Raw genomic sequence first — 70,588 nt, 5'->3', positions numbered from 1 at the left:
CTTTCCACTCTTTGGAATTTATCCTGGGGGGGAATCTACCCCAGATAGGGCAGCTAAACTGAATGAGTTCCAAGGGGTTAAAGAGGAAAAAGAGGGCAAATGAAATTGCAAATGGAATATCTATACATATGGACATAATGTTGACACAGCCATAACATGCAGCACTTTGCCAGACTTTGCAAACATTAAAATGATGGAAACATTTGGAAAAGTGTTCTTAACAGTCTGCAGACATGAATTCAATTATAAAACAATCGCTTGTTTTATTTAAAATTGTATTTTTACTAAAAATAAAAAGGGCTTGGACTTAGCACTCTTTAGTGCTTTATTTCATTAAATCTTTTATTTTTAGATTTAAGAAAAACAATAGCAGTGAGCCCAAACTACATTTCAATTATGACAATGGCAAAGTATTTGGGAAAGGTGGGTCAGGATGGGTTCTGATTTTGATGGGCACTCCTCCCCTGACTGTGGACAGCTTTCAGATTTCACTTCAAATACCATCTCCTCGCCCGATGCAGCTTGAATCGGCCCCTCCCTGCCACAGTTGCATCACCTGTTTATTTTGTTCTTATCACACCTGGCATTTATCAAGTGCATTTTTCACATTTTTTTTTAACCTTTTCTGCCCCCTGTAAGCTCTGACCTTGACATCCTGTTCAGGGCTGCAAGTCCCAAACAACCTTAGGTAATGTGTAACGTGAGGAAGAGCCGTTTATCAAGTATTATAGAATAAATAAATAAATAAGTGGATGAATAATGAATGACTGAGTGAATGAGCAAATGAGGGAGTGAATGAATGACTGATTGAGTAAGCGTGGATGAATGAATAAGAGAGTGAGTGAATGAACGAGTAAGAGTAGGTGAGTATATGAATGAATGAGTGAGTATATGAATGAATGAGTGAGTGAATGAGTAAGAGAGTGGGTGAATGAAAGAACGGGTGAATGTTTGAGTGGATGAGTGAGGATGGGCAAGACGGAGAGGGTGAGTGAATGAAACTGGAGTTCAGCGGGAGGGACCCTTTTGTGCATGCTGCAGCAATGGTGGACTCTCCCCAGAGTGGTCACCATATAAAGCAATGGCCAGAACGTGGATGACAAATGGGCATTCCAGGAGTCTGGAGGACCCCCAGGCCCCTCTACTCTTTCTGCTGACCCTGTTCAAAGTTCCAGGAATGACAGCAGCAGAAGTGTATCTCTTTTCCTGGGGAAGAACTGCCCGTGTGTTGATTTCCTCAGTTTTGCACTCACCGCACCCCTTTGGGATGGGTATCACTACCTCTGTTGGAACTGATTCTCACAACAGAATTGTCACATTCCAGCCCTATTTAGAAGTCAGGGGTGAGGGTGTGGGGATGAGCAATAGCGAGGCAAAAACATCCTCAGAGAGAGAGCCTAGGGAGAGACCTCAGGAATCAGTCTATTAAATTCTCAGTGTGGATGAGTTTGAATAGAAATGAATGAACGAATGAATGGAACATAGTGAAGTGGCTAGAAGCCTGCACTCAGGGGTCAGGCCTGGATTCACACTCTATCTTTCCCACTTGCCTGTTGTGTCATCATAAGCAAATGACTTTAATTTATCAGAGCCTCAGTTTCTCCATCTGAAAAAATGGAATAAAAGAGTACCTGTGATAATTAAATACTGCAACGCGCCTTAGTGCTTGCTTAGCATAGTATCTGGCACAACGTGATGTCTGAAGACTTTGGGGTCTGTCTGAAGGGGTTGTCAGGAGTCTTTCTCCTCTGGGGCCTAGAGAAGTAACTCCCTGTAGTCAATAAAGTGAGTTATTTTTATTTTTGTTATTCTATTTAATGTGGAGTCTGCCTATGGCAGACAACATTGTGTAGAGAGTTTTAGAATCAGGGGATTCCAGGCTCAGATCTCATTTGCTGTGATGTGCTGTGTGACCATGGGGATGTCATATATCTTCTCCAAGCACATTTCCTCCTCTGCAAAGTGTCAGACTGCCCCTGACAAGAAGTGGTGATGTTTACCTGGGAAAATTTCCAAAGGATACAACACATAGTCGACCCCTAGTAAAATGGAAGGTTCTGTTAGATCCTCATTATTACTAAGAGCATCCCAAGAACTTTGTCAGAAGACGGTTAGAAACATGGCATCATTTCTAAGGAGGAAGAGGATAGTAATTTGATTGATAACAGAACTGTGTGTTCCCAGGATGGTTTTTCCAGTACCTCCTTTTTAAAAGGCATGAAGGAAACGTGATAGGTCAGAATGGTAGCCTGTGGTGCCCTCATCTCTGAGTTCCTGGAGCTCAACACACTTGAAGTTAAAACCTGAACCAGTTGCCTAACAAGTGCATCTCTCAATTGACATCTGAGAATTGAGCTCCTGGAGTGACATGGGATTCAAGTTTGGTGGATCTAGCCAGCATAATCTTATGTGCAAACCCTAGAAGAAAGCAATAAAGCTGATTCTATGCATTCCTGATAATAAAAATAACAAACAGTGATCCATCACTTGCTAGATACCACATGCTGATTCTAGTCACTTTAGATGTATTAAAGTTTCAAATCCATAGATACGGTTGTAACATAGTATCCACTTTATGTGTGAAAACACTGGGTTCAGAGAGGTTAAGTAACTGGCTCAAGGACACACAGCTGGAAAGCTACAGAGCTGGGTTTTGAATGCAGACCCTCTGACAGCATCTACATACTCCAGGCCAGTATTTCTCAAACTTTTTATTATTTTACCCCTTAAGAAGCTTTTTCACATGTTTTTTTCCTCATGTCCTCACCCCATGAAATTATAATATCACAAATTTTGTGATATTAAACACTGAAAACACTGTGTATGTGTTTATGTACTGTATAATGTATCTGTGCTTTATACATAAATAAAGTATGATTTTTGCCCCCCACCCCAAATCCTTCTTCACCCCCACTGAGAAGTATGCCATAGACCACCTTCCTTAGCCAGGGGCTCACTGCCTTCACTCCCACTGGGAAGCTGGCTTGAGGGGAAATTGTGGCTGCCCCGCTCCCCTAAAAAATACAGACCGTGGTTCTCTAAAGGTCCCACCTTGAATTGCATACTAAGCTATTTCTGTTCAGAAAACGGACTTCGTCCCTAATACCAGCCCTTTATCATTTCTGAGGCTGTTCCTTGGCCAAAACACCTCATGTCTTTGAGATTTCGGGAAGGAGGGGGGTGCTTTCAGAAACAAAGTGGAGTTTTTTAACGAGACAACCGTGCAGATGCTTCTTGGTTTGCCTCAAAACCTGGCGTCCAAACCCCTCAGGAGCCCCAAAGGGGAGTGTGCAAGCTCTCAGCCCACTTCCCACTAGCCTTTCATTAATCTCTGAAGACTCAGGGGTCTGTCTGAAGTGGTCGTCAAGAGCCTCCTGGGGACGCCTCCCCGGGGGCCCACTTGAGCCTCCCCAGCGTGGACAATGGCACAGCTTTCTTACTCCATTTCCGCCCTGCCAGCCCTCTCTCCTGACCCTCAGAAAAGGGACTGAACACAAGGCCCTCATTGGAGGGGCTGACATTGTAATGCCAGCTTTTGCGGCCTTCCCAGTGTCAGCAGGATCTGCCCCCCGCCCCTGCTTGCGGGCACTTCCTCCCCACTCCCATGACTGATGTCCGTTCCAGAAAGGATAGATTGTTCTCCGGCCCGCCTGGCGGCAGAGCCCACAGTCCAAGCCTGGGAGAGAGAGGGTGTGGGATCAGGGAAGCACCCACTGCCCCGAGGACGGAAAACTCATTAAACCTCCTGCCAAAGACGCCCCCATGTGCGGGCGCCAATCCCGACATTCAACAACAAAGCCGATCCTGGCATTCCTGATGAGGGGGGGACATTTGTAGTCCCGTCTGAGCTCGTAAAATGAGCACTGCCACGGAAAGGAAATGGAACGGGGGTGTTTTTGAAGTTGAGAGGAAAGAGCAGATGACGGTTATGGGGGTCCTTGGCTGTAAATGTGTGCCTTCCTTTTTTTCTCAGAGGTCGCATGGCCTTCAGCCAATTAAACCCGGTAGCTGCCCTGGCGAGATGAGTTTGGCGCTCAGCACAATGAATCTTCTAGAAGAAGCTAGCTGAAGTGGCCTTGAACCTTACTATGATACTGTTTCCAGGGGTCTTGGAATTCTCCTAGTCCAACGTGCCCATTTCACAGGGATGAAGATGGAAGTTCCAAGGAGAGGAGTGGACTTACCCAAAGCTCCCTCCCACGGCTCAACACGTGGTAGATTCTGGACCCCTAATGTACAAACGACATCTGTTTCCACTGACAGGTTTCTTCTGCCCAAAGCTTTCCTTTCACGTTTCCTCTGAAGAGCAAATAGGGGGTTCTGTACTATAGTGAGACACTGGCATGCAGAGTTGGCCACTGATCTGGCATTTGAATCCTCTTCCTAATCGTGTTTCCAACTTTCCGTCTTCCCACTTAGAAAAGAGAGCTGCTATGCTGGCCTCACAGGGTCATTGGGAACATTAAGAATGACTTGTGTACCCACTGCCCAGTTATCATTCGCTAAGGCTTCTTTAGCAAAGTACCCCAGCCTGGAGGGCATAAACAACAGAAACGTATTGTTTTACGTATCTGGAGGCTATCGAGGACATGGCAAGGTTGGTCTGTTCCCAGCCTCGCTCCTGGGCTGGAGATGGCCATCACCTGTCTTTGCTCTGTGTATCAGTGTCCTGGTCTCCTCTTCTTATAAAGCCACCAGTCGTATTAGATTAGGGCCCACCCTAATGACCTCATTTTTCCTTAATCACCCCTTTAAAGGCCCTGTCTCCAAGTGCAGCCACATTCTGAGGTACTGGGGGTCAGAGCACCAACATATGGATTTGAGGGGAACACAATTCAGCCCATCGCACCTAGAAATATCTGCAATTCAATTATTCTTGAGACACCCCCAAATCACATTACCATAAAGTTATCATTCAGACATGTGATGATGCTTCTGAAATGTTATCAGATAAGAGCTCATGCCATCCTCAAAAGGTGGATTCTTCTAGAGCAACGATTGTCAAACTAAGGCCCCTGGGGCCACATGCAGCTAGCTGCCTATTTTCCTGCACCTGTGAGCTGAGGATGGGCCTTACACTCTCCTTAATGGCTAGAAAAAGTCAAAAGAAGAACAGTATTTCATAACCTGTAAAAATTACATGAAATCTAAATTTCATTGTCTATGAACAGCGTTCTGTGGGTGTATACTCATGCGTGTTCACTTGCACGCTGTCCGCGGCTGCCTTCGCAACAGTGTTGTCAGGTAGTTGTGTGGCAGGCTGCGTGATCTACAAAACCTGAAATGTTTGCTATCTGGACCTTTGCAGAAAAAGTCGTCAGACACTTGATTTAGAGAATCAGCAAAGGCATTAATGTAAAATTCAGATCCTCAGGAGCCCACGAAGAAATTCTGACTTAGGGGCTCTGGGGAGTCGTGCAATTAGCATCATTAATGGGCAACATATCTGTGGGTCATGAGCTGACTCACAACCCCACCGAGGTTGCATGTGTCCTTCAGAAATCCAATTTATGAGTCCGTGAGGAACGCTTACAGCTGCCAAGGAGATCAGTTTCTCAGGTCCCCTGACCAAGGCATCCTCTTTTTCAGAAAAACTCACGGGAGAGGTGAAATCCACTCAGGAGGTGAAATGCATGAAGTTGTCTAGTCACCACACACTCAGAGGGTGGAATCAGGTGGCTGAGTTTAAAAGTTCCATGGCTTCTGGGGGTAAAAGCTCATGCCATCACTTTCACCTTGGAGATATCTTTTAAGTCTGACTAAAGGAGTTCTTGAGAAGCATATTTCCATATAATTGGTTTCCTTTGAAATCATATGTATTTTCTTTTACTCATTTAAAAATGTTCATCTAAGAAGAGGTTCCCCAGCTTTACAAATCTGTCAAATGGGTTTATGGCTCAAAAAAGTTTACGGGTAATGTTTGAGGGTAATATTCCTTCCTTTAAACTGGAACAGTTGAAGGCATATAGTAGATACTCAATAAATACTTCCTAACTAACTAGAAGAACTTAGTCCCATCTTTCTGCAATATAGGAATGTCATCTGTTTGACTGCAGCCCAACTCTCCTTCTGCATTTTGGGCTGGGCAAACACTTGTTTCTCAGGTTTCTTTCACAGATCTGTATCCCTCCAGGATGCACTGATGGAATTGCTGCTCATTTTTTCCTGGGAATCTGCTAACTGCCTTATGATTTATCCCTTAAACGTGCCTCTATGCATCACCTGGTAACTTCAATTTGTCATTCATATCCCAACTTTCATGGCATTTCTTGAGGAAACCTTCTTTCCACATCATCCCAGACAGCCCATGGTATCCTTGGATTTCTGATGGATCCATTTGTCTCCAGTGGGATTGTGAATCAGTCCAAGTTATTTTTTTTCAGCTGGAATCTCATTGTTTTGTTTCAGGGAAGTTCTCACAATGTGTAAGTTTACATTTATTTTTGTGACTTCCTGTTTATAGACTGTCTTCTCCTACCGACTAAAAATTCCACGGGGGCAGAGATTCATCTGCTTTGGGCATCTCTGTATTCCTAATGTTTAGCACAGTGCCTGACACAGAGGAGGGCTTCTGAAGATGGCTGTTGAATGGATGGATGGATGGGTATCAGCCAGGGATACGGGACATGCAGGAGTGGGGAACAAGGATAATGGATGCAGGCTGATTATAGTGCCATTAAGGTGATTGAAATGTTGAGATGGAGACACCAAGGCAATCCATGGGCCTGGAGCTCCGATGAGAGATTTGTTCAGAGAGGGGACCGATTTTGGAATTGCCGACGTGTTGATGACTGGGGAGGCCTGGGAACAAGCACAACGTGTTCACCACATGGCAATGGCGCGGCTGCATCATGGAGGAACGGGCGAGAGGAAGAAGCTGGGCAGGCACAGAGTAGGAAGGTGGGCAGAGGTGGGGGCGGGCCAAAGGGCCAAAGGGTCCTGGGAACTGAGGAAAGGAGGAGACCTCGGGGACGCATGTCACCAGGCTCAGCGGGAGCCAGAACATCAAAGACAACAAGGCCGTGACCTTGAGCAGTTTGGGCCCAGTGTCGGACATGACAGCAGAGGACTTAGGGACGCGAGACGTGGTCTGAGCCTCTTTCCTGGAACATACTTATTTTGACTTAATCTCAGAGCAGTGACTTTTAAACTTGTGGAGAGAAGGTCCTAACTGTCCCCTTAGTTTGAGAATTTGATGACAACCATGGACCATCTCTCTAGAAAAATGCACTTCTATGTATCATCAGAAAGTCCTGCATTCGGTTTGAGGGCCCCAGGGGCCCACTGAAGCTAGACCCAGGGAAGCAAGCTAGTCACCCACATTTCAGGACTGGGAGTTCAATGTCTTCTTTCCTGTTCTTTTCAAAGCCTCTTTTGAGTCAAAAAGTACAAAAGATACGTTTTCTTGTTTCTCTCCTAAACACAACTTCCTAATGAGATTGTGAGTCCCCTGTAGGGATTATGAATAGCATCCAACGGTTTACTTGTTTTGGCTTCCCTTGGGCTTGAACTTTTTAAAAATACTGATGCCAGGACCTGCTCCCCAGACTCTGATTCACCTTGTCTGGGGTGGGGCCCAGGTACTGGGATCCTTTAAAGGCTTCCAGGTGAATCCAACATGCAGCTGGGGTGAGAATAGCTGGCTGGAACGGGAGGTTGGCGTGGACATAGAGTGACTGGAGGCAGTGTTCCTATTTGATTTGAATTGTCACTGCAAATGTTTTAATTTACACTCAACATTTTTGTACTCCTTCTTGCTTGCTGAGTTGGCCTTGTTTTTACCGATGCTGGGTCCTCTGGCCCTGAAATGGCTTCAGGTCCTGACACAAAGTCTTGACCCTTCTGGACCTCCGCTTCCTTATCTCTAACCATGAGTGAGGCCGCCAGCCCTGCTTTTCTAACTGGCGTGAGCAGCAGCGATAAAGAAATAAGAAGAGAAACAAGAAGCTTGTGTACTCAGGGTTCCTGGTTCTACGTGATGTCACTGGACACCGGGTTGCTTTGCTCCAGAGCATGTTTCCTTAGAACTAGGCTAGTCTTTATAACTGTAATGCAAGGATTTCCCGTTATCTGGGCACCAGCTTTCCTGTTTCATCCTGGTATGCCTACCTAGGAAAGAAACTGGCCGGGAGGTCTGGGGATACTTGCCTTGTTTCTGGAAATGCACGTGAGTGTGTTCACTTTCCTAGGTGAGACCTCAGACCTCATGGATGCAAGAATAGCAGGCGAGGGTGCTTGCCTCTGGAGCATGCGCGTACTCCCTCCTTGAGTATGTACTTTGCTCTACTAAGCTGTTCTTTCCTTGATAGAATAGAATAGCAGGCAGGCATCAGATCTGCTGTATGCTGATCCCTGGGCTCTGTGTTGGATTTACGTTATCTCCCAACAACCCTAAAGAGCAAGGATCATTTTTTAGCCCTGTTTTAGGAGGAGGGAAATGAAGGATCCAGGAGCCTAAACTTTTCCTAGGGTCACATAGCTTGTAAGGAATTTGGAAGCACAGGTGTGTGGCGGAGAGACAGAGAACACAAGTATCTGACTCCAAAATTGACTCTCCTTTTCTAAGAAATCGTAGGAGACTTACATTCATTTTTTTTCTAATTCTCCCTTATTTGCTTAGCTTTCTTTTTTAATGTGAGCAGGCACACACACACACACACACACACACACACACACTATTGCCACTTTGATGTTTCACATGTCAGGAGCTTGTTCACAGGATAGAATTGCTGGGGGGCGAGTGTGCCTCCTGGACAGGGATTTCATGGAAACACAAAGGTTATTGACCTCAAACGCAAATTGGCTTGGCCCTCTAGAGTCGGCCCGGCTGCCTCTCTCTTCCTGCAGTTTTGTTCTAACCCTCTCTCCTTAGCTACCGGGCCTCCTTCCATCCGGACAAAACAAACAGGGGCTGTCGGGGGAGAATTGCCACTTCTACAGCACAATGCGGAGTAGGAGTGGAAACAATTACTCCAATAATTCAGACATGGATGTTAAAACACTCACAACACAACCCCAACGTTTACCTAAATTATCTGGGTAATTGCCTCCATTCTCAGCTGGGATTTGGGTCCTGTAAATCCCGGGGCTTCCAAATGATAAATAGGGAGACTCTCATTTAGGCCAAAGTGGAGAAGGAGGCAAGTCATTATAGAAAGGACACCGAAGGGGAGGCCCAGAGTCTTGTGATAAAGTGGCGCCTTGAATATAGAACCCTGGGCAAAAGGCTTATGTTCTCTAACCTCAGTTTCCTCCCCTGACCCTGAGAGTGAAGGCTATTGTCTGAAATAGGAAGGAAGGAAGGAAGGGAAGAAAGAAAAGAAGGAAAGAAGGAAGGAAGGAAGAAAAAGAGAGAGAGAGAGACTAAGAGATGAAAATTATGGTGGCCTCTTTTGTGTTTTGAATTGCTACAAGCATTAGAAAGGAATACACATGACCTATGTCTCTTCCATTCAGCTGAAAATAGAGCAAATCACAAAATAAGCCATTGCTGGCAAGCCTCAGCTTTTGTCTTACAGCTTTAGGCTTTCTGCTTTTATTTCATTGAGAGCAGAATTGAGAACTAAGTTGATTTCACCTTGAGTCTGCACAAGCTGCCGCCACACACTCCCTTGACTCTCACAATCTGTTATTTTTAAACTTCGCTGGAGTCATTTAAATCTGAAACTGCTAACCAGCACCTTGCCTCCAAGATCCCGGGCTCCTGCCCTCTGGGGTTGACCTTTTGTGACCACAGAGCTCTTTTTTGGGGACCTACTAAGTGCAAAACAGCATGTGCTGGAACTTATTGCCCTTTCAAAGCAACTTTTCAATTATCATTAACGTCATGTAACCCATTTGGACTCCTGGTCTGCATTTTTTTTGGCCCTTTTAAAATTTTCATTAAAATATCATTGATACGCAATCTTATGTTGGTTTCAAATATACAACACAGTGGTTCAACAGTTACCCATGTTATTAAATCTTCTCCCTCTCTAGTGTGGTTACTATCTCTTAACACAGTAAGATGTCACGGAATCACTGACGATATTCTCCATGCTGTACTGCCATCCCCGTGCCGGTCTGCATTTTTAAATCCTCCTTCAATGTATCAGAAACTGGACTCCAGACTTTCTTGGGGTTTGTAAACATTTTCAATTTTTAAAAAATGGGTGTAGTAGCCACCTTTTCTTTAGACCTGGGGCTGGGAAACTTTCTCTGCAAAAGGCCAGATAATAAATATTTCTGTTTCTGCAGGTCATATAGTCTCTTTCAAAACAACTCACTTTGGCATTGTAGAGAGAAGGCCACTGTAGGTAATATGTGCAGCAATGGGTGTGGCTGGATTCCAATAAAACTCTATTTATGAACACTAAAATTTGACTATCAGGTCATTTTCACAGTCATTAAGTATTCCTTTACTGACCTTTCCCCCCAACCATTTAAAAGTGTAAAAACTTTTCCTCGCTTACAGACCAAATGAAAACAGGTGGCAAGCAGCACATGGCCTGCAGGCCCTAGTTCATGGACACACCTCCTCGAAGGGCATCTGAGAAAGGCTAGAGTGACAAATGGAAACGGTCCCAATTGCCCTACAAGGTTCCAGTAGATGAAACTCAGCTAAAACAAACTTTGAGGACAGTAGTACATAATTGTACCGAAAGCTTTTATAAATTGACCATTATTTGCAAGGCCTCCTCCTGGGGAACTCTGTGAATGAAACCAACCAGGTCCTCCCCCTCTGTTTGCTTACATTTTCTTAGGGGAGATAATTACTGAATGTCTCATCACACAATCTGTAATCTAATTACAACTGTTTTCTGCTCAGCAGAAGAGATATTAGGGGCCCTGAGAATCTATAAAAGGGGGGAACCCAATCAGGTCTGGGAGGTCAAGAATCACTTTATAGAAGTGGTATAGGTACAGGTGTTGAAATGAACCCTAGGAGAAAGATGATAAAGATGTTTTGACTAACAGTGGTGGTTCCCAACCAGGGGTGAATTTACCCCCTATTCCCCCAGGACACTCAGCAATATCTAGGGACATTTTTGTTTTTCACAACTGGAGGAGAAGATGCCACTGGAACCTAGTGGGTAGAGGCCAGAGGTGGTGCTAAACACCCTACAGAGTACAGGGCAGCTCCAACCACAGAGAATTATCTAGTTCAAAAAGTCAACCATGCCAAGGTTGCAAAAAATTGGGCTAAGGGAACAGCATATGCAAAGACTTTGAGCAGGGTGGAAGGCAAAGTGGGAGAGACAGAGGGGATTAAATCAAGCATCCCTGATGGTATGCTTGGAGGCCATGGGAGTTGGCCTTCATGTTGAAAGATGAAGCAGACAAGGATCATGGGACCAATCCTGCTGTGTGGCAAGACCAGGGATTTGCTGGGAGGCAGGCAGGCAGGCGTGGATTTGGGCAACCCCATAAGAACAAGGTCACCACAGAGGACAAAGGGTGGTCACGGTAGGTGGGAGTGACATAATCACTCAGAACTGCTCTCAGGACACGTATGACAAGCAGGAGGGCTCAGAAAGAGCGAGCTGCAGGACCAGCCCCACCTCGTTCATCTGGGGGTCTTTTAAACCCATGCTCAGAATCCCCCGTCAATAAATATGAGTTGAATTCAGTTGCTGGAGTTTGTGCAGCTGAGGTGGGGAAACAATATTTCTGGACACTCAGGAGAAAGAAAATCTACCTGAATCAACTCTGCTTTTGTTGCGATCTTTTCACGTAACTCCGCAAGGGGAAGATAATGGAACACTGATGGAGCAGGTGCTTTTCTAAATGTAAGTACTTTGCCCCACACAGCACACCTGCCTATAGGTATCATTATTCCAGTTTCACTTTGTGAGGAATTGAGACCCATGAAAAAAATAGAAGACCCATTTGGCTAAAAGCATCCAGTGGGTAGTTGGCAAAGCTAGAATTCTAGTTCCACTTCTCTACCTCTAAATCCCAGCACTTTCCCCTGATACCTTGTCCCTCTGTATCTTACTTTCAGGAGGGATGGCTACGAAGCTTGCTTTACTGGAATGCAAATCTCATGGGAACAGATACTCGTGTCACAGCCATGATGATCTGCTGAATGAAGGAATGAGTGACAGCCTCTCAGAAGTCTTGGGGAGAGCCCCATGCACTTCCCCAAACTACCAGCAGATGGCGGCAAAGGAACGGCCAAGCCAGAGCCCCCAGCCCACTTGGAGTAAAGCTGTCTTTACTGACTAACCCTCCGTTCCTGAGCTCTGCAGGACAAGTAGGTTGAATTTTCCCCCCTGGAGAAACCAAGATTTAGTGTTGACTGCAGTTCCCCCTTCCTGTTTGAGGTCTCTCACCTCAGGTCTCTGTTCTAACTTAAAGACCAGGATGTTTCAAGAAATCAGGGGGGATAACACCAGGAGGGCTTTTGGGCCAAATAAAACAAGCTCGGAAATGGTCAGTTGATCAGCAAATAGAGAAAAAACGCTGTGTCCTCAGCTCCCTGCGGCAGACACAGGCTGTCGCCAAACGTCGGCCTCAACATCCACACTTTTCTTGTGAGAAAGCTTTGGCGGAAAATTTCCAGTGGAGTAGATTTCCAGTGGGGGGATTTGGTCATTTGCTGTGCTGAGATGGTGGCAGGGGAGCAGTGGGTAGTTTTAGTTTACATCTTACCTGAAATTAGCCTTCCCTTGGCCAGGAGGAAATCCATCCCTAAGTGGTCAAGTACTACCAAAAGGATTTATTTAGGCAGCACTTGGGGAGATGACCCCTGGGGCCCTATTTTATTAGCAGGGAAAGAAGAGAGAAGTATTCCCTCTCCTCTTGAACACTGTGCAAAGTCTAGGATGTTTCTTTAAGGGCTTGTTGGTGTATTGGCCTGAATAAAAAGTCAAATAAAGAGAAAAAGGCAGGCATCGTTTAAAAACATAGCCACTATAACCCCCGTCTTCCAAGGTAGTGGGGTCCCTGAACATGTGTAGACTGGTGACGCACACCTTTGGGGTAAGGGCTTGCTTTGTTCTAGGCTTTGATGTGCAATAAAGATAAAGGCGATGATCTGCATTGGAAGAGGTCCCAGCCTTCACCTTGTTAGTTTTTGCCCAGAGGAAGAGGCTCAGGGAACTGTCAGACCTCAAAGGATACCTCTCCAACATATGCATTTCTATCGTCCAAAATGCAGGCCCTGTGGCTTCAATGAAAACACAAAGTGTTTCTAAGATCTGGACAAAGATGGAAACTGCCCATATCACCATATTAGGGCGATAGAGTGGAGGTGGCTAGGAGGGGGTGTAGAGGTCAGGGAATCCCCAACCTGGGCCCCAAGAGTCTCTTCACAAAGGGGGCTCCCCTAGCTCCCCTTGCCCTAGATCTTGAGGTGGGAAATCTGTAGTAAAAAGCAATCATTTTATGAAAAGTGATTTCCTTTTATTACCTGTGATAGTTGAGAGGGGTGACCCTAGCAACAGGAAATTAACACAGAATTCATTAGGGGTGATAATGGTTGTTCATAATCACTTGGTTGATAAGCTAACATCATTTAATTAGTCAACTAATTAGGCAATGCCTGGGGCCTTCCAGATCTGGAGGCTTGGGTTCAAAATGAGCAAGAAAATAGTGTCCTTGAAGAAAGTGAGAGATGGAGAGGAAGCTACCTAAAGCTAAATTCCACCTGGCCAAACCACGTCTCTAGGGACCACATTAAACCCTCCCCCCATTTCATTTCATCAGCAAACCAATGAGTGGGTTATAATTTGGTTGGGCTCACACACTTCTGAGAATCAAAGGAAGATTGTAGGGTTCCCCCCACCAGCTGCATATATGCACAGTTAACAAACTTTTGCATGTGATTTCTGTGGATTCACTGAAGTCATGAACCTCCAGTAGAGTCCCCACCCTGGAGGATGCCCAGTTATCTGAAGGTGCTGGCCTTCGAGCGAGTGGGCACCAGGGAAGCACCAGGTGTGGTCTGGGGCTCGGCAGACACACTTACCTGTTCTCTGCACCCAGCTTGGGAGGATTGTGGGGGAGGGGCGACTAAAGTGAGGACCCAAGACAGCTGGTGTTTCCCTGGAGCTGCTGCAAAAATGAGGGGCACCTGGTCCCAGCATAAAAGGAAAAAAGTGTTAGGTCAAAGGTGCCCAGGCTGGGGCGTGGGGTGGACACAATGGACCAAAGCGGCAGGAAGTTAGTTCACCCTTCCGTGTGTCAGTTCTATGCCTGGGTGTCCTTGAAGATTTGGGGATCTTGAAAGGTGGGGGACGCGCCCACGTGGGCCACAATGCCGGCGGGAAGAGCGCCTAGGTGAGGGTTGGATGATGCAGGCCTGGGGAAGCAAGTCATCTCCCCCAGGTGCCATTCCCCACCGGGAAACAGGCCGGCCAGGTCATTCGCGGGAAAGGAAGTGGCTCAGGGCATCGCATTTCAAAAGCTCAAATAGACTGGCTAACTGGGATCATGGGACTGGAATGGGGGGGTCATGTGGAGAGCCAGAGGCTCCAATGGTACCAATGTCCCCCCCACTGTGCCCCCACCAACCCCCAATTCCAGGGATTGTACCCAACCTGCAGATTCAAGACGCAAAGGCAGCCTGACTTCACCCCAGCCATGGGGAGAAAGCACCGAGCGTCTTGGGCACCCAGAAGAGGGGTACCTACATCCATCTCGAGCAAGCACTGTGTTGTTTCACCCGTGCCCCACCCTCAGCCGGTTGGCTCTCCAGATGCGAGGGGCCTATAGGGAAACCGGGCTGTGTGGCTCCATCACCAGCACCCCTTTCGTTCTGTGAGGCTGAGCCCTCCATACCCCTCCTCCCACTTTTCAGCAGAATCTGTCTCCCCACTAGCCAAGCCCTTAGCTCCCATCCTGGGGCCACAGAGTTGAGAGTAAAGGGACAGGAAAAACTCAATTTGCTTAGATTGCTGGAAGCCAGACAGGGTCAAAGCAGGAAAGAACAAACGGTCCTTGTGCCGCAGCGTCCCCACCTGCAGTCCCCAGCCTTCGCGCCTGGGCAGATGGAGCACAGCAAATGCTAGGGACACGGGGCAGGATCCGAGGTTGGTGGAGAAAACCCGAGACAGTCCAAGCCTGAATCTCGGCTCTCCCACCTCGCGGGAAAAGGAAATTGGGGTGAGCATGGCCGCCCTGTCCACGCGGGCTGACGCCGGCGCTATTATTTCCCTCTGCCCCGCGATTCAAATCCGACAAGAACATAGTGACTGCTTCAGCTCCCCGCCGCAGGCATTTTAAAATGGGGTTTTGTCCCCAGCCTGGGAACCAAGGCCCCAAGCCTGTGGTCTTCTGCCCTTGAGTCCTTCGGTGCACCAGGGAGAGGCCCGGGGAACGGAACGCTGAAATAGAGGCTACACTTGCATATTGCACGACAGATGGCGGGAGAAATTTAAATGGTCTCATATTAGCAGCTCTTGAGACACACCAAAATCCGGAAAACGCGCGTAGATTTCTCTACAACCGGGACTTACGCACTGCAGGTATGTACACCTACATCTAAATTAGAAGTAGCGATTAAAGTGGTTCTGGTGCCTTCTTAGGCTCGCATTATGGCTCCAGTTCCCCGGGTAATTTTGGGTAACTTAACTGTTCTGTGCCTCAGTTTCCTCCTTTGTAAAATAGGGATAACATCCTACACACATTATAGAGTTAATTGTGAAGAATAAAGGCGATTCCTTTTGTGGGGTGCTTACTCTAGTGCCTGGCACGTGCACATATCCCTTGTATGCCAGCTAATTTTATTATTGTTGTTACGTGTACTTTGAACGCCATCTGCAACATATACATCTTGATTATACGCATCTTGATTGTAAAACAACCAAATTCATCTACATCCGGAACTGTCTTGTGCATGCACTTCTAAACCCAAATTGGAAGAGACGTCTACAGATGGAGCACGCACAAGCACACGCACACACGCATCTACTCCTAACACCTGTAGTTCCTAGCCCTAGAGCTCAAATCCCCAAAGAGCTACCCATAAATACGAATATCTACAGTTACGTGTAGTGGCCTCGTGGCCTCGCACACACCCCAGCAGCCACTCTCTTGGCTGGTTGCCGGGAGGTCAAATTTGGAAACCAGGGAGGCAGAAAGCGCGCGGACGCGAAGCGTTTCAAGCCCCTTTGCAGCGCCCGAAGGCGGCTGCCTGTCTGCTGGCTTAGGGGAAAGGTCAGAACAAGGGTTTTCCTTCTTGGATGGAATTTTTGTAATGGCCTATGCGCCACCGGGAGTTTTCCCCACAAAGGGTGGGTTCCGGGACAGCGCAGATCCAGAGGGAAGCTCTGCACACACACACACACACACACACACACACACACACACACACACACACACACACGCTGGCGTGCACACGCACACACACACACACACACACACACACACGCTGGCGTGCACACGCCCGGGCTCCTCCAGGGTTGCTGGGACCTGGGAGGGGGGAGCACAGGGTCGTGACCCCTGCTTCTGCCGGAGCGCGCCCTTCGGCCCCTGCAATTAGCGCCCGGAGGTCAGCAGGAACCCGGACGCCTTTACCCGCGGCTCAAAAGCACAGCAAAAGACGACCCCACTCCTCCCCCACGCGGGTCTCAGACGCCAGGGCGCAGCCTGGCTTGGAGCCGAACTTCCCAGGGGATGGGTCCAGAGAGTTAATGCCTGCACCCGCCTTTGTCACCTTAAATCTACAAATCACGAAGTCGCTGGGCCCTGTAGGCTGCGGTAGCTGACCCCCACCGGGCCCGGACTGATGCTCAGCAGAGCCATGGCCTTTGTGCCTGCAGACGCGGCCAGTGTAAAATCCGAAAAATTCCAGAGGCGTCAAATAAGAAAGAGAGAGGGCATCCACGGTATAATTGGAATTTTGTATATTGGGGAAGGGAAAATCCTTTCTCTCTCTATCTATCAGGAGTTCAGGTTTTCCCGTGCCCGGCAGAGTCGGAGTAACTGCCGGAGATTTCTGCACCGAGTATCAGGGTACTTGGTAAGAAAATTATGAGAGACGGTTCCCTCCAACCCCGACACGTACCCTGAGTTTCCTTAAGCTCTGTGTAAACTCAGACGGGAAGGACTGTTTTTCTCATCTGAGGCCCAAACAGGAGTGAAAGTGATATCCAAGACAGAGTCCGCGGCTGCTTCTTTCGACACTGGGGGCGGGTGGGGGGCAGAGGAGGAGGGGGGCGCAGCAGGGGGGTGGCTGACAAGAGGCAATGGTGAAACGCCCAAGTTCCGGGCCCCGGGAGGCTCTGGGGCGCCGAGCCAGCGGCGACGACCGGGGACGCATTCGTGGGCCACACAGATAGGTGGCACTCGAAGCCAGGAAAAAAAGCCAAAGGCGCCGGCCCCGAGCGGCCTCCGCGGCGGCCGCCGCCACCATAAAGCCTGCGGCGAGATTGCGACCGGCGCCAGGTGAGTAATAGGCAACGAAATCCAGAGAGATTGCGAGCTGTTCACCCCCACGTCCATCAGCGCCACAAGAGTTACTCATTAACATCACTAAATACAAATATGATACACAGGAGATTAAAAAAAAGAAAAAGCCCAGTTTGGGAGGGGCTGGACACAGGTCTGAGCACTGTCCGAGAATTTTGGGGGAGAGGAGGTGAGCCAATCTGGCCTGAGAAAGAAAAACATTCCTTCCCCCTTCCTCGCAGGCTGTTTGCTGCCCCACTCGGGACAGCGCCGTTGGCCACAGCCGGCCGGCCACCACCTTCCCGGGGCGCAGGCACTGCGTTGGGCCCAAACTCGCCCGGGTCCGCTGCAGTCGCTGCGCGTGAGGCGCGCGCCCTGGAAATCTGCGGGCCCTCGGGGGAGCTAGCGCCCCAAAGGTCCCCGGGCCCCTCAAGCCCCCACCCTAGTTGTTTCTCCTCCCAGCCAGGGAGACAGCACCGGAGAGGCTGTGAGGCTCCCCACGGGCCTGGCTGGGGCTGGAAGGAGCTTTGCCCCCTCTCCAAAAGGTCTCGACCTCGGTCCCCTTCCAAATACAGGATGAGGGAGGGGGGTGCTCCTCGCCGGCCGTTCAAGAGGCCCGTAGGTGACAGGGACTTGGGGCCGGGCTGGCGGGCTCCAGGGAGGGGGAGGGCGGCAGCCGCCAGGCAGGCTCCGGCTGGTCCTCACGTCATGGCCCCCGGGCAAGAAAAGGCCTAGAGAATCTTCCCGCGGCTCCCCCACCAAGAGACACACACCTCGGAGGCGAGGCTGGGGGTGGGGACGCCCTGAGACCACAAGACAGTCATGGCCTCACGGTTTTTAACTGAATGTTTCAAAGATAAATTTAACTTCAAAAGGCAACTCCCCACAGAGCCTGGAGGCTGGCTGGAGGGGAGAACTGGAGGAGGGTGTCAGCCTCCCGGGGGACTTTTCCCTGGAGGGGGTCAAATATGCGCCCTGGGATACCTTTCCCTTGCAGAGAAAACGTGCCTCCTCCCTCGCGTGTCACAGCTAAGTGTGTGGGGAGCTGGTCGTGCTTCGCACGCACGGCTCTGGGGATGGGACCTCGTCGGGGCGCCTGGGATAAGTAAAAGACCCCGGAGTCGAGTGGGAGCCTTTAGTCCCCCCCACTTCCGTGCCCTAGCGGATTGCCGCCCTATCGGGCTGCGAGGAGATCCTACTGGCTTTTTTGGCACTCCGGTGCAGAAATATTTTGGACTTGTAGTTTCCAGATCAACGTGAAAAGGGAAAGCGAGCCTGAAAACGAAAACGTTTGCAGTCCTCCAACATATTTTTGGTCGGACTCGTGTGGGAAACTGACTTAGGGAGCCGAGCATTCTTTTTCCCACTATAACTTAAGCATCTGAAGTTGCTATTCTATCCAATTCTAATCAGTCTGCCTTCCGTCTCTCGTTTTGCTCCCTAATGTAAAGGAAAAGTAATTTCAGATTGAAGCGGCTCCCTTCGCCCTAGTAAGGGACTTTTGTTTTTAGCTTTGTAACTTGAGTGACATCGCATTTCGGTTCAGTGGGGGCGGTCTTAATTACTTAAAGGCAAAGGGAAGGGAATAGAGGAAGCCAGGAAAAAACACTCCACTTTCAGGGCAGTTCCCTTAAGAAAGCACTTAACAGGAGGCCCTGAGACATTTCAATAAAAATTTATTGAAATTTCAATGATGTTTTAAAGAGAGGGGAAAAAATACAGAAAAAACAAAGAACTCATCAACAATTATAACACAAAATATACCTTCATGAATTTGTCTTTAAACCATCTCTCAGCACCTGACTTTTGAACTGTGAATATATCTCTATAGGCACCAATTTCAAAAACACCATCAATATTGAAGACAGTAGTCAATTCCACTTCGTTTTGAAGAAATCAGAGACTAGCAAATAACAAAAGAAAAATTAGAAAGTCAAACCACAGCCTCTGCACTCCCCCCAACCCCCCCAAGCAATCTCAGAACCACTCCTTAGTTTTAAGGAATTTAAGGTGGAGCCGGAGTGGCACCACCTTCCCAATTTTGGGTGAAACAGGCAATAGCACTTCCCCCACTCCTGGACATTAAAAAAGAAAAAAAAATTCTTGCAGGCAACTCTTTTGAAAGTGTTACTGTTGGTGCATAAGTGTGTTTCCTAGTGTTAAAAGCGATCGTGTGACCTTGAAATAAAACGGATAAAGGAAAACACCTGACAGCTGCAATCCTATTTACATAGAGCTATGTACAATGTCAATAAATTAAAGTTTAATTTTCCAAGCATTCATATTCCACCTATTTACAAGAGTTATCAAATAATTACATAAATACTTTGTCTAATAGTCTCGCTTCTTTTTTATTATTTTTTAAAACCTTGTTATTGCATATACAGGAAAGAGAAAGAACGGCCAAAGAGAGCCAGGAATCCTGCCACAGAGCTTAGATAAAATAAATTCATTTTCTGTGTCTTCCCCACCCATTCCCCTTAAAACCTCCCCCCTGGGTGTTGCCATTCAGAGGGTAGAGAATGGGGGAAAGGGTATGGGTTATGTTCTTTTCTCTCTAAAAGCAAGCATCCAAAATAAAGACCACACGTACATTACTGTGGAACATGCAAGAAGAGACCTATAGCGGCTCTTAAAACATCACAAGAATATTAAAAAGACACAGATTTCCTTAATAGAGACTAAACAAGGATGGCAGCGACTTTCCTCCCCCAAACAATGCTGCTCAGTCATTTATTTAGAACTGATATGCAAGTCACTATAAAGTTTTTAATCTTCACATTAAATCATGTGAATGTATTCATCTGTCCCGGGTATTTTTTTTTATTTGTCTTGTTTTTGTTTCTACTTGACATGGTGAAGGAAAAAAAAAAATATATATATATATATATATATATATATATATATATATATATATATATAAATCTGCACTAGGGGAGAAGCCTTTCAACACCTCCCTCCTACTGGGCCAGGCTACCTTTTTCTTCCCACAGCAACCAGACCAGCCTGGCTGGAGATGCTCTGGACATACATGCTCTAACTCCCACCGCCAGTAAGCTCAACGCAACAGACATTTCCGAGCCCCAGAATCTCAGCCAGATCCTAGATATATAAACCCCTCCAAGAAGACAGGGCCTGTTTCTAGCACATTCTCTCGAGGAAGTCCAGCACCCCTTCCCAGACATAAAGAAGGGCTAATCTCACTGCACGCCGGTGGTTTATTTTACATCCAACAAAGTGCACTGCAGACTTGAGTAGAATGGAATGAAGAGACTTTTCTGGGGAGGGACTTATGGGGACGCGCTGCGGGACCTGTCTGGCTTGGCTTCCAAGCCGCTGACCAACCGCTGGATGCTCTGCAGTTCGCTGGTGGCCGCCTCCTTCTCAGGGCAGAGTTTGGGCGACAAGGACACGGAGCTGGAGGAGAGAGTGGAGGAGCGGCTGTTGAGTTCCGAGCCTGAGTCCACGGTCACCGAGGCCGGGCTGGCGGCCAGGGCGGCGGCTTTGCCGTCCAGCGGCCCCCCGGCAGCGGCCACGGACGGCAGGGCGGTGGTGAGCAGGCTGCTGCTGTCCGGGACCGGCATGGGGATGGAGTAGGGGCTGTAGCGCAGCCGCGGGCGCACGGCGTTCAGGTTGAGGAAGGGGTGGCGGTGCACGGAGCTCGAGGCCGCTGCAGAGGAGGCAGCCGCCGCCGCAGCCATGTACGTGTAGGGGTAAGGGAACAGGCTTCCGAAAGGCGACATGGCCAGGCCCTGGGGAAGGAAGACGAGGAGCAGCGAGTCAGCCCAGGAGGGGCCGTGCAGTGGGAGGAGCTCCCCAGCCCCCATCCTGGGACTCTGGTTAAGTCTTTAATCTCTCTCCCCGGGTGGTGGTCCGGGGGAAGGACACTCAAGAGTTCTCTCTCTAGGTCCAAATCTTAGCTGTCTCTCTGGGCCCAGACTGCACCGCCCACCCCCACCCCCCGGGCCTCAGCTTTCTTACGGGGAAAAAAAGGCAAATATTACATAATTCATACACTTATTGCGGACTCTGTGGCTATTAACTGAGTTAATAACTTGCAATATGTTATCCAGGGCAGGTGGTCAATAGGGCTGTTAGAGAGCTCATCAGGTCAGTTGTTGCACCTGCTAAATGGGGCTACAGAATCATTCTACCCGACAAAAGTAGCTGAGTGAAAACCAGAGGGCGTAAATGAGTGGATATAAAATTTTTTTCATGCTTGCCTCACCCTCATCCAGCCCCTCCCACTCCAATTCTAGAAGCTTCTCAACTGAAAAAAATCCTTAAGAAAAAAATAATCAGAGAGAGTGGAGGACAAAGGCAGAGAAAAAGAAATAATCTAGCCTGATTTGCTGGTGTTACAGGTGGAGAAACCCAGGTAGGCCCCAGGGGTGCAGGAAGTCACTCATAATTTGAAAGCCAGGGGTCCTGGCCTGGGCCAGTTCTCTCTGTCCCTTGCCTTGGGTACTATTAGTACTTGTTTGCCCAGGGAGCCCCTTGACCACCTATCACCTGCTCACCTATGACAGGGTCTCCAGGAGGGGCTAGCAGAGGACATGGGAGGCAAGATAAAGGCCAGAAGCCAACCCTTTTCTCAGTTCCCTCCTCCTCCCAGAGGGCAAGGCCTATCCTGCCTCTTGGCTCAGGGAAGGGAGACAAATGTGCTCAGACAAAACAAAAGGCACGGACGTGCAGAAAACCCCATGGAACCTTCTGCCTTGTTCAGAGTGTTTCCAGGGGTCTGAGACTTCTCCCCAGCAGCCCCACGCCCCAGTCCAGCTGTCTGAACCATACATAGGCCATCAGGGCTGCCCCAGACCCAGCCTGTCCCGTTCCTGTGACATCTTCCACGTGTGCACAAGCCATTAACCCTTTGGGGACAGGCTGGCCAGCCTGGGGTGTGGGGCAGGGGGAAAGCTTCAAATGGGGAGGAAAGGCTCAAGACTCCACTCCCACCCAGGGGTCTCCTCCCCTCCCCAGGCCATGGTGGTCCCCTAGTCTAATTCCTGGGGGAGGAGATACTTAAGAGATATTCAGTTCTGAAGTTCAAGTCACAGACTCTGAAAAAAGGCCCTGGAGTCAGACTGCCTGCGGGTAGGGCCCCTGCTCCACCACTTCCCAGCTGTGTGACCTTGGACCTGGCTCAACATTTCTGGGCCAATGCCCCTTCAGCTATAAAGTGAAGGTGATAATGTACCACCAAAGTCAGACTAGACTGAGTACTTAGGCCAGCGCCTGGCCTAACATAGCGCCATATAGTTACTATGATTGCTACAGACCTACTTGGCTGGAAACATCCCTTAACTTAGAAAAAAAAATGAAGTTTTTGGGGGAATGTGAGGTGATGATAAATCAACGATTTAAGCTTAGCACCTAGTAATTATGATGATGATGATTAAAAGCTACTAGGCAGGGGGGCTGGGTGAGGGTCTGGCATCAAAAGGAGGGAAGCTAGGTGCATGGAGGGAGGGGCAGGGAGGCTGAGGAAGGGCAACAAATACCTGAGAGGCCAGGACGTGCTGCTGGAGGTGGAAGGGCAGGGTGGCCGCCGACGCCCCAGACAGTCCCTGTGCCGCGGCAGCAGAGGCCATGGCAGTGGAATCCAGGCCAGAGACACCGGAGGAAGCCCCGGACACGGTGGCCAGCAGGGGCCCCATGCCTGCTGCCATGCTGGAGAAGGCGCCCCCCATGGCGAACTGGCCGGGGTGCAGGAAGAGAGGGTGCCCGTTGAAGAACTGCTGGCCGGCCAGGCCCGGGGCGAAGCCGAGGCCGGGCAGAGGACCCTGGCCCAGGTGCGCGGTGGCCGCGTCCGTCTGCACGGTGAGCGGCGCGAAGGCCTCCTTGCCCGGCAGCGCGCGCGCCTCCTCGGCCTTGGACGTGGCCGCGCCTTCGCGGCCCGGGCTCCGGCGCTCCTCGGAGCCCAGGCCGCGGGTGCTGGACGAGATGGTGGCCGGGCTGTGGCGCGAGTCGGGCGACGCCTTGTCCAGTCGCCCGCTGTCCCGGGACCGGCCGCCGGGATCAGCCGCGAAGAGGTGCGACTTGACCGCCGGGCTGCCCTTGTCGCGGGACGGCTCGTCCGACGTGGTGGTGGAGATCTTGGCTGCGTCGCAGGCCTCCGGGCCGTGTTCCTCTTTGCTCTCTGCCTCCGCGTCGCTCTCACCCTCGCTAGGACACAGATCTATGTGGAAGGGGAATAAAAGCGGAGTGGAAGGGTTTAGGCTCAGAATTGGGCCGGTCAAACTCCAGTGGCCAGTTTGAATCTCAGCTCTGCTGCTTATGAGCTGTGCAACCCCTGGCCAGCGCCTCAGCCTCTCTGTGCCTCGGTTTTCTCATTTGCAAAGTGGGAGTGACCATACCTTACAACTTTGTGGAAGGATTCAAAAGGATTTATGGACAGCAATGACTCTAAACCATTTAGACAGAGCTGAACCCCTCTTCCAAAAGACCCTTTCTCCCCATTCGGTGGTGAATTTTACCATTTTTTACAAGCTTCCTACTGTGTCAGACAAAGCCTGTACTCGCCTTTTCCCATTTGATTGAAAATTCACTTAAAACTACCCTAAAATTTACTGTGGGAACACTTTCTAGTTACTATCCGAGTCTTTATTCAGGGAGCAGTTGAGATCAGCACCTTCAGCAAATTTGTGAATTCGTTCAGAAGGATTTGTTTGGAGCGAACTCTGACGTCTGAAGTACACACCCCTCCCCCAACATACACACACTCAACTGAGTCCATCCGTTTGCTCCTGTCCCTATAGACAGCGATGGGAGCGGCGGCTCACTGCCCCAAGACAATCATACATTCTCTTCTGCTTTCGCCCCACCCTCTGTGGGTGTCCCGCCAGAAAAGGAGAAAAAGGGATCCTATTTTATGTTTAAAGCTTAAATGGATTGAACACATAAAGGATGTGCATTTTAATTCACTTAAAAACAGGTTTCTTCCCAATGAGAGAGTGTGTGTGTTTCCAAATAGTTCTTGCTCTTTAAACACAGGAAACCAACTGGGGCTTTGAATCATGTCATGCCCTCCCAACTCTGGTCCCCAGTGTTCCATCTCCTCGCAGGTCAACTGTTGCTCTATGGCTGAGTGTTTTCTCGACCACCCTCCCTGTTCCAGGTGACAGAGAATCAATCCTATGCCTCCCCAGCCCAGGAGCATTTTAACCCAGAGTTCAAAGACGGTCAAAAGCCAGCAGTTGCTTGGCGGGCTGTCTTGGTTGGAGGGTGAGAAAGAAGTGCTCCAGGCTTGTTTTCAAAGCTGTCCCCACTGAGAGGAAATATGAGGGAATGTACAAACAGACACCCCAGCCCTAGCCAAATCAAGGCTTGGAAGAAAGGGTTCAGAGCTCTACTTTATACTAGCTTAGGGAGGGCAATACACCTCATCACCCTCGTCTCAACTTTGGTTCCCGTTTATGGACTTCTAGAAGCCTCTGGAGCTTTTGAAGGGCAAGTTACCTGGTGCGCGCCCCCACCCCCAATGCTTGCAGCCCTCCACGACCTGGAATGGAGACCTTAGAGGTGACCAGGCTTACCTTTGAGGTTCGATGTTCCTACAGTGGAGACAGCTGGAGATGAGGACTGAGCAAAGCAGTTGAAGGCTGCCTGTTCACTTGAGGACTCATCAGAAGTGCCATTCTCCTTTTTGTGTCTGTCATCAAACACCCTCATGGATTGCAGGGTGAGCTGTTTTCTGTGGCAGAAGCCCACACCCAGCCTTACAGAGCAGAACATACATTTCCCCCCTTTGTTTGCCTCACCCTCTCCGAAGAGGCACACACACACCTCACCCTGCCTGCTGCCCACAGACAACACTAATTCTCTGAAACTTGCTTGCCCCAGGGCAGCCACATAGACCCAAGCATTGTTCTTGACCCTGTAACGGGGCTGAAGAGTGTGGCACAGGGGTTAGGGAGGAAGGAAGAAGGCTTTAGTTGCATTTATTCAAGATCAGGGTTTCATTAGGGGAAGAGCATTGGCTTGGTCTGTGAAATTTTGTTTAAAAGCAAAAAGCAAGAGGGAAGCCTGAGGCACCCAGAGACAGCTGAATAGCCAGGCTTACAGAGAGAAGAGAACTGGGTACCCAAACCAGGGAACACAAACAAGCCTGCAAACTCCCGCCTGGTTGCTAAGATTGGGAGGAAGTGGTTATTTCATGGTGCACTTTACTCTAATTGTTTCACCAATACATTAATCATAATCAGAGTAAAAAAAATCTATTTAGCTGTTAGAAATTATTTTTCAATTCCCCCCAGTCCCCACCCCCAGGAACAGGTTAAATATTTGGACTGATTTTCTGGATTTTAGAGATTCTTTGAAAGTGAGAGGGGGAGGGGAGAGCTTCTTTCATATACTATCCAGCTGTCTGCTTAATGCAAAATGATACATGTATCCGTGAAGGAGGGAGCCATAGATTTCTCAAGGGGCCTCAGTTCTGTCTGATGGTATTTGCAAGACAAGATTGCAAAAATTCCACAGCATTTTGTGGATGGCTTAGTCCTTTCTTGGGACCTGCCCAGGATGAACTTAAATTAATTAGGAAATAATAAGCTTCTGTATATAATCTGTTATCTTTGATACTTTTCTTCCAGAGACCACTATGGTGTAGCCTAGTTAATTTCCTTTAAGGTAACATGTAGGAGGTAGAAAAAGTTTTGTCCTGAAATCAGCAAGTGTGTGGCAGAGGGGGAGTAGGTTATTTCCCACCCTCGCCACCCTTCTCTAGTGCTTCCATCCCACTTCTAACAGTTAAAATTTGGGACCTAGACAAGTGATTTTTTTCTAAATCATCTGTTAAATAAACAATAACTGTCTCTGCTCACCTTTTTTCTCTCCTGCCATTTCCAGTGTCCCGGAAACCTTTTGCGAAAGGGTTGTTGTCTATTTTTAACTGAGTTATCTAGAGGAGGAGACACAAACAAGAAAGAGACATTGGCCTCATTTTCTAGAATGTTTTTGGGGGTGTTCCCCCCAACTCAACAGTTTCCTAGGAATTCGACTGCCAACAGAAGTCATTTGGATATGCCAGGTTAAAGAGTAAGGGAGAGGAGACAATGGCTGTAGTTTGGAGGGGCCTGGGTCAGGGCAAAATCAAGGGAAGCTGTACCATAGCTTGCATCTCCCAGAGGAGGCCAAACCAGGGATTCCAGGCTGAAATAAACCCGCCTGGGAAATGCCTCATTCTTTTTTGGGGGCAGCCAAGAGCTTGGGCTTAGAAATGGGAAAGTTGTCAAACTTGTCCATGGGGACAACCTGTAGATCTTAAAATTATGCTTTCATTTTGACTTTTTTATACAATGCAGCTAATCATAAAAAAAAGGTTATAGCATATTTCCTGCCCCCACCCCCAACACACAACATACACTCCAAATCTTTCCTGTAAATCTAATAAAATGATTTATGGGGTTTCACCACTACTCTTGTGAGGGAGTGGGTTTGATTTTTTTGCTGGGCGGGGGGCAGTTTGGAGGAATTAAAATTACTGACAATTACTGATGTAAAGGGCCTGAATAACCACTGAAACATTTATTTTCATTGATATGCTCTGCTACCATGATTAGAGAAGGCCCATGGCCGCTTTGATCAAAAGTGTTACATTTTATTATTACATTAACAACTTAGAGTCACAGGCTTCTGGGTCTAAAAAGAGCACGCATTTTGCACGCAGAGGAAAAAGGCCATAAAGGCCATAGTATGTAATCTTTCAAATCTCTTCCCTTTGGGGGAAAGAATGATATATATCGATTTCTCCAGAGGTGGAAAAAAAGGCCCCTTGTTTGGATTCTTGTTCTTGCAATAAATTCCTCTATGCAAGATTGCCGAGAGAAAAGGTGCTGATGGTGTAGTCTAAGGGAACACACCTGGAACTCCGCTCCAGCCAGCTGGAGGACCCTCCCACAGCAATAGTGAATTCAGAATGCAGGGTGTTGAATGGTGAACTGGACTGCCATTGAGGTCTGGGGTTCAGAGTTGAAGAACAAGGGTCCTGGGTTGCTCCCACCCCATAACTACCTGCTGACAGCCAAGGGGACTGGTCAAACAGCGGCGAGACACTTTGTGTATCTCTGTGCAAATGCCCATGACCTTCAGGCCACCATAGCTTTACCTACCAGGTGCAGCCTGCTGTTCCATATGGGATATTCCTAATCCCCAGCCTCAGACCCAAGGGAGGAAAAAACTTCAAATGAAGTAGTGACTTTGGTCACCTCATCTCAAAAACCTCAGACAACTTGATTAACATGACCCTGTGATCAGAGTAGGTTTTTCCAAACACACACACACACACACACACACACACACACACACACACACACACACACACACACACATAAAAAACACAGCAGCATAGAAGGTAATAAAAACCAGACCAGCTACTCGGGATTTCTGGCTACAGGAGAAAAGCTGGTCTCTACTAGGATCCTCCTCCCAGGATCTTGAATGGCTTTTGCCTTAAATTTTTAGCTGGTTCCTTTCGAACCTCAAATCTCATTTCTTAATCATGGAAGAGGCTGAACCTCCAAACAAACAAGAGAAAGCCTGAGGAAGGGTGGGGTGGGGGGCGCTCCCTGTGTCAGTGGTTATAGGAGCTTTTCCCTGGAAAGTTCGTTTGACGTTTTTGCGCGCAGTACTGGATTCCTAGCTGGTTGATTGTTTTCCTCTCCCTGCCTCTGCGATGTCCCCTTTCCCCAAAACCTCCAAGGAAGGTCAAATCACAAAAGGAAACTCAGATTCCCATCCCAATTCTCTCAATTCTCTCGCAACTTTCTCAACCTCACCCCAAACAGCTTAAAGTGGAGGAAAAAAATATCCCCGTTAAAAAGAAAACCTTCTTTGGTCACCTTATCATTCTGGTATGCCGTCACAGCGATGAATTCGGTTTCGGGGAACAAATATGTCCGAAATGTACTATAAGGAAGTTTCAAGATGTCATTGGCTCTCACAATGTGGAACCGGGGCTGGTATTTGTGCATGGAGTTCAATATAGTCTGCAGGGGCAAGGAGGAAGGGAGACACACATCAACAAGGATTTAGGAGAACCAACAGGATCTTAGGACCCCTGCCAGGCTGATATCTACCCCACCGATGGGTACCACTCTTGTACCAAGCCCACCTCCTTGGAGTACCTCTTTGGGTACACTCCGCTCCACAGATGTTATCTTCTGGAGAATCCAAATGGCTCCTCAATTTCCAAAAGGGTCCCCCCACCCTCACCATCTAAGGTTCATTCATACCTTGAACCCTAGCCTACCTGAGTACCAAAACTATAATTCCCCTGCCACGTTGCGTGATCACTTGGGAAGGCCAAAGTCTTAAAAGATAGAGAAAAACATGCATTTTAATTTACAAAATGATCCAGTCCTTTAAGCGCCCACTAATTGACGAGCCCAATCCACTTAAAGCCCTAAAAGGTTGAACTCTAGAGAGGAATATTTATGCCTTAATCAAATCAAGGGCTTCAAATGCAATTCCTGCCAGCTGAAGATATTTCCGCGCCATTCGCGTCTTCCTGGGCCTAATCTTTCTGCTTATTCCTCGCTTATCACTGTTTATTTTATTGAAATGCTGGGGAGGGGTAAAGGCGGGGCAGGGGAGGCCCTTTGCTTGACTTTTACAAGCAATCCAAGCCTCCTGAAGTTTCTAAGTACTCTCACACTGAATCCATCTATGCCCTCCCAGCACACACAATCAAAGTCTAATTTCTAGTAAACTTGACATTCACCCAAGCCCAATTCTTTTTTAGCAAAAGATTTTTTAAAAATCTCTTTAAAAAAGGTATCACACCCTTTAACCAAGGTAGTCAAGACTTGGAACCTTAAAACTCTCCCCAGAAATAATATGGCCGGTTTCAAAATAGAAGCGTGATATCTTAAAACAAGTCCTTTACAAACACATAACTTTAAAACTGATTTTACATCTAAACGATTGTTTTTTAACTTCACTGTCAGGATCAGGCATTTACCACGACCTGGAATTGCCATAGAACAGGAGCCAGTAAGTTTTCTTGTTCTCATTTCTTTTAGAATGCCAGGTCTTTCATTATCCAAAGTGAAACACCCCAAATCCTCTCTCCAGCTCTGTTGCGGATTGAACAAGTTGGCTACACTTAGCAACAGAGAACAAGAGCGAAGTCTGAGCAAAAATCACTATTTTACATAGAATGGGGGAAACACTGCCTTTGCTAGAGTGAACAAAGAGAAAATTTTATTGAAGGGAGCAATGGAACTTACAAATCCGTGTTTGTCCGAGATGTTGTTGGTGAGTTTCAGTTTGTGGAAAGTGACAACTTTGGACATCCACTGTTCCCCGGTAGCAGGGCTGTCTGGGTGAATGTACATTCTCTTTGGCATTTCAGGGTCAGCCTTACCGGCCACCATCCACCGAGAATTGTGAAATTTATATCGACAGTCATCAGCAGCTATAATGTCCATCAGCAAAATATATTTGGCTTTTTTATCCAGCCCAGAACATCTTACTTTAAACGGAGGAAACATTCGCCTACAATAGGAGAGAAAAGAACAGAAGAAAGAAAAGTAAATCACTCAGATTCTTGGGTTGGATTCTGTACCCTGTTTAAGCCAAATTTAAAACTCTCTACTGTGATTGATGAGCCTGTATGTTTCAAAGTAGGGCCACTGGGTGCAAAATTATTTACTTCCACAACAGAAGTGTTAAATATACTCAATTTCTCTATCTTTAAATGTCTCAAGATTCAAAACAAGTGAATTGTGGCACTGCATTTTTCTGTATTGGCTAATAATTTCTTTATAATTTTTTCTCTGCATGACTTTATAGATTGCCCTTTCTATACAAAAATTCTTGCTATGCCTTTTCCTGTGGGTGTCTAGTTCTGAACAGTTTAGGGTAGGATTTTAGTTTAAGTGCGGTCAGTCAAGGCTAGAATTTTCCACCACACATTGATGAGAAAATGTTAAACTTATCAAGGAAATAAACATCAAGTTGCACGGGTAACAGCAATCCCGCTGCTGGCGAAATGAAACTGGACTTAGGTGAGTTCTCAAAGTGAAATGTGTAGATCGGGAAGGACTCCCGGGCCTGATAACCAATCTGCCCAGCGCATTGCTAACTAACTACATTCCCCCAACTCCTCAGGCCAGTCCAAAACTGCAAGACTGTACCATCAGCTTGCTTTTTATTTTCCAGAAGTGTTGGCATTCTATACTCTTGACTTAAAAGGAAGCACTTCACTCTGGGTCTTCTGGGTTTGAGGAAATCATGCCAAACTTTAGCCTCATTTAGCTTAGAAAGCTGAAGATGCCAAGAGAAAGGGATTTCACGTTTATTCGTTCAACTTGATGCTTTGATCGACTTCAATGCCATAAAAAAATCACTGATTTTAAATGACAGGCAGGTCTCAGTCAGGGAAGGACCTTTAAACATTATATAAAAAATAGCCGATAATATCAACACCTAAAAAAGCAGCATGTGTCTTCCCACTGCCACCTTGGGTCTGTGAACATAATCTTAATTATCCGAGATTGCCTCTGAACTCCCGGATTACAGATATGTGAAGCAGTGTGGACAAACAGACCCCAACATCCTTCGATTTCTATCTGTCCCTGGCAGCCACAAGGCTTAGGCCCCCTCCAGACCCAGAGGCTAGGCTGGAGGACAGAAAGGGCAAGGGAACTAATGTCAGATCTCCCAGTACCACACACACAAAAAAAAGAAAAGGGCTTTAAGTTTTTCACTTTGCAAACAAAATGAAACAGACAAAAACACAAATCAACAAAGACATGAGGATGTTCCAGCGAGGTTTGAGCAGTTCCTGCAGTATGGTGTTTTTCTTTCTTCCAGCAGAGATGTCTGTGCTCCACTGAAAAATTCTATCTATCTTGCAGGGAACCCAGGATGCAGACTTAAGTAGAAAAAGCTGCCTGCCAGGTAAACTGAAATTTCCTGCCACTGGGGTAGTGCCGGGGAGTCTCTGTACACAGCTTTTGCGGAGTTAAGTTTTCCTCTAAGCTCAAATAACTGGTGAACCGACTGTTCTGGGAAGGAGAGAGATTAAGGGACGGAAGAAGCCCTCAGGAGCTTGGGGGAAGGGGCCTGCTGTTTGCTTACCTTCCGGACTTGGTAATGACCATCTCGGTGCCCCGCTTGTGGAACTGATCCCAAAGTTCTTTGGCCTCGAGATGCACCTTGGGGTCATCCTCCACCTCTTCTTCGGGCTCCATGGTCTTCAGAGGCCTCAGATGCGCCTGCGGCCCCAGGGACGAGAAAGGGATGCCGGTCTCGGCCGCCCCCACCAATTGATCCATGATCGGCTTGGCCAAGGCGCCCGGCAGCGAAAGCGCCGCGGCGCCGTTGGGAGGCAGCGTCAGCGCGGGGAAGAAGGGCGGCTGGTGACCCAGCACCGCGCTCATGGCGAAGTCCGGCGCCCGGTGAGGTAGGAACGGATGGTAGGCCATGCTTGTCCCAGGAATGACCGGATCTCTCATGGAGAAGCTCATCCACTCCAGGCGGGGCGCTGGGCTCCAGCCGGGGACAAGTCCGCAGCTGCTGTTTTGTTTTGTTTTGTTTTAACAGCAGCACATAGTTTTTTAAAAAAAGAAAGAAAAGAAAAAAAGTGGGGGAGAATCACAACTAAAGCACTTCTAAGGTCGGGGGGGGGTGTCTTTTTGGAGAGGAGAATGCCGCTTTAAAGAGGGCAAGGCGAGAAATCAGCAGACATAGTCGCCTGGGTGACCGTCCTGGAGCCTGGCGTTTCTAAAAGGCTCTCCTGGAAGTCGGTTTCCGAGGCGAGGGGAACGAGCGGCGTCTCCACTCGCTCCCAAGCCCTGCCGCTTCGCTCGGAACAGACACACTCCAGACCTTGGTCCCCGGAATCGCTCCAGCCCCCAGTTCTTTGTTGCAAATGCGAACGGTTGTCCGCGGAGACTTCTTGCCTTTTCTTTCTCCTCCTTCCCGCGTTCCCCAATCTCCCGTCCTCTCCCTCTTTCTCGAAGGAGGCGTCTGAAACTGCGCTAGACCCGGCTTCAACAGTGAGCAGAGCGCGGAAAAAGTCTCTCCTTAAAAAAAAAAAGGGAAAAAAAATCTCTGATTGAAGCCCTCTTCTACCAGTGCTATCAAAACTTGAACTGCAAACTGGCTTCCGTCCGCCGTCCTCCTCCTTCCTCTGCTCCTCCGGAGGGTGTCTCTGGGTTCCAGTCCGAATCTTGCCTCCTCTTCTCCCGCGCCTGTCTTCCTTGTCCTAAAACGTGAGCGAATTTGCTTCCTAAATCTGCGTCCAGGCGCGCAGGGCAGGGAGGATTTAGGGGGGAAAAATGAGAAGGGAGAGAGAGAGACGGAATGGGCGAGGGAGCGAGCAGAGGGAGGGAGCGATAGAAAGCGAACCAGAGCTCCACGCCACCCTCCTCCGCCTCTAGAATTCCCCGGGCGTCTGCTCGGCGGCTCTAGAAGGTCGGGCTCTGCTGTGGGCTGCGGGGAGCCGGAGGCCTCTTGATTGGCTCTTTGACGCTTTCGGACCAATTGTGTGGCTGCATAGGCGTGGTTTTCACAGGTCGAGTGCTGTGGGATAGAGCCGAGTTATAAAAAGAAGGTGTCGGAAACTGTAACGTAGCAGCGCCGCATCGGTACTACTGCCTGTCCTGTGAATATGTCAACATGATCAGAGGGCGGGCGGGGAGCCACTGGGGAGCGCGCGCACAGAGTCGCCTCTAGGTGGCTTATCGAGAGATCGCCTCAGCCCCAGAGCTCGCTTGCTCTCGCTCAGCCCGCGTCTGAAATGCCTCAGTCATCCAGCCCGGGAACGGGGGTGGAGGCGAGGCCAGCGAGAAAGGGGGAGCAGGAGGGAGCGAGTCAGCTGGGCCAGGAAGGCGGAGAGAGCGCCGGGTGCCGGGCAGGGGCGCTCGCCTCTCGCGGGCTCGGCTCGCTTTTCCGGCCGCCGCCGAGGCCGTTTCTCTCTCCTGATTGCCCTGTAACCCCGACCCCGGGAGAGCCGGGCGGACGGCAGAGCATTCTGCGAGCTGCCCTTCAGCCGCTGGGCGCCACGAAAGCCGGCAGCGGCGACGGAGAGGCGAGCGCTGAGGACAGGCTTGCGCGCTCTGCAGCCCCACGTGGAGCCAAGCTCCGCCCGGCCGCCGCTACAGAGCTCCCGAGCTCGGGTGTCTCTCGGTGCCGGTCACCCCAGCTTCTGGGCTCGCGGGCTCAAGAGCACACGGATGCGGCCGGATCTCAGTCCACGCGTGCAGGGGGCTCCCTCTCCACGGTGCCCCACACGAAACCGTGCGCGGAGACCCAAACAAACCCCGCACACCAGTACGCGAACACGCGCCAGCACACTGGGAAAACACGTACACGCAAACACGTACACAGCCTGCGCGGCGCGCCCTGCCTGCACTCACTCGCCGAGGAGGACTCGTGAGGTTTGGAAATGCATTTATCAGCCCTTTTCGATCTCGTCTTCCATCCGGATTCGGGCTCTCGGGATTACACCTGGATGTGCGCGAGAGTGTATAGGGGAAAATGGAAATTTGGACAAAGTGAGCGCAGCGAGGCACTGGGTTCTGGGCCCGTCCCCGCCAAGCCGCTGCCCTAGCCTCGGCTCGGTGCGGAGCTTCGGGTAGCCGGTGGGCGAGCTGGTAGGGGGAGGTGCGCCAGTCTTGTATCTTCTACTGGCATCGCACTTATCTCTCGGTGCCTTAGTTCTTTCTCCACCCGGGGACTTATCTAGCCAGAAGTCGGGGGTGAATTTGTAAAACAGACCGTGAAACGCCCCCACCCCAGAGGCGAGGTGACTGGTTCCAGTTCGGAGGGGGAGGCTGATGATGAAGCGGTGGGAGGCAACCCGATTTTAAGGATCAGACCGGTTGCTGAATTGGTAACTTTTACAGCAGGACCCTGTCGGGGTCAGAGGATTCCCCAAAGCCACGTTTCTCGTTTCTGGGGGGGCAGTGAGTTGGGCTGACCCTGCTTAAGTTGGGGGGAAATCTTGGAGAGAATGTTCTTTTAGCCTTACAGGGTTGAGACCTTTCTCGAATGGAAAGGGCTGACTTCGGGGCCTAGGGGGTTAAGAAACCCCGGGCTTGAGATGTGTGTGCATCTGTGGGTGTAGGCAGCTAGCACACTCCTCTGTACATTTTGCCTTGTGGACCCCCTAAACCCCCCAGCTCCCAGACTCCGAGGTGGGAGCAACTGGAGGGTAAAAACGCAGTTCTCTTGCGGGCCAGCCGCGCCAAGAGAGGGGTGGAACTTTGGAGGCGACAATCTTTTCCAGCCTCGCATTTTTGACGCACATGGTTAAGAGCGGTTGGCGCCAGCGCGGAGAATTCCCTGAAGTCACAAGAGAGAGTAGAGTGGTTCTGCGAACTCCGTCTGACTCGCCGTCTCTCCCTTTTCTTTCCCTTTTGGTCTTTCTCTGGCGTCCTCTTGGTCTCTCTGCCTGTGGTTGAGAGGAGAAAGAGGGAGAGAAAATAAAGAGGCGGCGGGGCCCAGGGTGTTGGCTCACGACGCCCCCGCCTCGATGCTGAGGGTGCCAGAGGCCTCCTTGCACGGACGACCGAGGTCACTGCAGGGTTTCACAAGTCTCTGGAGGCAACTCCCCCCCCTCCACACACACACAGTGCTCGCCGCCTGAGCCTGGGCAGCTCCGCTGCGCTATCAGGAGCGGCCCCTCAGCCCCGCGATCTGGTTTTGCCAGCACCGGAGAGCCAATCTCTGCCTGGCCGCTCGGAGTAGCAGGAAAGCAATTCCAGAACTACAACGTGACTGACCCCCTCCTCACCCACTCGGTGCCCCAAGCGTCCAGATGCACCCAAAGGCCCCTGGGCATTCTGGCCTCCTTCTGTTTGGGACGTGGGAGGCAAGCTTGCTGAATTTGCTTGTAAAATTTATCAACTGGCTTGTGGCCTCATCGTGGACGCAGCGTGGATGATTTCTGCCCCCCACACTGCCCCTTCCTTCAAGTGCCAATTTTTGCCCGTAGCTCGAACTTAATTTAACCCTGGGTCACCCCACTTGCCACTCCTGATCCCCACTCCCACTCTAGCGCGCAAGAGAGGGGCGAAGAGGAAAGTTTGCGGGGTTCTGAATCGAAAATGTCGACATGTTGCTAATGGTCTGCAAACTTCCGCCAATTATGACTGACCTCCCAGACTCGGCCCCAGGAGGCTCGTATTCTGCAGGGAGGCCGCGGTAACTTGGGATCAAAAGCGGGAAGGTGCGAACTCCTCTTTGTCTCTGCGGGGCCGCCGCGCCCCCCTCCCGGTGGGTGATAAACCCACTCTGGCGCCGGCCGTGCGCTGGGTGATTAATTTGCGATCAAACAAAAGCGGCCTGGTGGCCACCGCACTCGAGTTAAACATTGGCTAGCGTGTTACGAAGACCTACACCAGGCCTGGCAGCCGGGGGAACCGAGAGGTTAGCGCGCCCCAGGCCAGGGCTTTAGGCTCCAGGCGCAGGCTCCACACGGGCTTTTTTTCTTTTTCTTCCTCTCTTTGCAGACCCCTTGGTCGTCTCTCTCTCTCTCCGCCTCACTGCTCACTGCTCAACAAAAGACACACGGGAAACACTGAATGAGCCTGCCCCTCGGAAGAGTCTGAAAGTGGTGCGTTAAGGGCAGGAGAAGCGAGAAGAGACCCACCTTTTGGATCTCAGAGGGCCCACGGAAATTTTGGTGTCCTCCAAATATTCCTCTCTACCTTTTGCAGAAAAAAGTTTTCACTTAATTGTAGGCCTGATTATTTTCTTAATTAAAAAAACCCACTTCTCTATATCTGTAACGCTTGCAGCCTTTAAGGTGGAGTAGCGCGTGTGGTATGTGTGTGTGTGTGCGCGCGTGTGTGTGTGGTAAAGCAGGGAATGGTCAGAGGAGCCTCAGAACAAATTTCGTATTTATACCCTCTGAACGCACACAAATGCGAAACCAAACCACCTACCCTCGGCTCAGGCCACGGGTTCGGCAGAGAAGCCAGTCTTGCCAAAGAGCCGCATGGGGAACCTCTTCCAGATCCCACTCACCCCCATGGCAACGCCTGCCTCAGACTATCAAGGGGACAAACCCACCCTTTTGTGACCGAATCGTGTTTATCTGAAGTTTACAAAAAAAGAGGGGGAGGTGGGGAAAGGATGGTGGGTAGGCGGGGTAGTTTACTTTGGCAAGTTTGCTGTAAATATTCTCTTCAGCATGTGTGAGGTCTGGCGAGGGACTGCGTGACACGCTTAGTCCCTCTTAAACTTTCACCCCCGTTTGCCGCTGAACTTCTTTCAGACTGAGGTGTTGCTGAATCGGGAACTGTGTTGACATAAGGACATCCTTGTTTCTCCAGGGGTCTGAGGCCTAATTAAGAAGTTTCCTACGGGGTGGGTCAATACATAAACTTTTACTGGGGAGGGGCTTTCTGGTGTCCTGGCAGTGTGCACAGGGCTCCCTATTTCTCCCCAGTGCCCCTGTGCACTGGATGCGGGCTGCCTTTAGGGCCCTGGCTTCCCCTACCTGGGGAGGTGGTTTCCTTGTGGTGGACCCCGGGGAGGCAGCTCCCTGGCCAGGGTGGCAGTGGGTGGCTAGCTTACTGTTGGTGGTTCCTCCTCCAACTCGCAGACAGCGCTCCTCTCCCCACATTATTAGCACTCCTATGCTACCCCAGAACCCTGACTCTCCTGCACACAGAGAGCTTCTGCCCAGAACTGGGAGGCTTGATTTGTCTTATCTCCTGGAGCTTCAAATTCACTCCCCACCCCAAAGACTTGCCGTAAGAGCTTTGCTCCCTGCAGGCCAGGAGGCAGTGGGCCAGTCTTTCCAATGGAAAATCAACTTGCTCCTCTTTCTTGCCTCCAGGGGCAGGCTCAAGCCTGGGGGCTGGGCCACAGGAGGCACCCCCCTTCTGTCTCTGCCTCCCTGTTCATCTCCCTTCAGGATTCTGTGACTGCCACCTGTGATCATTCTTCCTGTTTCCTTCTGCTTTTCTCCTCTCCCTCATATCTACCTTGTTCTTGGTTTTTATTTGTTCTTATCTGTCTCTATGCCCCAGCCTTTAACTTCCCTTGTTCTTTCTGTTTTTGATTTTCTCTCTTCTAGTCTTTCTTCTTTTTCTCCCCTTCTGTTTTCTCTGGCTTTCTTTGTCCTTTCTAAATTCTCTCCTGCCTCTCTGGATTTCTGGATTGCCTTTGTGTCCTCCCCACCCCACCCCCACGTTTTCCAGTAACTATGGCAAACTGGAGATTCCTCTCCCTGGGGATTCAAGCAAACATCTACTCCTCGTGCCCTTGGCTTGGAAGATAGGGTGTCCTGAGAGATAGAAAAGAGTTAGGTTCATTTGTGTAGGTTAGAACTAGCACCTTCTTTTGGTATCCCCAAACTCACCCTTTACCCTGAGCTGACTCTCACCCCTGTTCCAATGCTTTTTATCTCTCTTCTCTGTCTCTCTCTCTCCTTTCCAAGGCAGGAGTCCAGGCTGATGGGCAGCATGTTGGGCCCTAAAGCCCCAGATTCTGACCTCTGCTTTGTCCTAGCAGCACAGGGCTTTCCTGTAAGGCACATTTCCCTGCCCTCTGACAGCCCTCTAAATTATTGATCAGGGCGATTCGGTGCAAGAGTCTGAAGCCTGTGTGTGTGAGAAAAGATTGTCAAAGTTGTCTAGCTTGGGGAAGCTGTATTTTTAGTACAGAGGTTCACTTTGGCGCCAGCTAGTTTATGCTGTTTCTAGAACTTCATTCGTTATACACTTAATCCATGGTTATTATACCTCCTTTAAATGTAAATATGTTTTTGGCAGAGGCAAAATGAAACGATCTCACCCTCTGCATTATTCTTATTAGCACCTACCTTTCATTAGAGCTGATCGCCCTGCAAAATGGCACATTTGTACATGGGTAGTGATTTAGTTAAGTTGGAAGGAAACAAGGTGGGGCGGGGGGAGAGAAATGAAGGAAGTATGTGTGTGTCTGTTGGGGAGAGTACCTTTGATACATTTGCGAAGGCTTTTTTCCTCTCTCAGGAAAAGGAACTAATTGTGGTTTCCTAATTTCAAACCAATCTGTGTCTTCAATGCTCGCTTTGTGTGTTTTACCCAATTACTTAAAAAAAAAACAAGATAATGCAATGGACGTTTCTTAGTCCAGCAGAAATGAATTCAGGAGGAAGAAGCCAGGAATTTTTCCCCTCCTCTTATCTCACCCAGAATCAGCACAACGCAGGCCAGAGCTGACTTGGGCCTCAGGCACTTTTGAGCACACAACACCTTTTTTCCAACATCCTCTTGCCAGAGTTTCAGTCAAGACAGGTAAGGGTGTAAATGGTCCCGCAGAGATTTGTGCCAGGAACCTAGCTTGGGGGGTAGGGGGGTCTAGGGACAGAGTACTTAAAATGGGGGGAAAGAAAAATACAAAGACATACTCTCCAATCCCCGATTGCAGATTGAGGGTTTCATTTGAATGGGAGAATTTACATCCATGGTTTCCTGCTTTTGCTTCTTTGCATTATTATTGGTATTGTTAGGTGCCAGGGGCATGGGGGCAGCGGGATCTCATCCTGTGAGGGCAGCTGGGGCAGAGGGAACTGGGAACTCTGTAAGTGAGAGGGCATGGCAAATTAAATGGCCGCTACTGTCAAGAAAGTTGACAGGCAAAGAAAGATCGGCTTCTCCAGATCTGCTGAACTAACTGTCCCCCTGTAGCCACAGACACGTTTGCTCAATTTGAGTACAATATCCATTACTATTTCCCGTACTGGGTTTCAATTAAGGAGGGTGAGAGCAGAGAGGGAAGGCAGGAGATAAATGGAAGGAACACTGGGCACAGAAGTTGTGTGTGTGTGTGTGTGTGTGTGTGTGTGTGTGTGTGTGTGTGTGTGTTTCCTTGCTCGTCTTTCCATTTCCTTCTTGCCAGCCGTCCAGTCTGCCTGTCTTCCCGAAGGTAATGTTTTCCTGTCTCCTAAATCCAGTAGAAGATAACTCACTTTGTAATTCTTTCCTAGCCAGTGAAGCCCCCATGAGATGTAGCTGTCCCCGTGGCAGCTATGGCTTTGGGGAGGGGTTTGCCTGCCCTAGTAGGCTTGGGGTTTGCAGGATTGGGGGCATGTGAGTGTGTAAGGGTCCAGGTTTTACTGTTATATTGAAAACGGATGAAATCCCTTCTCCCTCGTGCAATTCTATAGAAAATATAACCCTGTGTCATTCTAGGGCACAGGGTGGTGGCGGTGGTGGTGGGGAGTGGTTTCACCTGTTTCTCTGGCATTGCTGGTAGGTAGGGAACTCGGAAGCCTGCTGCCAAGGCCAGAACTCAGGTCCTGGAGATCCTGACTTCGGGCCTGGCCTGTCGCTAAGCAGCTACCCCTTGGGCCCAGGCAAGCCCTCTAGCCAAACTTGGTTCTCACAATTTGGAACTAAGCACCGGCTTCTCCACAGGCTCTGCCCTCTGTGGTTACTGACCCTGCACCGTTGCCACAAAGATAACTGGGGAGGAGTGAGGGGGGCTGCTCCTCAGTGTCACTCTTAATTACCTGATGACCTGGATAGCCTCCTTTTCCATGTCAGCAAAAGAAACTTGGGGCCTCAACAATGTGACTTTAAGTTGCTCCCAACCCTATCATCCTGCCTCCACATAATACATAACGACTCCTGCATGAGTCCTGTGGAATATTCAGGGAGGAATCTGTGCTGGCTGGAGGGAATGTTCTCTCCCTACCAGCCTGAGCTAAAGGCTTGAGTGAAAGTGGTGGCCTTAGAGACCCCAGAGGCCTTTAAAAGCCTCCAGCTTGGTATTTGAACACCTGAGGGCAAGAGAAGTTTCTCTCTTCTTTCTTTTTACATTTTTATTTACATTTTAGAGGAAGGAGAGAGAGGGAGGTAGAGACGCACACACACACAGAAAGACAATATTTTGGAATTGTAAGAGCGATTTTCCTAAGAGTTGCTTTTGCTGGCGCCCTGGCCTCAGTTCATTTCAGCTCCAAGCCAAATATTAAAATCCTTCTGGCGGGCGGAGAGGAACCGCCTTCCCGGTCTAGCAACCTGCCTTTAACTTTGTTCCAATGTCCTTTCCTCCTTTTCTTTGGAAAAGGAAAACGTCGGGTCCCAGGAAAGAGTGGGAGACAGCGGCAGCCCAGAGCGCCCCACAAGGTTCTTTTGGAGGCGGTAGTTTCTGCCCCAGGAGATTTCACCTACTGCCGCTCCCCCTTATCCCGGTTCCAAATACGGAAGCTGGACGTGCCTCTGAGCGGCTGCAGGCCTGGCCCAGCGCGGATCCGGGGAAGACGCTCGCGGCCTCGGGCTACACTCGCACCCGGGGAAGGAGGGGCCCGGGGCTGGGATCGGGCCCTAAACCCCGCACCAGCAGGCGGGGGTGCAAAGGGGGCTCCGGCAGGCCAGCCTGCCCTGGCCCTCGGTGGCCACAAGGTCCCGCCAGGCCCGGGAACCCGCGACCGCCGGGCATCGCCTTCCTGCGCTGGTTACCTGCCTACTTTCAACAGCTACCGGGCGGGGGCAAGGCGGGCTCCCGGGTGGTAACGAAGACCGCGCCGCCGGCCCTTTTCTCTTAGAAAACCAAAACTAAGGTTGCAGGGATTCAGTTAGGAGCCCCTCGCCCCACCCCTCAACGCCCCATTTGTCCGAATTGTCTCCATGCTGCACTGATTCCTACCCACCCCTCCGCAGCGCTGGCACAGGACAAATGGGGGTGGATAGTAAAGACCTTCAGTGCGGGGCAGGGTTGGGGATGGGGATCACCAAACTAAAAGAGACTCGAGCACTCTCGTCTCAAAGTGACGGAAACAGCGATTTTTGGGAGATAGCCTCCCGAGAGAAAAACAGGGCTCAGAGGGAACCAAGCTGAGTCCGGGGAGAATCTTCCGGCGGAGAGAGGGTGGGGTGGGAGGGAGCCTTCTCTTCTCCCACCGCTGGGGTGTGTTTTTACATGTTTTCTCAGCAGCAAGTTCTATAAACCGGTCAACCCATGCTGCCAGCCCAGGGAGTTTGAGGCTTCCAGTGTAGACGCCTCTCTTTCCCACTCGCCCCCCTGCAAGCCAAACGCTCAGGAGACAAGGGGCGGGGAGGAAAACGCTACCTCCCATTTCTGAATTGGGGGGTGCATTTGCTTTTGAAATAGCTCCTCTTGTCTTCAGACGGTAAAATATGAGTTCCCCACATGTCTGAGTCTGGTCTTCTGGTACCTCAAGCAGAGTTTGGTTATGGGGTGGGCGGGGGTGAGGGTGCTGCTCTAATTACCTCTGAGCTGAGTGGGGGTGGGGTAGGGGATTCTCTCTTTTCAGCCCAGCTCTGCTGGGGTGCCGGGGCGCATTATTAAACCCAGACGCTCCATCTAGGAATTGGGGCCATGCGGAAAAGATTTACAATTAAGCCAATTGGGGCTGAATACAGCCGTCCAAAGCTTGCAGGTGTAAATAATGCCTTCTTTTTTTTTTTTCTTCCTTTCCAAGCGGCTTCATTTCACCTTCCAACCCCCCACCCCCAACCAGGACTCTAGTCCTTTTGAGAGAAGGGGAGGAGGAAGGACAGTGCAGGCAGTTAGGATTTTTCTACCGGACAAGTTAAAATATGATGTTGCACCCACTTTTATGTCTGCATATGAATGCCGTGAATAACCAAGACAGGCTCCTCTATTAAATTTCTCTGTCTAGGATTCGAGAATTTTTGGAGTCAATGAAAGGCCTTTTGAGTGTGGTTAAAGAATGGGACATATTTCTGTAAAACAGGGATATTGGAGTTGAATTATTATATAAAGTTTTTTTAGTCGTAGAGATTGGGTGAGGGAAAGTTTAGAGGCAAAGGAAAGTCCCTTTAGTTGGGATATCAGAAGATTGCCCCAATCTGAATCTGGATTATAGGTGGGCCTGGCTTTCTGAGAGCAGAGCCAGGACCCTTTCTAGAGCTTCAGTTTAGATCGTCTGAATGTTTGGAGAGCTTGCTGAGCTGAGCATGGATCCAACTTTAAGGCTATATGTCACTGCATTATTTAAATGTAATAGAATATGTATGTGTGTTTCTAAAATGTTCTATGTGGGTATAAGTGTGTACATATGGACATTCCAAGTAGCCCCAGATATGAAATTAAATCCTAGATTAAAAATGCATTGTGATCACACCCCACAGGCAGACTCCCATTTGATCAACATAGACAGAGTTAAGTTTGTTTTGCAGCTACACAGTTACTCCTTTTCTCTCGGAGCAATAAAGTCTGCCTGTTACAAATTACTAGGGAATTGGAGAATATGTCCAACCCCCCATCCCCAACTGTTGTTCGGTGTTTTTAGTCTTGCACTAACCCGCTCAATAATATATGTAATATGTGTGTACACAGGCACTTTTCCAAAAAATTAGCGATAACATTAGAAGAGTGATGTTTTTCTCCCTCTGCGCTGAGGAGTCAGTGCGCGCTGAATTCCACTCTGGAGACCCATCATGGGGGACTGACACCCACGGGGATCTCGTGGAGGTTTTCCAGCCTGGGTTGCATGCAAGGGCAGGGAGTCAAAGTGCCTGACTCCAGCTGGGAGAAGGTTATAGATGTAGAATTAGGGAGGCAGGACTTGACATGTCCGCCTCTAAGGGAGAGCAAGCGTCACCGAGCCCCGGATGAACTCCCCCTAGAGCCAAAGGAAAGTTCCTTGTCAGTGATGGCGCAAACGCTTAAAAAAAACCAACCACCTTTTTCTTTCTTTTTCTCCCTTCTTAAAAAAATCCCCTGTCCAGTGCATATGTTGGGCATAAATAAAAAGGGGGGCGTGTTGAACGCTGGGTGAACCCGAATCGGCCTTAAGCAGGGCGGGGAGGACGTGGGGGGGGGTGTAGGATATAGATGTACCTGGTTTCAGGAGGTGGGTGGGTGGATGGACTGCTTCCCACTTGGAAACCTCCGCACCTCGCTTCTGGAGAGGCTCTGAGGCTCTGCGGAGGGCGCCCTGGTAGTGTCGCCGCTGGATGGCGCTCGGGGGAGACGTGGCTGGCTGACAGACGTCTCCGCGTGCCCTGAGCGAACCTCGGCCAATGCGCGCGGAGTGAGGACCTCGGTTTTGAGCTTCTATAGTGGCAGCTTCAGATGCATCAGGTTGCAGAAACTGCTCCTGGAGGCATGAGATGGAGAGGGCCACCCGGAGTTCTGCCAGATCTGGAAGCTGGACCCAGAGAGGCTGGCAAGACCGGGGATATGGGGGAAGAGGGTTCTCAGGGCAAACTTGAGCCTCATTCCTTAGGTACGACTGCACGAGCTCCTTTTTACCAGGAGAAGTGTGCTTGTGTGTGTGCTGGAGGAGTGATTTGGGTGTGAAGATAGGAAAAGGGTACACGGTTTACAGAACCTCATGGTCCCTTGATTCCATTTGCAAAGGCCAATCGGGTGCATCCCAGCCCACGCGAAATCGGAGTGGCTGGCCTTACCAGCCCGAATTGTACCTGAACTGGGAAACTCAGGGTTGGGTTGGCACTCCAATCTAGTGTGTGTCCAGGGCACCTTGGGGACACTGCACATTTCTAGATCCACCCAAGTCCTCATTTGGAAGTGTCTTTGCTGAAGGAGCTGAAGACCTCAGACTGGCTGTCCCGCTGTGTGAGGAGCTGTGGATTACAGCACTAGGAAGGATGAATCCACACAACATTTACTGATCTCATACCACGAAGCAGGCAATGCATTAGACTTTGCAATCTTGTCCAAAGTTAAAGAGCTAAGAAAGGAAAAAAGAAAAAAAATAACCAAAGATGTTAACAGTCTCCTTGGTCTGGGTAGGAGTGTCTAATGTTATGTCTCTATTTGGCAAGCTCCTGGAGGAATGGGACTCATCTTATCTCCAACTCTGATCACAGTGCTTGGTTACTAGAAGTGCTCAGTAAATAGCCTTTCCATACAGGAATGAAAGTCACCGAGGAAAGAAAGAGAAAGGGACCAAAGCAGATTCGCCATGCATTTGAAAACAATGACCGCTGTCAAAGTGCATTACCAGCATCAAACAGAGCTGCTACCCCAGACAGATTCTGATGTGTAAAGTGGTATAGTGAGAAGAAAGGTTTGGCATAATAGGTAGAAACATCTATTCAGTCATTCCACAAATATTGATCGCTGGGCTTCTCTGTCCAGGTACTCTGCTAAGCACTGGAGACACATAGGCAGACACGATATTGGTCCTTCCCAGCTTGTTGCTTGCTGTCCTGAGTGTTATTCACTGCCATGAACAAGAAATATATACTATATAATTCACATTTTAAAGATGAGGACAATGGAGGCCCAGGAAGGGTGGGGTGGGAGGGGGCTTATGTGTAAGGTCTCAGGGCAGGAAGGCCAGGCTCAGTCCGGTGCCAGCTCTTCTGTGTGCTGGGGACAGGTAGTACTGGGTGGTTTCTGCACCCGGGAAGAAGTAGCATCAGGGAGCCCTGGAATTCCCAATGGGGCTGCTGTACAGACCCGGACCCAGTGATCATCGCAAATGCCCAGCGTAGGAGGGAGCTGTCTACACCCTGCCGCAGTTGCGTGCAGGGCTTCCGCAGATACACTCTCCCCAGCTCTGAGCTCCGGGTTGTGATGTAGGATTTAACCTCTAGACTCTACTGTCTTCCGAGCAGCGTGTACACCTTGCCTAGGGTTGGGCATTACTGCCTCTCTTCGCAGACAGGATACTGCGCGAAAGATAGCCTGGGAGTCTCAGCCCAGGTCACATTGCTAAAAAGTAGCATCAAAGAAGCCTCTACTGTCCCTCCAGAGCTTGGAGTTTATGTTTCTGTGCAGACTTCTTCCCTCCAGTGCTGAGTGGTTTGGCACACGCGGAGGGTTGTCAAATGTTAGTTGATTGAATAAACTAATTCGTGGGATTTTTTTGGGGGGTTGTTTTAAAAATAGTACAGAACTAAAAAACGAATCAATGATCGAATAACGAACGGGCAGTGGGGTGAGAAGCTCCTCGTTTTCCCAATGTGTTGCATAAGTGTGGGACCAGCTTGGACTAACGCGTGTCCTTGTTCAGCAGCGGGCCGCTTCCCACTAGCTTTACAAAGGTGGCTGTGATTCCCTTCCGTCTGTATTTTTGTCCTAGACTTCGTTTGGTTAATCCATGGAGGAGACAAGCTGACCCACCCACATTATTGTGAGGCCGATATAATCGACGGGGTCTTTCACGACCGCTGGGAAACTACACTTGTCGCTGCGGTCTTCACCCAGGTTTCAGGATTTAGAGTTTCTCGCTTAGCGCTGTCGTTACTCAACTGGTGGGAAGATGGCGGTAGGTGGGCTCAAAGAAGCCTTCAGCTCAACCGGGTGGACCTCTGGAGACGCCAGGCCGGCAGAGCGCTCTCCTCGCTCACCCACCCGCGGCGCTCTCCAGGCTCACGGGCAGATTTCGTTTGGGATCCCCGCCGCGGAGTCAAACATCGGATTGCTGAGCCGCAGGCCCGTTCTTCTCAACGCTGGGCTCATTTGCTAAATGGGTTTGTTATAAAATGCTATTTATTAGAGAATATTTGTGAATATTGCAGGAGAAAGGTAATGTTCTGAGAACCTTCCCACACATCAGCTCATCAAACACAACGCTCCGAGGAGGCCAGCCTTCCCATTTTCCAGATAAGGAGACTAACATACAAAGAGGCCCCGAGGTCCCACTGCTAGTTCGTCTCTCGTAGAGCTAGGGATTCAACCTGGGGACTGTCTAACTCATTGTGTGGCTTTTAACGACAACACTGTAGGTACCCTGAGCTCACACACGTAGTAGGCCTACGGTAGCGGTGCGTTTTCTTTACTTCTTTGCCCTTTATGGGGAAGAAATTCCATTTAACCCTTTCCCAGGCAGATCTTGAAACTGCCTTGGTCCAGAAGGTTCCTTCTCCTGGAAGCAAACGCGATTGCTGATGGTGGGAGCAGGGGTGCGACGCTAACAAACCTTAAACTCTGGAAATCGCGAGCTTCTAAGACTTCTTTGTACGAAGGAAGGAGGAAGACGTGCGTCCGCGCGTGCGTGCGTGTGCGTATGTGTGCATGTGCGTGTGTGTGTAGAATCAATATGGTCCAGACAGCCCTTCCACAAAGGGGCTCCAGGCGGGCGCCTCCGCCGCACGGCCCCGCCCCACCGCCCGCGGCGAATTAATTGGGCCCTGAAAGAAGGGGCGAGTAGCTTCCAGTTAATTGGTCAAGAACTGAATCAAGTCCCAGAGGCCTGGCAAAGGCCCCTGGGGCGTGGGTTTTGTGCGAGCCAAATTGGTCGGTGGGGCGCGCCCCTTGGGCCGGGTGGGGCGCGGCGGCGAGCACAGCTTGGGCGCTCTGTCTGTCCTGCGCCCCGCGCCTCGCTCCCCGAGCCGGCTCGCGCGCTCCCGCGGGCGCTCGCTTTTTCCCTTTTCCCGTCTCCCCTCGCTTCTCTTTCCCCTTTTTGGGCTTGACTTTCTCCGCCTCCGGTTCTCCCCGGGTTCGGAAACTTTGCTCGGGTTTCCCTCCCCTCCCCCCGTTGCATCCCCGTCTCTCTCCAAGTTCTCCGCAGAGACCTTGACCTGAAGCCCTAGCCCCAGCCTAGCATGATCCGGTCGTTTGGAGACAGCCCTGGGGACGTCAGGAAACCCTGGCTTAGGGGGACGGGGGAAATGAGGACAGGCTTTGGCGCCCTGAGGCCTGTCTGTCCCCTGTCACAGGACTCCTCCTCCTTGGGCCGCCTTGGGTCCAGACTCCCGAGGCGGTTAGGAGACCTCTCAGCTGGTTTTGACAGGGTTCGGTAATCGGTGACCTGTGTCCCGTGGAATGAGGACTTGGAATTAAGGCAGACTGCTCCAAAGGAGCAATACTGGGCACCTGCTGCCTTACATTTCTCCTCCAGCATCTTCCTTAGTCATTCCGAGTCAACGTAGGCAGCAAAGATTCTGCTATTTTCGTCAAAAGCAGCTTTGTTGGAGGGAAGGGATGGAAGGTAACAAAACGTAAACCCCAGTTATTTGGTGGCCCTCTTGGGTGATGGGCCAGTGCTCTTCTCTGACCTAAAGGGATGGAACTGTGGGCTCAGAGAAGTGAAGTAATTTTCCTGAAAGCACACAGCAAAGGGGAGGACATGCCGAGGGTTCCACTCTCTAAGGAGGCATTACGTGCCCTCCAGTTGGTCCCATGAGAATGTCAGGGACCTTTTGTCCTTCTCGCCTGCCTGGCACGGATGTTTATGGACAAGATGAGCATTGCTGACATCGCCTTGTCACCTCCAGCTTGACGCTAGGCCGAATCTCTTCAACTCTTTTCACTACCAGTTTTCCATCTTTCAAGCTCTGTCTCTGCTTTGGTCTCCTTCTGAACTGTCTTCTCTCTCTCCCCTAGTGCACATGGAGTCTGGACTTAAAAGGTGAGGTCAGAATCTACCCCTCCTCCAATTATGCAGAAAGCTGCCCACATCTTGGGGTTTGGGGATGGGTAGATGTCCATGTGTCACCAACTGCCAAGATCTGAGGTGCAGAAGCAAACCTCATTCGATTCCATGCCCCCTCTGCTCTGTTGACTGCTCAGCCTCTCCCCAAGCCGCATGCACGCAGTCCTAGTATAGACTCCAGCAGACGATTCGGTGAACGTGTGCATTCCAAAGAGCAGCCTGGGATCATGTTTTTTCTTTCTTCCTTTGCCAACTTCACCGACTTTGGCTTCGCTCAAGACCCAGAGGTGCCTGTGCCGTGCTTGGCTTCGCTTCCCGCCTCTTGCAGGAGGCACAGGACCGTGGTTTCTGCTCACCACATTCCTGCTGGTGCACTTGCAAGACCTTGGCGAGCTTCCTGCGCATGCTTGGAGCCAACTGCTTTGGGCCTCAGTTTCCCCACTCTTTTTGGTCAGAGTAGCGACCCACGAAACGGTTGGGGGAGAAGGAATGGCTAATGATTGGTTGGTGGCAGGGCGCAGTCCCTGTGTGTGGAGGGGCGTGCAGACTGGAACCACAGCTGTCTTCCCCTCTCCCCCTCTCAGCGGATGCCAGGCGCAGAGGTGAAGATGAAACGCTGCCGCCGTCCTGCTTCCTGATTTAGGAATGGAGCCCACCAACCTCCTTGTCGCCAGTCTCCTGGAAGTGCGCCCCACAGCCTGGTGGAATGCAGTTGGCAGCTTGTTGCATGTAGGCCAGGACAAGCCAGATTCTAGCCAGCGGGTGCACACGGGGGTGTAGGGCAGGCTGGTTCCTTATGGGGCTACCTGCTCCATTGTGATTGCTGCTGGCCTTGGTACCTTTGCAGACTCTGACCGTGCATTCCTACGGGCTTAGTACACCTCCTGCTGAGCGTTAAGGGATGGCCTTGGAAATTTGTAAGAACCCATTAGCACCTCCTTTGCCTACTCTGGAAAATGGGAATAACAGGTCTTGCCACAGGGGACCATGGCAAGGACTAAATGAGATCAAGTGTGTACATCGCTCAGCCCAACTCCTAGCACATCAGAAGTAGTCATTAAGTGTTAGCTGTTTCGGTACTCTAAACTCTCTGTGTCCATTTCTTTATGGTTGTCTGTGTCTAAATATAAAATATTCTCTTAATATATTAATTAAAAGTATATATTCTTAATATATACTTTACATATGCTATATATTTTACTGAAGGTATATCCCATATATATTTAGACTATTCCTAAGAGTATATATACACTCTTAGAAGACTACCTAGCATATATTCAGCTCTCCCTCTATCAGTATTACTCTCCTGCCCAGTTCTGTTCCCAGCTGAGTCTGCAGGTCCATTTCTTGCCCTCTTCCCAAGTTGATACTGCAGTGAGAGCCTTCCTCAGTCTTCCCACTTGAGGCTTGTGCCCCTGTAGGCCCCTTTCCTGAATCCTGGGATCCCCAAACTGCATGCAGTTGCAAAGATAGAGTGCCCCCTTCGTCCCTTGCACCGGAGTTAGGGTTCCAGTTGGGCTCAGAGGGCAGGTGTCCTGACTCAGACTCCCCTGCCCTTTCTACCACCTGCCCGGCTCTGCTCAGGGTCTTCTTCATCCTGAGGCGAGGAAGAAAGCTTCCCAGTTCTCATGGGGAAAAAGAACTTGTGGAGAAGGAAAGAAGGAACATTGTTGGCGTGCCTGGAGGGTCCCTGGGCACAGCCTCCAGTGGCTGCGAGGTCTGTGCCTGAGGAGGTGGCTGCATGTAACCAGGACCAGAAGAAATTCCAGGCTCAAGGCAGAGAGAGACAGAGATAGAGAAGTACCGTGAGGCAGAGAAAAGGGGCACCAGACGGAAGTGGGGGAAATGCGGAAGGAGCATGGCAAGGGAATGCTCCAAGGAGACAGGAGAGTCGGTGGGGAAGGGGACGCCCAGAGGCAGACCGGCCACACCTCCAGCCCACCCTCCTGCTGAATTACTTAACATTCATAGCAGATTATCTAGCACAGTATAAATGCCTCCATTAAATCAAAAGTGAGTTACTGCAACTGACCAATTCCCGAAGTAGCCTCAGTCCTTAGGGAATATGGTTTTCAAGACCATATAAAGCATCTGATACCAGCAACTTAGGAGATAAGTTATCATTCATTAGGGGTTTCCAGGGGCCCCCTACAAGGCCTTAGAGGTGGGGGTGGGGAAATGTGTGGCTGACAGCTTGCAAGTCAGTGTGGAAACAGACCCTGTGTTTCTCCCATTGCCTTCCCTTGGCATAGAAGCCTCTGCCCTCCAGTGCCAGGTGCTCAAACCAGGGAAGGTTTGGCTGGTAGGGTCTAGTTGACCAGGAAGAGGAAACATCCCCCCAGAGTTCTCTAGATTTCCAGAGTACATTTGGTGAGATGGAAGGGACACTGCAATTTCCTAGATGCTCCCTCAGCAGAGTGATGGTGGGGAGCCCCTGGTACTCCTGGGCAAGCAGATCTTTATTCAACCAGTACAGGCTGGGGAGAGATGGGGAGGAGGTTTGGGTACCAGAAAGGAGCCTGGTTAAGGTGAAGCTCCCTCCTCCCCAACTCACCACTCCAACTAGTTCAGATAAACTGCCACTCATCTTCCCTCTTCCTCTAGCTCCTCCCTTACTTGTCTCCCAGTCTGCAGAGAGAAGTATTTTGGAAGGACATTTTAATGGTAACAAATAAAAGCATCTTTTCCTTCCCTCCTTCCCTCTTTCCCTCCTTCCCTCCCTCCTTCCTTCCTTCCTTCCTTCCTTCCTCCCTCCCTCCCTCCCTCCCTCCCTCCCTCCCTCCCTCCCTCCCTCCCTCCCTTCCTTCCTTCCTTCCTTCCTTCCTTCCTTCCTTCCTTCCTTCCTTCCTTCCTTCCTTCCTTCCTTCCTTCCTTCCTTCCTTCCTTCCTTCCTTCCTTCTTCCCTCCCTCCCTTCCTTCCACTCTTCCTCCCTCCTTTCCTTCTCTCTCTTTCTTTCCTTTCCATCACAAAGGCCTGTGTTTGTTTTGCTTTAACAAACAGCTGAGAGAGTTTGCTTTAAAGGAGCACTAAAAAAATACCCACAGGGCAGGCCTAATGTTAACTGTGAGCATGCACATTCGTGTGTGTGTGTGTGTGTGTGTGTGTGTGTGTGTGTGTTTAGGCCTCCTGAGCGGGCTTGTAGTAATAAAAGGGACCTGCTTCAGGTACAGAAAGCTGGGAGGGGTAGTGGGGAGGAATGCATGGACAGATTCACACCTGTCCCTACAGCTGCCTTCGACAACACTTACAGCCTCCAGAAATGACCCTTGGTGCCGACTTGTCTGGAAGCCATCAGGGTTAGTTTTGAAGCAGGAATCTTCAAGTGGACCAGAGGGCGAGCTTTGCCCACCCCCACCTTCCCTGTTGCTGTCCTCAAGTGCTGCCCAGTGAACGAGTCTGGCTGCCTTTCCTCTCTGCCTACTGACCCCTCCCTCTCTATTTCATCTGTCAACTAAATATCATCACTGACTTTCAGCTCCCTTTGGTGTGGCTGACCAATAAGGGCTGGTAGGGCGCAGGGTCTGTGGCCAGCTCATCATGACCACCCTCCTCCATCCCCTCAAGAGCCAGGTCTGGCCCCGGAATCCATTTGGGATTCCTAACTCTACCCTCCAGCCAGTTTCTGCCCCCTGCCACTGGCCCCACCCCACCCCAATGGCCAGACAGTTGAGTGACTGATAATAACCAGATGCCTCTGGAATCCTGCTTCCAGCCCGCCCAGCACTCTGCCTGGTCTGCAGAAGTGGGGGCGGTGGGCAGCAGGCATCCTGCCCTGAAACTTGTTACCACCTCTCAGAGGCTGATGAAAGCCCCACTCAGCTGGGCCCTTCAGGACGGCGGACCCTGGAGCCAGGACACTCAGAAGGCATGTTTGACACCCGTGCTGGGAACTTTGAGTCCCTGGCTTTCCACCCCGGGCCCCAAAGAGGTCTAGGAGGCTGAGAGGGGGCAGATTGCAGGCCACCAGCTACTAGAGAAACCACACGGAGAGTCCCCTCACTTTACTTGGGAATTAGCAGGCCCTGGGAGAGTATCTGGCCTCAGGTCTCCTAGTAAACCTGGGGGCAGGTGGGTCGGGAGGACACTGTGGTGCAGCACACTCACATTTTTATATCTTAGTATCACCTTCACAATGATTTCCTTAACATATAGGCAATCCACTCACTTTTTCAAAATACATATTTGTTGAAAATGAAAATTTATCTAGGTAGTATAAACAAATTCTGTCTCACTTCCCAGACGTAGAAGGAAATAAAGTGACAAGTGATGAAAATGAAGCAGAGTTACAACGCTCTGAGCCGGAGGCCCGCTCTCCCCTGGCTGGAGATGGAGGTCTGCAATTGTCCGAAGGGTGTTCAGGACAGGTTAGCACTAATCTGGGACATAGCAGATTAGTCTGGGGAATAATTGAAAAGGAAATGGTTTCCTTCCTTTGCAGTTCAGTGCCATATAAGCATGTTTTCCTCCAGCTTTTTAACAGTAATAGCATTAACGATCGTGTGCTTAGATTTCGGGTTTCTAGGCTCTGCTACCCTTTTAGTCTGTATCATGGCTGAAGCCTTTGCTATATTTTCTCCATCACCAAGAAGAGTTGATTCTCCACCTTTTTAGGCCACACACTCCTTGGGCAATCTGATGAAACCTATGGATATCTGCAGAGTTCGATTTTTAAAAGACATAGGATACCACTGTAAAGTAAAAGCACTGTGAAAAATGCGGGAGTATGGTAATGTTTACACTCATTATGAATGCATCAAATAATCCAATCTAATATTGCACTTTTGAAGTCGGAATGAGCTAAACATCATCTTGGGGTCTCAGTCACACCTGCAATGTGATAAGAAAACACCTGTGATTCTATCGGTGACCAAGCCATAGCCTCTGGGAATCCTCCTGTGGGTTGTCACATATTTGTAATGGAAGGAAATACTAATGTCACTGTGAGTTTAGAAAAAGTGCAACTGTGGTATTTTTGTTTCCATTCAGGTTCGCAGATCCCTGAATTCCATCCATGGATTCCTGTGCTCCTGTAAATGTCCACTGGAAGACACAAGGGTAAGAACCCCTCAGGTATAAAGGGAATGGGGATTGAGCTCTTGGTCTCTGCAGGGGCAGAAGCAGGTTCTCATGACAAACAAGCGCAGCTTTGAAAGCTGGTGCAACCTGCTGACACTATGAGCCAGGAGGAGAGGAAAACCGTTACAAACAACAAGGGATATTTCTCAAGGGGCCCAGGGGGTAAGAGGTCTGGCGTGGGGTGGTTTTGACTCAGAGAGGAGACCTGGGGAAGGAAGGTGCTTCTAAAAGTGTCCATCAGTAACTTCACCCCAACATACCCACATTCCGTTCTGGGCAATTCTGACTCCTCTAAAACGTCAGTTTTCCTACCCAGATAAAGAATTCCTTGCCTGCCTCCCCACCGCTGCCAACACCACGACACCTTTATAGCTCTTTCGTCCCAAAGGATTTGTGGACAAGTCCTACCTTAGCATTGGGTAATCCCTTGATAAAGATTAAGTCGGGAGCTGATACATTTTCTGCCTTTAAACAAAGCACTTACTCAGACATCTGTGCTCAGGGAAGGAAAGTTGCAAATGGCCTCAGGACAGCAGCACTCACTGTCCTTGGAGAAATAATAGCTTCAAAAACTCTGAGCTACTGGGACAGGCACTTGGAGGCCAATTTAAGGGATAGCCAGAATTAAGAAAGCTGGGAACTGTCAAAATACCCTCTGGTAAATCAAGTGTAGCTTAAAGTCGAAATGGGGTAACCTCAGTGCATTCTGGGATTCTGGCAAAATGAGAACAAACGCATTTATAGACCAGCTACTCCGTGCAAGACCTATGCCTGGTTTTTCTTTGCTTGTGTTATCTACAGGTACCACTACCGTTCATTCATTCCTTCATTAACTCATTCATTCATTCAACAAACCTTTACCAAGTGCCTACTGTGTGTCTCAGACTAAGGACATAGGAGGGATCTAAATGCATGAAAATGATTATCTCCAAGGATCTTCCAGTGGGGGAGAAAATGATGAGGAACAAAACCAGCAGGTAAAATAAATGTTCTATGGTGATGATCATGTGGAAAAAATAAATCAGGAAAGGGTGCTGTGAGTCAGGGTGGTCACAAGAAGGGTGGTCAGGGAAGCCCTCACTGCAAAGGTGTCGTTTCAGCCAAGACCTGGGAGAGATGCGAATGAGCCATGGTGATGGCTGGGGAAGTGTGAGAGAAGTGAATGCAGGAGACACATCCTGACTTGAACACCTGCTTTATAGTGACTAAGCTGGACACCCTACCTCCATTGTCTTAGTTGGCCCAGTGCTATTCAAAGGTGGTTATTATTTTCTTCCCTATTTTATTGCTTGGGAGGGTGAGGGTCAGAGAGATTAAATGACTTGCCCAAGGCCATTCAAATAACAGAAGGCAGAACTAGAATTTGGATCCAGGACTCAATTTCTATTTCTTTTATCCCAGCCTGTCTCTGACATGTTCCCAGGAAGACAGAAGAAAGGAAGAAATGGGAAGGTAATGGAGTAGGGGGCCGAAGAAGACATATAAGTAAAACGTATCCTTATGAATCATGAGCTCAGTCTCATAGCTAGGGAAACGGAGGCACAGGGAGGAAAAGTAATTGCCCAAAGTCGCAAAGAAAAAATCATAGTGGCTGGATGTCTTAGCTCATCAGCAGCTCTTGTCTTGGCACCATATGGCAAGTCACTTTGGCTTTCTGGGCCTCGGTTTCCTTATCTATAAAATGGGACTGACTATATCAATCTCCCCCACAATTGCTGAAAAGACAAAAACTCTCATGAGAGAGAATTTATTCTAGTGTTTGGCGCAGATAGATTTCTTCATTCCTCTTCAGCTAATCTGTTTCTTGGTGACATTTGGTTCAGAGTAGGGGTGAAGTGCTGCTGATTTTTGTGGTCTATGCTAGTGGTCTCCAAAAGTCTTTTTTTTAAATTTAATGACACATTTCCAACATAAAATGTAGAGAGACAGGTAGAATATACTCTCATATACCCACCACCATGCTTCAATCATTATCAATGAAGCCCATCTTGCTTCATTTACACCTACAGTGGGTTGTTTTAAAGCAAATCCACACACGGTATCATCTCATTTGTAAATACTCCATATTTACTGCCGAAAGGTGAGTGTACATTTTTTTTTTAAAAGCACAATGACAATGCTGTTATCACACACACTCCCACAAAAGGCAATGATTGCATCGTCTTACAAAATAGCCAGTGTTGTTCCCTGGTTGTCTTCATTCTTATTTCATTACAGTTGGCTTGTTTCAGTCAGGGTACAGACAAGGTTTCTACACTGTGTTTGATTACAGGTCTCTGATACCCTTCCCATTTTTTTTTTCCATGAAAAAAATTTAAATTGAAGTAATGGAGTCATTCTGGCTCTTGCCATTAGTATCCCTGTAGTATCATTTGTTATGTTGCTCTGTCCCCTGTATTTCCGGTAAAGCAGTGGTTTGAAAGAAATTCGGCATTGTTTTCTTTTTTTTTTTTGGCAAACCAGCTTTATAAACAGCTGTGTGAACTAAAATCAAAAGATGCACAGCATCACTTTTCTCTTTTCTTGGTTTGTTAGCAGCTGCTGATGACCATTGTCTGGATGGAGCTGTTCTGTTATTTCATTAAGGGTTTGCAAAAGAGTGATATTTCACTTTTCATTTCTTCTTCACTCATTATGTGGGATGTTCCCAAATTTCTCTGGAGGACACCCCGTCATTAAAGGCTAAGATTTAAGTAGACATCCAGTATCTCTATATTTTCACATTTGTATATTTGGTATCTCTTCTGCCGAATTGACATCTATATAATGGAGCTGCATGAAAATGGAAATTAAAAGAGATAGCATTTAAAAATAAATAAGCATTGAAATTCTTCCTGCACTCAGTTGTCAGTCAATTGCACAACGCAGGGTTGTACGCAATTTCATCAGGGATTCACTTCTTAAATCCTTCAGGATGCCTCTTGCAAACAAAATGGACTCTGTAAAACTCTGAAAATGTTCGTTCATGGGTCCCTACACTGTTACTGATGCTGAGAGAATGAAAAGATTCTGCCAAAGCTGCATGCATCTGGGGGTCCTGAGCAATGAGGTTTACAAACCAGAAACTGCTTTGGGGAAAGGGGTGCTTTTTTTTTTTTTCAATTTGAAAGTCCTCTCTCCCTCAGAGCACATGGGAAGCAGGTCAATTCGCTCAGCAGGGACTTTAAACAAACCACATTGCCTGCAGGTCTGCTTTGTGAAGGAGAGGATTTACTCTTCACCCCTCCACCTAAGGAGTGTTAACAGCAGAATTAAGGCTGGGGAATCTGGCAGGGGCTTGCTTGCTGCAGGGGAGGTGTGTCTGTGCCTTTTTGCAAGGCATTAATCACTTGTTTATAGAGGGGAAAGGGAGAAAAACAACAGAAGGAAGATAGTGTGGGTCACTCAGTCTTGGGCTCCCTCCATGAGAAGCCCCCCACTCCCACCCACCCTCTAGTCCACTGGGACCAGCTCAGGCTGCCTTTGTTCTGGTTCCAGAGCAATGTGCAATGGGGACAGACCCTCAGGAGGTGAGAGCACTGGGGGTTGATACCTGCAGAGCTGGGCAGGGAGTGGCTGTCCCCATGTGCAGATCTGCCAGTCTGAGCCACCTTGAGGTAGTCACAGTACAATGTGCTCTCTCTTCTCTTCCGCCTCTTGCATGTGGACACTACTTTTCATACACATGTCTAATCGCCGTATTTCCCAAGCTCACGTTCTGAAACAAAACAAAACAAAAAGCAACTATTATTTATACATATTTATCTGGAAACCAGGCTTAGAGGTAAACCACTTTCAGTTATAATCTATTTGGAATTTTCTAACATATGGATGCACTACTCATTAATAAAGAAGCAAATCAGCACATTTCTTTCAGACCAAAAAAAATTAAGTATGTTCATGGTATAAATCTGAAATCTATAGAAAAACTTAGTCACAATTCTAATGATAATCACTTTCCTTTTCTCCCTCCTGTGCATATAGTTAAAAAAGATTCTGTTTCCTCTTGAGAAGGAAGAGGAAATGCACAGGGTATCAAATCTAAGAGGTACAAAATGGCAGAGTGAAAAGTAATTGTCTCATATATTTGTGTGTGTGTGTGTGTATAGACTTTTTTTTACTGATGCATCACTTTCTTTAATTTTTTGAAATGTATTATTCATGCCAGAATGTATATTTTTTATATAAAGGATTACTTTTTATTGTGAGTTCATATACATGGAATGCCTTTTAATAATTCATATTTAATCCCACATTTAAGGAATCATCCTTATTTTTAAAAAGGGACTAAATTAGACAAAATGGGAGCTCTGCAGGGAAATGGCAGCTCGTGGCGGCACGGGGTAAATTACAAATGTCTGCTACATAAACAGTAAGTCTGTCGGGCCAGGTGTTATCCAGACACAAGCCATTTTTCCTTCGCCTTTATCAATAATAAATGTACTACCCCATCAAATGGACCTCAAGACTTTTGCCTACACTGCAAGCGATCTTGCTAAATGGACAGAAAGTGCCAGGCTGAGCAAGTGTACTGAAAACATTTACATCTTGAAACCCTCAGCAATTCGGCCATGTGTTTAAGAGCGCGGGCCCCCAAAGGTTCCAGCTGAATCCTTCGTGCTCTTCTTTGGCAAGGACTGCTACTTTATGGTGCCCGCGATGGCGGATGGGTCTTAAAATGAGCCTTCTACAGGCCCTCCGTGGTCAGTTCAGCCTGCTACTCTGCTGTCTCAAATCCATTTGCAATGGCTGTAAAAGGCTGTCAGCGACCCTAGCAGTAAATCTTCCCCTCCCATTCAAAAGGGCTGACAAGAGAGAAGCAGCTTGAGTTTTCACTCCAGCTTGCAAATTTGAGGTCCTGCTGTGCCTGACTTGTTTCTCCTGTTCGACAATGCCTGCTCCTTTTTCTCTCCGAGTTTCTCTCACATGGTGGCCTAGTGTGAACTTGAACCATTGGGTCTGATGTGTGCTTTCATGGTGATGGAAGAGTGAGGTTCCGATGGTATTCCTTGCTCCTTGTGGCTGATGGCTGTTCAAATCACACGACCCCTCTCTTTCTGTGTCTTTGTGAAAAATGGTGAAATTTTGCTGGCAAACAGGTTTTTCTGGCTGATTACCCCTAAGATGGATGTTTCCCGTGACTGAGGGAAGCCAGGGGCTTTCAAGAATGTTTGCAGGCAAAGGAGGCTCAGTGGCATTTGGAGGAGCTCTGAGGCTTGCGTATAGACTCCTTTCTGAACCTACTTCTTAGGGTAGTCACTATCCCACCTGGTCAAATAGTTCTAGAAAAACAGAGCATCAGCTGGACATACTGATTGGAATTTCATGACCAGGTCAGACAGGCAAGATAGTAGAAAAGCTAGCTATGGGTTTTGAGTGCAAATAACTGGCTTCAGACTCATCTATTCCTGACTTGGTGAACAAAGTCAGCCAGACAACCTCTCCAGGCCTCAGTGTATATCAAAAGGGCCTGAGGCCTCAGGCTCCATCTCCTGGGGCCAGTGGATAATATCCTCTGCAAACTTTAAATTACAGTATGTTTGGAAGCTGTTACTATTATGATGGCAATTGTGACAGAAAGAAAAACACCTCTTGGTAGTGAAATTAACTGACATTTGTAAAACATGTGGAAATCTTCCTGCTCTCCATGCTGGAAAAATGTGACTCCTTGGGAGCTTGAGATAGAGCAATAGAATTGTTATTGCTCCAATTGATGTACAGATAAGCTGCTCTTCAGATGTGTGGAAAGATAAATCCTAGGGCACCACATTCTCTGAGGAAGGACTGGGTGTGTAAGTGTGGAGGTATGAACACACACACACACACACACTCAACACATTCAAACACGCACAGAATCAAAAGGTATAGGGCATGGGGAGTTTTTATCATTTCTTGCCTGCATCCAATCTGCTCTCCAACAGCAACCAGATGATGATTTTTAGAATCCAAATCATTATTCACCATCATGCTGTATATCTTCAATGGCTTCCCATTGCTCTTAAGAGAAAGACCAAAAGTTTTCAAAAGACCTGAGAGGCCTTGCAGGACCTAATTCTGCCCTGTTCTCTGATCCAGTTTGTCTTGTAGTTGAATTACTAAACCCAAAGCTTCACAGACCCCCGTCTATGGTTTTTGCCTTGTGTCTTGGCATTCCTTTCACTGAAGATTAAAATAACCTCCCTGTCGTTTGCCCTTGGGTTTGGTAATGTGACCTGCTCCAGCCAATCAAAAGTGGGCAGAAACGACAATGGCCATTTCTGAACCCAGGCCTTAAGAGGCATCCCGTGTTTCTGCTTGTCCTCTTGTGTCTCTGCTACTGCTCTCCAAAGAGATTTCCTGGAATAGCTGTTGTCCCTTCAGCCTGGGCGCCACCCAGAATGAACACACATGGAGCACAGTGGACCCTAATTTGCATCTGGGGGCTAAGCCCTGTTGGAGCTGCAGCTGGAAGCAGAGAAGCCTTGTTGAGCCCAGCCAAGATCAGCCAAACTGGAAACACATGAGACACAAATGCTTCTTGCTGACGGCACTGGGATTAGGTGGTGGTTTGTTTCCTAGCAGGAGCTGACTGATACAGGATCCCGAGGTTTTCTTTTCATCACTCATTTCTGTCACACTTCCTCTGCCATAGGACCCAGGATGTTGTCTGGGTGGCCTTTTCCTCCTTATCACCTGAGTAACTCCTGTGTGTGCTTTAGATCCCAGCTCATAGCTCACTTCTCTTGAGAAGCCTTTCCTGACCCTTCAGGCTGGGTGTGAGGCCTCTATTATACTTGACAGAATCATGACTCTCCTTCAGGGCACTTATCAGGGTTGTACCTTTACGTGATCATTTCATGATTATCTGTCTTCCTCCCTGAAGCCCTAGGAGGTCAGTATCTTTTCTTTGTTCCACATCATATCCCCAGTCCCTACAACAGGGCCTTTCCAAGCATTTAGGTGATACTCAAAACATTTTGTTAAATGGATCAATGAATGAATGGGTCAAACATAATTTCTCTGGGTTAAAGATACTATAAGTCTAAAATGAACTATTTATATGGTCTAAAAGACTGGCACGGAGAGAGAGAAAAGAGACATGAAACAAAGAAAACTGTATACAGCAGCTTATCGACAAAGGTGACTAAATTCAGGTTGAGGAGACTCCAGGGTCGAGAACAAAAGAAGACTGGGTTGTTTACATTCATCAGTCACTCATTCAAGTACACGCCAGACCCTTGGTGTCTACCACACCAGCCAGGGAAGACTTTAGAGTGGGTGATCCTTGAAGATTCTAGAGTGGGCTGACTCTTGAAGATTCTAATGTTAGGGCATGAAAAGAGCTGTAGCCAGCTCTGGCTGTGGAGACTTGGAGGAAGGGGTGGTTAATTTTGGAGGTGTTGAGGAATGCTTCACAGTAAGGGAGGCCTTTTGACTCGGGCCATATAGATGAATCAAATTTACCAGGTGTTATGGGAAGGAAGGGGAGATATTCAGGACAGAGGGAACTGCACACAGAAAGATGGACAGGGACAGAACATTTATGGGATGGCAAGTTGATGGTGCAAACCAGGGAGGGTGAGGGCATGGATGCCTGGTTAAACACTTGACACGTATTACAAGGCTAATCCTAACCTCACCCACCTTCCACCACCAAGGAAGTTGGTACCGTTGTCTCTCCATTTTACAGACCAGGGAACTAAAGCACAGAGAGGTCAAGTATCTTACCCAAGACCACAAGGCCAGGAAGTTATGGCATATGATTTTGCTCAGGGGAGCGCCTTGGCCAGCTGTGGTGCTTGTGGGAACAGATTAGGGGCAGTAGCTCAGGGCATGCATTGGCTAAACTGTAACAAAAGACAGAGGTTTGGAAGCAGGTGATGAGTCAACCAAGCTACAGGTCAGTTTAACAAGCAGCCACAGCTCTACTGAGTTCTCGGAAGCAGGAGAGAAGAGGTTGCAGCTTGTGGGAGAAAATGAAAGATGCAGTAAGATGCTTGGGCCAGGATAAGGAGGATCTAAGTAAATACTTCAATGCAGGGGGAACAGGGGTGTTTGGGGAGCCCAGTGATTTTTTATGCCCAGACTTCAGTGCAGGAGCTAATGGGAAAATTTGTAACCCAAAGTTGTGGAGCATGGGTGAGGAGTGAGATGGAAAAGGTGGAGGTATCAGAAGGAAGGGCTAATGGAGCCACCCAGGAGACATTAAAAGGCAATAAATTGGGCAGCCTAGATGGTATTTATGCAAGAATTCTGCAGAAATGGTTAACTTGTAATCCCAGCTCACCTGGGCCTGGGCTGAGCATGGAGGGGGTCCCACTGTGACCTTCTCACAAGGGGCTTGGATTCGTCTTGAGAAGATGGGTTTCTAGGCTTGGAGCAGCCCAGGCAGTCTTTGGAGACAGAAGGGAGCCCCAGACTGTGGGAGGCTGGGCTGGCAAATGGGCTCCACCACCTCAGTCACTGGGGAGCATTCTCTGGAAGAAGTCAATCAGCCCACGGGGGAAAGAACCACAGGATATAATTTATTTACCTACCCCCTGACTTCCCAGAAGGCTGTGGATGGTAATTCTCTGTAATTATCTCTCATTGGAGGTTCTGCAGGCTTTTAGACATGTTAACTCGTTAGAGCTCACAGCACACCTGGGAGAAGGGTTGGGGGAGGTGATGACCAACTTCATCAGCCAGATGGCGGATACCAAGGCACCTCTAATGGGATGAACAGTCAGAGCTGTGATTTCTAGGATATCATGTGCTTAAAGGGAGGAGAGAGATCAGGCATCTGGGCCTGCATGCAATCTCTCTTCTACCTGTGTGCTCTGTGTGACCTCAGGAAAGCCATTCGACCTCTCTGGGCCATTGTTTTCTGATCTACAAATGAAGAGAGCTGGATGCAATGGAATGTCTTGGTCCCTGACTCAAGAGCCTGTTTGAAGCTTAACCTTGGACTGAATTATGGAGAAATACCAAGTTTGCTGTGTGATGATGTGGGTGAATTTAGGTTAGACTGTAGGTGGAACTTGGCCACATTGTCCATATAAGACACTGTGATGAATGCCTCATGACCTTCAGAGGTGCCTCCATCTAAGACTAGACTCTCCAGTGAGCTGAAGCTAACAGTGAGGGATGCAGAGCTCGGACACCAGCTTTATGTCATACAGCCAATTACTTATGGGAGGGCAGGAAGACAAATTGGTGGATTTCCATGACGGCTGCAAAAATTCCTCCCGTGTTCCTCTGTACTGTGTTTTTGCCTTTCCTCCCATTGAGAGGTAGGGCTTGTTTCCCCTCTCCTTGAACCTGGGTTGATCCTGTGATTGCTTTGACCAGTAGGACATGGTGGAAATGATTCAGCATACTGTCTGAGACCCTGCAGTTTTAGAAGCACCCTGCTGTGGCCCAGGTTCCATGCAAAGAAGCACCAAGTGGACTCCTGATTGATGGGAACACATGAGAAGAACAGGTTCCAGCCTTCTGACATTGCTGCCAAGCTCCAGAGGTATGGGGGAGGCTGTCTGGGGGAGCCTCATGTCTAAGACTCCAGCACCATCCCACACACCGGAGATGATACACCATAGTTTTTTAAAGCCATTACATTTAGAGTGGTTTGTTTCTGAGCAATCAGCAGCTGAGATAGTGGATAATTGAGGTTTCTGGTTTCTAGGAACCCTGATTTTTCTCAAATTTTTAATCCAAGTGCTAATGCTGTCTGCTCTTGCTCCAGTCACTGGAGACACTTGTAAACTTTATCCTTTCACCTCTAAGAGTTTCAACTTGCCTGAAGGAATGAAGTAACAGCCTCAAAAGTTCTTTGAGGACAACGAAACAATCCTAATGTATTGATTGTTGTATTTTCTTCTTGCCCCCTTACTTAGCGGGCTAAGGACAGGAATTTAGGTAGAGGAAGAGGGAAGTTAGAGATGGAAAGGGAAAGAGAAATGAGAAGAACAAGAATTTACAGATCACCTGCTATGGAGTTAGGTACTCTGTGATTTGCTTTCCATCTGCTACCCCATCCACTCAACAATCCTATGAGGTGGGTGTTACTCCCATTGCACAGATGAGCAGCTCGAGGCTCAGGAAAGTTAAGTGGCTTATGCAGTGCCTCAGAGGCAGGCCATGACAGAGTCAGGACTTGAACCAAGGTCCGTCTGAATACAATGAACAGACTTGGCCCATTCTTCACACTGGTCCGAGTCTGTGTGAAGAGAGATGGAGGGAGGCAGTGTCTGAGGCCATGCAAGATCTTTTGACTTCTACTTTACTTTTGCCTGAAACTGGTTTTGGGGAGATAATAGAAACCAAGACTTTTTTTTTTCTAGTTCCACCTCAGGCAAGGTCCTAGCAGGGAACAGATTTCACTCCAAACTATTCATCCAGGAAGAGTTTAATGCAGGGCTGTTTACAGGGTGGGAGGCAGGATTAAGAGGCTCAGTGGGACTGCTGAAGATCGCAGGGACCAGCATCAGTAACCAGCTGTTACTGCCCTTAGGGCTGCAGGGGTCGGGGTGGGCTGTATGGAGCCAGTGAAGCTGGCACCGTGGACACAGATGCCCAACATGAGCTACTGTCATGGAAGGTTGCTTTCAGGCAAGGGGAGGAGATAGACACTGTGAGGTGATCTCTTATCCACCCTCCCTCCTAGCTGCCTCCCAGTGCCTTCCATAAGCTGAGTCCAATCAGAAGCCAGAGGGCAAGAGACTCCTGCTGTATCTTGAGGGGCTGACTCCCTGGGTGCCTGGCAGAGCATAGAGGGTGAAGCAAAGGTCTGTGTGTGTGCTGGGAGGGCTGAGGGGCTAGACAATCAGCAGCACAGACTTGACCCTGTCCCCTGTCCTTGCTGAGCCTCTGACTGGGAACATAACCAGTGACCTTGAGACTGTTTTCTGCAAAGAAAGGGGACTCTTGGGTACGCTTCAATAGGTGCGCCGGGAATTTCCTGGAACAGCGGTGTGCTTACCACATCCTGAGCAAAACACTCTCTCCACCTGTCAGCACCCAGATACGCTCAAGTGCGTGGCTGTCGCACTTGGAGAGGAATTTGGAGCGTGTGTCTCCCGGCCACTCTCCAGCCCCTTTTTATCAGGAGTCTTATTTTAAAGGTAATGTTTATTCGCTTAATTAGTTGATTTTATTATTTACCAGCTGCTGGTCTGTCATTTCTCTGGGTCTTGGTCTCCTCATCTGTAAACTGGAGAATTATGAGAACCAAAAGAATGTCCGTGAACAGCACTTGGAACAGCGCCAGATGCCTATTAAGCACGCTGTGATTGGCAGCTCTTTTCCTCTCCATCTCCTCCTTTTTCTCTTTCTGTGGTGGAGAATGGACCCTGTGCATCAGAGACAGCAACAGAGAGGCCCTAGGGTGGACATTCCTTCACCCAGTTAGACAAACACAAAATAAAAAATAATGGACTTCCTAATCCACTGACTACTTTCCATGTGCTGCCACTGTCCTGGGCCCTGGGTATATTGGTTTCTACCTTTCACAGAACCTTGGTGGGTAGGTATTTCTGTGTCTTCTGTACGGACCAAGAAACTGAGGTTCAGAGATTCAACTTGCCCAGGGCCACTCACCGAGGAAATGGTAGGGTCGAGGCAGAAACTCAAGTCTTAGAGGTAGAGGCGATCCCTTATTGACTACCTATGGTGTGTGAGGTGAAAGGATGCAAAGCCGCCTACCCTGCTCTTTGCATTGGAACACGTCTGTTGCGAGGCAGGCACCACCAACACCAAGCCACGAGCCCCATTCTCCACGTGGCCGAAAATGAGTCCCAGTGACCTTTCTCTTGCTTGTGGTACTCCATGTCACTGCTTGGGGCTGTGGAGGGACCAGGAGCTGAGAGGTGACACAAGGAAGAGGAGGAGTTAGGAGTGGGGGCCTGGCGTGCTGGCGTGTGGTGAAGGGAGGCCATTTGCAGTACTTCTTTTTAGAATGGTTTACTTAAAAAAAAAAAGAAGTACTAGTGTGCTTGGACTGCGTTATCAAAATGCCACAGACCGAGTGGCTTAGACGACAGACATTTATTTTCCCACAGTCCTGGAGGCTGGAAATCCAAGATCAGAGTGCTGTAAGATTGGTGTCCTCTGAGGCCTCTCTCCCTGGCTCGCGGGTGGCCCCCTGCTTGTCTTGCCACATGGTCATCCTTCTATGAACACACACCCTGGTGTCTTTCCACATGCCCTAGTCTCCTCCTCTTCTGTGGACACCAGTCAGATTGGACTAGGGTCCACTCTAAAGACCTCATCTAACTTAATCACCTCTTCCAAGGCCTTGTCTCCAAATACAGTCACATTCTGAAGTCCTGGGACTTAGGGCTTCAACATAGGAATTTGATGGGGAAACAATCCAGACCATTGCAAACATCTTTAGAATTGTTATTTTTTTTCAGGTCCAAAATTACGTGAGGTTGAGCTGATCGTCGATCGTGTTCGGTCTACAGAATGGTGACTTCACTGGAAGCCCATCCTGCCTTCCTTGCAGAGCACAAACGCGTTGCCCCTCCTGACTATCTCACTATGTCGCTATGTGAACACCAGTGGCACATGCACAAGAAATGTGGCACGCGGGCAGAACCCCGGTGAGGACCTCTCAGGTTTACAAAAGGATCTCTTGCTATCATACATGTGGTTTGTTCAGGCAGCAGATCTTCCTTGTACTTCACTCACACGGTAGGCTGTGGATAGCAGACATCCAACCTGTGTTTCTTGCCACACAGGATTTCACTTTCTTGTTACTTCCTTCATCTCCTTCATCCTGGATGACCTTTGTTCCAAAGAGGATCTCATTATGGGAAGAGCAGGCAAGTTGACCCACATAGTTGTGGCTATGAGGGTCTGAGCATCTTACATATACAGATAACTTCATCCTTAGGCTAGCCCCAGAAAGGAGGGGTGGTCGTTAGCCCCACTTTACAGATGGAACAAATGAGGCATCGTGAGATCACGTAACTTCCCTAGAGACCTAAATACTAGTAAGTGGCCGTGCTGGGCTTTGACCCCAGGCAGAATGGTTCTAGATGCTATACTTTTAGCCTCTATGCTCTACTGCCTTTTGCAGGATGGATGAGTCCAGAAGGGGATGTCAGAGTGAGAATGTGATGTGCTGCAACTCAGCTCCGTGGGGACAGCAGCAGGACTTTTTTTCCAGTGTCCCTCCAAGGGACAGAATTCTGTATCTTAGATCAGGGTTTTCGGCAGTTCTTGCAGTCTCTTTTCCAGGGGACTGGAAGTGACAGCTGAGACCTGTACTGTGACGTGACATCATGGGAATTTGAGAGCATAGAGGCTTTGAGGTTGGTGCAGGGATGGTAATTACTGGCCTCAAACATGACAGGGAGAATGAATGAGATAGTACATGGTAAGAGGTTGGCACAGTGCTGGGCTCTTAGAGGTTACCTGGTGTGGCAGTTACGTTGGGCCTGTCTGCTGGCTCCTAGGACTAGAATACAGACTTTAGGTTTGGGGGTACCTGATGGAAATTTTTATGCAGGAGGGGATTTGAGATTTGTAGAGCACTTGCTGTAAGCCAGCACCCTGGAAGCCCTCGACATACATCATCTCATAATCTTCATAGATAGGTCTAGGGACATGATACCCACTTTACAGATGAGGAGACTGAGGCACAGAGATGAACTTGTTCAAGGTCACTTAGCTAGTAAGTACAGAATCAGTCTCCCAATGATCTCTTTTGCTTAATTCTTTCTCTTGGTGTGCAAACATATTCAAATAGCTCCAGAATTTTTTTTTAATCGAAATATCGATATACAATCTTATGTTGGTTTCAAATGTACAACACAGTGGTTCAACAGTAACCCACATTATCAAATCCTCACCCCTTTAGTGTGGTTACTATCTATCAATGTAGAAAGATGTTACAGAATCATTAACTGTATTCTCCATGCTGTACTACCATCCCTGTGGCCAACTTATATTGTGATTTTGAATTATTGTGCCCCTTTATCCCCCTCACCCTCCCCACTCACCCGCCCAAAACCCTCCCACTTCATAGCTACTAGTCACTTCTCAGTGTCTATAAGTCTACTGCTGTTTTGTTCCTTCTATTTTGCTTTCTTTTTATATTCCACAAATAAGTGAAACCATATGGTATTTGTCTTTTCTGAGGATAATACCCTCTAGATCCATCTATGTTGTTGCAAATTGCAAGATTTCTTTTCTTTTTATGGCTGAATAATATTCCATTGTGTATATGTACCACATCTTCTTTATCCAGTCATCTATTGATGGACACTCAGGTTGTGTCCATATCTTGGTTTTGCAAAGAGTGTGGTGATAAACATAAGGGTGCATATGTCTTTTCGAATCAGGGATTTTGTTTTCTTTGGGTAAGTTACTAGAAGTAGAATTACTGGGTCAAATGGTATTTCTATTTTCAGTTTTTTGAGGAACCTCCATAGTGTTTTCCATAGCAGTTACACCAATTTACATTCTCACCAAGAGTGTAGGAGGGTTCCCATTTCTCTGCATCCTTGCCAAACATTTGTTATTTCTTGCCTTTTGGATAGTGGCCATCCTAACTGGTGTGAGGTGATATCTCATTGCGGTTTTGATTTGCATTTCTCTAATGATTAGTGATATGGAGCATCTTTTCATGTGCCTGTTGGCCATTTATATTTCTTTTTTGGAGAAATGTCTGTTCAGGTCCTCTGCCCGTTTTTTAATCAGGTTATTTGTTTTTTGGGTGTTGAGGCGTATGAGTTCTTTATATATTTTGGAGGTTAACCCCTCATCAGATGAGTCATTTACGAATATATTCTCCCACACTGTAGGATGCCTTGGAACTGTTTTTTTAAATTGAGGGATAAACTGGGATAATTTGTATAAGGTAACATTCAGCTTTTGAGTACACAGTCCTATGAGTTTGATAAACATGCCATCATTTCTGCAATATCCTATTAGTCACGCAAGCTGGCCCTACCTGATGGGACACCAGGAGGCAGGAATCACCGCGGCCGCCCTCTGCTTGGTGTAACCACCTCTCCCCACGGCTACCTTTGCCACTGTCAGCATGACCAGGTTTTAGCAGAACCCCTTAGCGACACTGTCCCTGCTATATATAGGCTGCTCTCAACAACAGCTGAGGGATCCTCCTACAGCCTGTCAGATCGCACCCCTCCTCTGCTCTAAACCCTCGCGTGGCTCCCGTCTCACTTGAACACCACCGTCCTTACATCAGCCTGACTGGGCCCGTATCACTCTGACCTCTGTGTCTAGTTTTGAGCCTTGGCTGCCGGGCTCCCCTCTCACCCCGGCCTTTGCTGTCCTTCCCCCCAAACTTCCCTCTCCCCACCCTTCTTACCTGCCCCTTGTGTTTATCCACAGCCCTTCTTGCTTTGTAAGAAGTCCTTTAATACCCTTAGGTAGTATGTTTATTTGTGAAATTAGATTTCTCTTCATCTTAAAATGTAAGCTCCATGGGCATTTTTTTGTTTCTTTTGCTCAAAGATGTATTCCCAGAACCTTGTGTCTCACATATGTAACTGGTTTTCAAAATAGTCATGGAATACATGAACACACAGACTTCTCCTGCCCGACTGGGGGCTCCTAACATCACACTGGAATGCTTTTCTGAGGGCCACTTCCTACATCTGCTCAATGGGAATGGACTATATCACCTCCATCAGCATCTCATGCTTTCTTGGAAGAACAAATGCAGTGATGGATGTCAGAGCATTGTGTGACAGTGTTATGCCGGTGACATGAGGACGGCTGTTACTCATTCCCCCAGTTCTAGGGAGGAGCACCTCCCTTTCTATGCTTCTCAGTAGGTCCTCCCTGCTGGTTTACATCTCCTTTCCCAAAGCTTTCCACCTTCCCACCTAGGGATGCCCTGTGGTTGCTTCATCATTTATAGTGGCGGCTAAATAATTGAATTGTTATTGGTTTCAAGAGGCAGGGGAGGGGAGAAATTTTTGCCAAATTGTTTCTCTCTGGATAATGTTCATCTCCTGCCCAGTTGTGATTTATTTCTGCTGTTGGCTGTTGTCTTGCTTTCTGGAAATTAGTTCTTTAATTGGAATGAAAAGGAAAGTAGATAGTGGTGGGATACGTGTAGGCTGTGGAGTTTCTTTGGAACATGAGATCTAGATGAAGTGTTGGTTTTAATGTCTCTGGGTACGGTGAGATGGAGTAGGTAATGTGGGTGTTGAGAATCTCAGGGTGTCTGGTCGGCTCCCAGCCTCTCTCTGAGCTGCATAGCATATTCTCACCTCTTGACTCCCATGTCCCCCTCCCATCCCCCCAAACAGGATGAGAAATGCTTTATGGGAGAGAGGCCTTTGGGATAGATAATCAGTGTCGTATGCTAGAAAAGGTCTATGGATAGTGAATCCTAAAGTTTTTGGTAAGTTTCTATCCTCTCTGGCCAGAACACTGCATTGTGGACCCAAGTTCATTTTCCTGGCTATGAAATAATAATAGGTAATGCTTATGTAGGGCTCACTGTGTGCTGGGCACTGTGATGAGCACTTTGCACATATGAACTCATTTGATGCCCAGAATAATGCTGTGAGATGGGTCCTCATTTTATAGATGAGGAATATGAAGTAGAGTCTGATGTAGCTTGGCTAGTAAGTGGTCGTCTGTCCCCACAGCCCTTGCTGAAGGCACCACGCTCCACCTCTCTCACTTAGGAAGGGGAATGAGGGGCAGGAAAGAGAAATAACCACCTACTTTGGGCAGAGGGAAAGGGAATCTGGTATGGCTAGGCATAGCGCTGGCCCCTGACAGGTGCCTTTGAATAGCTGTATCGGCTAAGCTCAGAGAGGTAAAGTGCCAAGCCTAAGGTCCCACAGCGCTAAGTGGATGCACCAGGATTTACACCCAAATTCCAATTACTGGACTTTTCCTGTCATGTTTAGTCTGTCCATTTGTATTAGGCTTCTCCAGAGAAACTGAACCAATAGGATACATAGAGATAAATGGAGAAGGAGATTTATTACAGGAATGGACTCATGCAATCAGGGAGGCTGAGAAGTTCCATGATCTGCCATGTGCAAGTGGGAGACTCAGGACAGCTGGTGGTATAATTCAAGCCAAGTCTGAAGACCTAAGCATCAGGGGCTTATGATGTAAACCCAAACCCCAGTCGGTGTCCCGGGCTCCAAGAGCCAGGAGCACTGATGCCTGCGGGCAGGAAAACATGGATGTTCCAGCTTAAGCAAAGAGCACATTCGCCCTTCCTCAGCGTTTTTGTTCTATCTGGGCTCACATGGATGGGATGATGCCCACCCGCAGTGGGGAGGGCCATCTGTTAGACTCAGTCTACCAACTCAAATGCTAATGTCTTCTAGAAACAGCCCCAGAGGTACACCCAGAAATAATGTTTTTCCAGCTATGTGGGCATCTGTCAAAAATTAAGCATTGTACCACCTTACCCTGGATCATCATCCTAACTTTTTAACTTTGTTTAACTGCCTGAAATGAAGGGGAAAATATCGGCTGAGGGAGAGGGATGTAGAATAAACAGTTCTGAATGACTCTGAACTGCTGTTGGGTACCCAGATATGAGGAAGGCAGGCGGCATGTTCTGATGTCCAGTGGATTCCTTGGGACTGATGATAGTGGGTTTGTTCCAGGGTTGTGTCTGGTGATGTGCCCCCAGGAGGCTGGCCCAGAGAGGGTCAAGCCAGAGGTCTCCAGCTGGGGTCTGAAGAGGTCCTAATAAGGGGTGCAGGTCTCAGGCAGGACCAGCCTTTCCTGCAGCATACAGACAGGAGGAGGGAAAGATGAGGACATCTTCCCCTCCTATTCCCCTCTGATTGCCCAAAGCAGAGAAAGAGGTCAGTGGGCGGTTCTCTTCTATGGGCAGTCCCCAGGCAGGGGCATCTCTTTCCCTGTCTTGGTTGGCTGAGAGGGCCACACACAGAAAGAGT

The 70,588-nt window shown here is 48.7% G+C and overlaps 1 protein-coding gene and 2 long non-coding RNA genes across 4 annotated transcripts; 2 read left to right on the top strand and 1 right to left on the bottom strand.

Moving 5' to 3' along the window:
- Positions 1–19,032: 19,032 nt before the first annotated feature.
- On the bottom strand, positions 19,033–32,769 carry TBX3 (T-box transcription factor 3). 2 transcript variants are annotated; one of them, XM_036929376.2, is made up of 8 exons: positions 31,456–32,769; positions 29,601–29,868; positions 28,622–28,681; positions 28,212–28,358; positions 26,196–26,272; positions 24,909–25,066; positions 22,875–23,551; positions 19,033–21,125 (listed from the first exon to the last, which is right to left on the bottom strand). In XM_036929376.2, exons 1-8 carry the CDS (start codon positions 31,842–31,844, stop codon positions 20,664–20,666), a joined length of 2,238 nt encoding a protein of 745 aa, XP_036785271.1. In that variant the 5' UTR covers positions 31,845–32,769; the 3' UTR covers positions 19,033–20,663. The 2 variants fall into 2 exon arrangements, with proteins under 2 accessions (XP_036785271.1, XP_036785272.1); XM_036929377.2 differs by lacking the exon at positions 28,622–28,681.
- Positions 32,770–33,126: 357 nt separating this feature from the next.
- LOC130680580 (uncharacterized) lies at positions 33,127–36,106 on the top strand. The gene is made up of 2 exons (XR_008993600.1): positions 33,127–33,875; positions 35,835–36,106. It is a non-coding gene; the product is annotated as an uncharacterized LOC130680580 (long non-coding RNA).
- Positions 36,107–52,035: 15,929 nt separating this feature from the next.
- On the top strand, positions 52,036–63,988 carry LOC118934204 (uncharacterized). Its single transcript, XR_005033369.2, has 5 exons — positions 52,036–52,715; positions 53,538–53,713; positions 54,138–54,188; positions 62,028–62,193; positions 62,592–63,988. It is a non-coding gene; the product is annotated as an uncharacterized LOC118934204 (long non-coding RNA).
- Positions 63,989–70,588: the final 6,600 nt, after the last annotated feature.

This window comes from Manis pentadactyla, chromosome 14, assembly GCF_030020395.1.
Source record: "Manis pentadactyla isolate mManPen7 chromosome 14, mManPen7.hap1, whole genome shotgun sequence".
NCBI lineage: Eukaryota > Metazoa > Chordata > Mammalia > Pholidota > Manidae > Manis > Manis pentadactyla.
The sequence above is the reverse complement of the archived record's forward strand: the minus strand, read 5'-3'. Positions and strand labels throughout refer to the sequence as shown.

Excerpts from the sequence above, each read along its gene's own strand:
- TBX3 (XM_036929376.2), bottom strand. The coding sequence starts at position 31,844 with ATGAGCTTCTCCATGAGAGATCCGGTCATTCCTGGGACAAGCATGGCC. Across the intron at positions 28,359-28,621 it reads ATTATAGTTTTGGTACTCAG|ACTATATTGAACTCCATGCA; the intron begins GTAGGCTAGGGT and ends TTGCCCCTGCAG. Across the intron at positions 23,552-24,908 it reads AGGAACATCGAACCTCAAAG|ATCTGTGTCCTAGCGAGGGT; the intron begins GTAAGCCTGGTC and ends CCTTCCACATAG.